The following is a 72089-nucleotide window of genomic DNA, read 5'->3' as shown; positions in this document are numbered from 1 at the left end:
AGGAGACATCCCTCCTTATACTAGTTGGTGTGGACAACCTACCGTCAATCATACCTTAACATTGTTGCATTGGATTAGATACAAAGTATCTAAGATGAGAAAAACATGTCTAGACTGTGGTTTCTCACTCTACTATCTCGGCCTTGAGGCTGCGTGACTCAGCAGGTGCAGGCAGTTCTCAGCCTGAGAACTAAAGCACTACATCTCCATTACCCAGTACTTTTCCATCATTGCGCATTGCAAGTATACAAAGGTCATCACATATATACAGTAATCATGGCATTGGTGTAGCCCCACACGACCCCCAGGGTAACCCCCAACAGAGGACAGTCAATTTTTACACGCTACGCGCTTCACTTAGTGGCTGAGCCGTCGTTGCTCCTAGACGTTTCCACGTCACAATGACAGCACTTACAGTTGACTGGGGCAGCTCTAGCAAGGCAGAAATTTGACGAACTGACTTGTTGGAATTTGCATTCTACTGCAAATGTTTATGTGCTCGATTTTATACACCTGTCAGCAACGGGTTTGGCTGAAATAGCCGAATCCACTCATTTGAAGATGTGTCCACATACTTTTGGCCATGTCGTGTACTTTTCATCAGACCCGGGTCAAATACACATATCAAATACAGAACACTCTTTCTCTATCCCTCCCAAGCCACACTAAGGAAAAAGAAAGGTGGTAAGTTACGTAGGCATGTTTCACACAAAGTACAGTATGTTGGATGGATGACTTGAGCACTAACCCACAAATCACTGACTTGTATGGCTTGTTTTTTTTTTATTGACTGTAATAACAATCTTTTTTTATTATATTTACAAAGTGGTTTGTTTCATTTACAAATGTGTTTTCCCCCTGAGAAAGATACCTACTCAGTATGTCATTGTCTGGTAATATTTGCATGATAAAGTCAGTACAATAAGCAGGGTTGGGGTCAGTTCCGTTCAAATTCCGGTCAATAGACCCAGTCAGTATTAAATAGAACGTAGCGATCCTCTCCGACTGTGGGGAAAACAACCTGTGGATACCTAGGTTACCCCATTTCAAACCAATTTAGTTGTAGTCTGCTTGTTTTAGTTCATTCCGAAACTACATTTAAGAAAAGTACGACATGTCTGAAGATTATTTTTCAACATTGCCTGCTCTCTAGCGTTCTCACTACTTAAACCATGCCCCCAAACGTCCGCGTGCACCTTCGTGCGCAAATTGATTTTGTCCCCCCACACCAAACGCGATCACGACACGCAGGTTGAAATATCAAAACCAACTCTGAACCAATTATATTAATTTGGGGACAGGTCTAAAAGCATTAAACATTTATGGCAATTTAGCTCGCTAGCTTGCAGTTGCTAGCTAATTTGTCCTATTTAGCTAGCTTGCTGTTGCTTGCTAATTTGTCCTGGGATATAAACGTTGAGTTGTTATTTTACCTGAAATGCACAAGTTCCTCTACTCCGAAAATTAATCCGCACATAAAACGGTCAACCGAGTCGTTTCTAGTCATCTCTCCTCCTTCCAGGCTTTTTCTTCTTTGGACTTTATATCACGGTTCGCATCTAACTTTCATAATAAGGTATATTACCACAAGCGACCGACCGACCTCAGTTCATCTTTCAATCACCCACGTGGGTATAACCAATGAGGAGATGGCACGTGGGTATATATGCTTCCATAAACCAATGAGGAGACGGGAGATCCAGGACTTGCATCGCGTTCAGCATCACAAATAGAACTGACTTCTATTTTAGCGCACGCGAGCAGTGTGGGTGCAATGATTGAATAACATGTATGTGTAAATTTATTTTGCAACGCGACACGAGAGGAGTGGTCAGCACGCGACACGAGCGGTGTGGTCAGCATGTTAGAAAAACTTCCTTTTCGTGACGATGCTGCTAGCTACTAACCGGATCATTAAGCTAGCCAAGATCAACAACACAAACAAACTGACTATACAGCTACAAGTAGTGGGTGGAGTTACAAACAGACTGTACTAAACAAGTTAAATGTCTTACCTGTGATTCAATGTTTTTCACACGTAGCCTACTTGGACACCGCGTCTCCACATTTCCCGCTCTCCCACACCGAATAGCCTGAAGCCACAGGGCTCTTCTCGTAGGGTTTATTTCCCTATGTGGGAGCATTGCGAACCGTAGGTCGGGATTTTTGACCTGGCTACATGTACTGTACATTGAACAACACAGCAGCTTTTCAACATGTTCTGTTATTTCTGTATAACAAAAAATCAACATTGAAGTTGCCTCTTTTACAATGGGGGTCAATGGGAAAGAATTTTGTTTTTCCCCAATTTGTGGCCGTGGTCAAGGGGAATTCCTTATTATTACGTGAATACCGACTGTGACTAGTAAACAAAATTCCAATTCGGAATATCAGTGCACTTCCGGAATTGACTGGAAATGAAATGGAATTGACCCCAACCCTGACAACAAGTACTGTAACTTACAGTAAGTAGTAAGTTGATTTGCCTTTGAATGTAATTGTTTGCACCAATGAGAATGCATGATTTTATCCCAGTCTAATCCCTGTGCATACTGAATGGACATCAGACTCAATAATGTGACACCATGGTATTGAATTTCAAACATTGCTTATGTCAGACGCATCGTCACATAGGTGAAATGTTGAACTTTGGTTTATTCAGGTAACTCATGAACTATTAAATGGATAGTTCACCCCAAAATCAAAGTTTGTCAGAGGTTTTCACATCTCAAAACTGGTCTGTGAAAACTGGAGTTCATGCCATCTGTTTTGCTGCAACATGAATTATAATAAATCTGTAGGCTTCAATCCTATATGATTAGAAAAGTTGGCAACAGATTGGCAATAATGTTATATAGCAGGATCTACACAGCATAACAGATTGCATGGGATAAGGATGAAATTGGAGTGGTTTTTAATGAAGTGGCATCAGTAACTGAATCCATACACATCATGCCTCAGAAAATGGCCAGATAGAAGAAGTCACCCATAGTTTCAGAATATATGTGTATGTCTGTATGATTCTGTGTGTGTGTGTGCGTGTGTTAGAGGTTGTTAGTAATCTAAGTGCAGGTTAAGGCTGATTCCACTCTCTTCCCTCTGTGTGTAGATGGTCAGAAGAAGAGGATATGTTTTCAAGTCACTCTAAGTACAGTAACATCCCCAAATGCATGGAGGCTTTCCAAAAACCAATACAACTAAATATTACATAATATAAGTTTAAAGGCTTGCACGGCTTCCAAGGCTGGCCTCTTACCAAAATTACATGTTTTTTATTTTATTTTATTGTGTTTATTCTTTCTCTGTTTCAGCCTCAATTTAGTTTGGAAACTGAGGAAGGGGTCATGAAAATGACTGGCTTGCAACCGCATTTGGCCCGTGACATTTTTAGGATTAAAGAAGTCCCGCCCTATTTACCCTGTTACTCATAGGGGGTGGGGTTTGTTTTGCAGATAAAGTGGACGAGGTGTCACCTTCCCAGAATGCCGTGGACACGAAAGTGGCCACCATTAAGCCACGCCCCTCCAGCCGCTGTTTGGTCACGCCTACTGACATGAATGTGAGTTACTCCACACAGTATAATATATGCCATTTAGCAGACGTTTCTATCTAAAGCATGGTATTGATCAATACTCTAACCCTACCCAACTCTGGTTTACAGTCCATGTACGACCGCCAGGGGGGTGTGGCAGTACCACCTACCATGCCAGGCAGTCCTAGAGGGGGGGCATTCCTGGGCATACTTGCCAAGGGTGGCACCATGAGGAGACAGAAGTCCATAGGTGTGTGTCTAATGTATGGCCCCACTTTACCATAATTACCGTTTCCAGAGATTAACTGGCTTCATTAAGTGTGATGTGAACAAATTAGAGTGATCCACTTGCCAAATTGTGCTCTGAGGCGACAGTATTATTACCCATACGCTGAAACCACAGTCTATGATGGAGCAATAGTATTTCATAGAAACTAATTCTATCCATGTTCCATCCAATTCATCACACCACTCAGAGCCAACAGTAGCCCAAAGGCAGGTCTGTGTGTTATGACTGCGCTAGCTTCAGTAGCTAGTAACTTCAGTATATGCAGTAGCTTGAGCATACTTTGTAATATTTGGAACATAGAAGGCAATCCTCACACCTGACTCATAGACAACTTTCTAAAACTGATTACAGAATTTAAAAAGTTAAGTGAACTCTCCAAAAAATGTATCTCGATAAGAAAGATGAAATGGAATAGAATCACACATGCACAATTGACAGATCTCTCTTTCTCGCCATCTCTCATTCTCTCACTTTATTTCTCCCTCTCAGGTATAACAGAAGAGGAGAAGACGCTCCTCACCCCTCCCCCACTCAAGTTCACCCGCAGCCTCTCCATGCCCGACACGTCCGAGGACATTCCCCCTCCCCCGGCCATCTCCCCCCCGTCTCCCCCCTCCTCCTTCAACTCTCCATCCGTCTCCCCCACGCCACGGGGCTTAGGCACCAACCGACCGGGCCTCACCCTCAACTCCGCTGGAAAATGTTCCAACACCACTATCCTTGGCAACCGCACAGTAGATGTAGGGACGCTAAGGCGAGGTTATCACCGCCAGAGCTCAGAACAGTACGATAGTAGAAGCAGAGGACGGGCACCCGTGCCCGAGAACCCATACTCAGAGGTGGGCAACAAGGCGCTGTACGTGCCTGCCAAGCCGGCGAGGAGGAAGGGCATGCTGGTCAAGCAGCCCAATGTGGAGGACAGCCCAGAGAAGACCTGTTGTGCCCTGCCCTCAGACGCCATTTCCATGCCGACCACACCAACTGAGAGGACCTTCTCGTCCATTCCCATCCCCACCATCATCGTCAAGGAGCCGTCCACCAGTAGCAGTGGAAAGAGCAGCCAGGGCAGCAGTATTGAGATCGAGCCCACCACGCCCGAACACCCACCCTTAATGCCCGGGGCAGGGGGCAGGGGACTGAGGCCTGAAGACCCCATTGTCAACAACCCCTTCGCGGCTGCCATCGCAGGGGCAGTGAGGGACCGGGAGAAGAGGCTGGAGGCGCTGAGGAACTCGCCCAGCTTCCGCTCCACCGACATGGGGGATGAGGACTTGGGAGACCAGGCCCCGTGCCTACTCCAGTCCAAGTCTATCGACGAGGGGATGTTCAGTAATGACGAGCACCTGCAGAGGATAATGGCTCCCCCGCCGGCCTCCACCCTGCTGCGGTCACAAGAAGGGGGTGACCGTGGGGGTAACGTGACAGACTTCAACACCCCTGAGCCCACCCAGGTGGTGAGGGAGCCCCTGACCGCGCGTACCGGCCAGTACCCCAACTTGGACAGCCCCGTCAGTCTCCCGGCCACTCCACCCAAGACCTACAGCTCCAACGGAGGAAGGGACTACCTGCACCCCGTCACAGGTAAGGCCCTGGACCCTAACTCGCCCCTCGCCCTGGCGCTGGTGGCCCGGGAAAGAGCCATTAAGGAGCAGACACAAACAACCATGGCGACGCAAGCCCCACCCCCTTCTCAACCTCAACCGCTCCCCAAGAGCGATGCCCCCCAGTCCCTCCCTCCCAACCCCCACAAAACTAGCCTCAATCAGCCTCTCTTCATCGATACCAAACTCCGCTCCAACACCGAGGCAAGCTTCGCTACCTCCACGACAACTCTGGGGCGAGGCAGAGTGGTAGGGCTGAGGAGACAGATGACGGAGCAGAAGTACGAGTCGGATGGAGTGAGGGAGGAGAGGCAGCAGGCGGAGCAGGATGGGAAGAGCATACAGATCGACGTTGTGGACACGTCACAACCGCAGAAAGCTGCCGGGCTGCTGATGGTGCACACCAAAAACAGCCCAGAGGAGGAAGACAGGGGGCAGGAGAATACACCAGCCCAGGACAACAGCATCCCCAGTGAACTGAGAGACCCCAACCAGCCAAAACCCCCCACCAACAGCCACAGTTCCATGCCCCTGCCCCCTGTGCCACGGGGGAAGAGCATCACGGCTGGGGGGTCGGTGGACGAGCCAATCAAGCTGCCCTTCCGCATGCCCCCTCCCCCACTGGCCTCAGTGGACATCGAGGAGGTGGAGGAGTTTGTCTTCTCCGAGCCCTTGCCGCCACCGTTGGAATTCGCCAACAGCATCGACATCCCTGAGGACCAGGCAACGGCCATCGCTGAGTTGCTCAAGCAACGAGACCAAGAGAGACGCAACGGTATGGGGGACAGGGGGACAAATCCACCCCCATACTACACCCACACCCCGTCCCCTGTCGGCCAGTTCCGACGGGGAAGCGGGATGTCCAATTGCGTGCCCCCACCCTCCTATCCCCCTCCGCCCCCCGACGGTGGCTTTGAGCAAGGTGTCACTGACTCAGGCATCGAGGAGGTAGACAGTCGCAGCAGTGGAGACCCCCGTATGGAGACTACCAGCACAATTTCCACAGTTTCCAGCATCTCTATACTGTCGTCGGAGGGCGGGTACAACAGCGCCCTGGAGAACACTTCTATGGTCTATACTGATGGCCAGGCTTACCTCGATGACCGACCCCCCGTTCCCCCCAAGCCCAAAAACAAGCCCATCATCAACAAGAACACTGCACTTTACCACGACGTCCTCATGGAGGAATCCCTGGACTCCTTCGGGGCGCCCCCTCCTGTCCCTCCTCCTCCACCCGGGTCCATGTCCCCCCCGAATCTCCCCAGGACTCCCACCCATCGGTCGTCCAAGCTGTGGGGCGAGCCCCCAGAGCTAAGGAGCCCACCCACGTCTGACCCCAAGGCCACGGTTATCAACGAGTTGAGCTCCATCTTATCACAGATGTACCGGCCCAAACCGGGGGACTCCTTCGACTCACCCACCACAGGGGCCAGGAGCAGCTTTGGAACTAGGTAACACATAAATCTACCTTTGACCTTTAACACTTACGCTGACACATCTCCCCTTTGACCTTTAAACAAACCTCCTACCCTCCATCTCCAAAGAGCCAAGCTGCGGGCATTAAGAATATTAGATGGTCATAATCTTCTCTTTTTATATAACCATTTGCTGATCAATTATTCCCTCTACAGCTAGAGAATGAGCTGATGTGTTGCTAAGACCAACCGATAGTCATTTGGGAACGTAAGCCTAGCTAGCTACTGTCATCTCTTTAAAGTGCTACTCTAGCCCAAGGATTTCCAAAATCGGTCTTCGATGTCTTCGATGTTACTACTCAGCTGATTGAAATAACCAACTCATCATCAAGCTTTGATTATTTGAATCAGCTGTGTAGTTCTGCGGGGGAATGGACAGGACCAAGTTTGCTCTAGCCCATCCTCTCGTTAGTAATTCTACTTTCTGGTATATTTCCTCAGTTAGCCATAATGATGGAGTTAGGGGATACCCAAGACACCTGCTACTGGGTCATTCCACCAATAGAGTGCCTTTTGGGTACTGTAATTTGGTAAAAAAGAAATAACTTTTTTATTCAATTTGTATTTCTAATTTTAACATTCTGTCATAAGGAGCACATGTTCAACTTCATAAAATAGGTGTTCCCATCTCAATAAAACAATTTTACTAGAGTAAGTGCCAGTTAAAGTAACATGGTTGACCGTATCTGGGTTAAATATTTAATCTTAAATCAGCTATAAATTCTATGTGAGAATGCTATTAATTGACTACAGCTCAGCATTCAACACCATAGTGCCCTCAAAGCTCATCACTACGCTAAGGACCCTGGGAGTAAACACCTCCCTCTGCAACTGCATCCTGGACTTCCTGATGGGCCACCCCAGGTGGTAAAGGTAGGTAACAGCACATCCGCCACGCTGATCCTCAACACTGGGGCCCCTCAGCGGTGCGTGCTCAGTCCCCTCCTGTACTCCCTGTTCGCTCATGACTGCATGGCCAGGTACGACTCCAACACCATCATTAAGTTTGCTGACAACACAACAGTGGGGCCCCCGTGTTGAGAATCAGCATGGCAGATGTGTTGTTGCCTACCTTTACCACCTGGGGGCGGCCTGTCAGGTGGGAAAGGGCAGTATGGAGTGCAATAGAGATTGCGTCATCTGTGGACCTTTGGGGTGGTATGCAAATTGGAGTGGGTCTAGGGTTTCTGGGATAACGAAGTTGATGTGAGCCATGATCAGCCTTTCAAAGCACTTCATGGCTACAGATGTGAGTGCAGGTTACCTTGGTGTTGTTGGGCACAGTGACTATGCTGGTCTGCAGACTCGGTCAAGGACAGGTTGAAAATGTCAGTGAAGACACTTGCCAGTGCATGCTCGGAGTACATATCTTGCTAATCCTTCTGGCCCTGCGACCTTGTGAATGTTAAACTGTGTAAAGGTCTTACTTACAATGGCTAAGGAGAGCGTGATCACACAGTCGTCCGGAACAGCTGGTGCTCTCATGTATGCTTCAGTGTTGCTTGCCTTGACGCGCGCATAGAAATAATTTAGCTCATCTGGTAGGCTCGCGTTACTGGGCAGCTCGCGGCTGTGCTTCCCTTTGTAGTCTGTAATATTGTAGTCTGTAATAGTTTCTGTAATAGAATCCCAGAACATATTCCAGTCTGTGCTAGCAAAACAGTCCTGTAGCTTAGCATCTGCATCATCTGACCACTTCCGCATTGAGCGAGTCACTGGTACTTCCGGCTTTAGTTTTTGTTTGTAAGCAGGAATCAGGAGGATAGAGATATGGTCAGATTTGCCAAATGGAGGTCGAGGGAGAGCTTTGTATGCGTCTCTGTGTGTGGAGTAAAGGTGGTCTAGAGTTTATTCCCTCTGGTTGCATATGTAACATGCTTGTTCAAATTACGGATTTAGGTTTCCCTGCGTTAAAGTCCCAGGCCACTAGGAGCGCAGCCTATGTATGGATGAGCATTTTCTTGTCCACGTGACTTAAGAGGTCCAGACAACTTTTTGGTAAAGAATACAGTGATAAGTAATAAAACTGTCTCCTGTGATAAAATGAAGGGCACTATGAAAAACGGCATCCAGAGGTTTAAGAGTAGAGGCAGCTGCACTTTGATAAATAGTATCCACATAATCAAGAACATTTGAAGGTTGACTGCACAATCGCCTAGAGAGAGACAAGATATTTTTCTGTTACCTCTGAGAATGTCATTAAAATACATTTCAATTCAAGAAGCTGTATTTATATATTGGCGTGTGTTAGGTTTTTATTTTTACAGATAATACACGAGGGTTCCATGTAGCTTTGAGGTCTTTCTGGGAACTGTTGGGTCTAATAGATTAATGAGTCCTCAGTGTTTGACTATGGAATGTGTTAGAGCCAGAAGGGAGAGAGTGGCCTATATAGCTACCTGGTTGGGGGGAGGGGACGATCCACCAGCCTAGTGAGTTACTTCTCCAGTGTTTGTATTTTTTGATTTTTTTAGATCAGCTTTAATATTGCAGATATACTGTGGCTTTTACCAATGTAATTGTCTGCATAATTTCCACTCGCCCATATATTTTTTGGGGTGTATATACAGTACCAGTCAAAGGTTTGGTCACACCTACTCATTCAAGGGTTTTTCTTTATTTGTACTATTTTCTACATTGTAGAATAATAGTGAAAACATAAACTATGAAATAACAAGTATGTATATTTTATATTTTACATTCTTCAAAGTTGCTTTGATGACAGCTTTGCACACTCTTGGCATTCTCTCAACTAGCTTCATAAGGTTCATACCTGGAATGCATTTCAATTGACAGGTGTGCCTTGTTAAAAGTTAATTTGTGGAATTTCTTTCCTTCTTAATGCATTTGAGCCAGTCAGTTGTGTTGTGACACAAGGTGTGGTTTTCAGAAGATAGCCCTATTTGGTAAAAGACCAAGTCCATATTATGGCAAGAACAGCTCAAATAAGCAAAGAGAAATGACCCTCCATCATTACTTTAAGACATGAAGGTCAGTCAAGAATATTGCTTGGGCCAAGAAACACGAGCAATGGACATTAGACCGGTGGAAATCTTTCCTTTCGTCTGATGATTCCAAATTTGAGATTTTTGGTTCCAACTGCCGTGTCTTTGTGAGACGCAGAGTAGGTGAACGGATGATCTCCACATGTGTATTTCCCACCATAAAGCATAGAGGAGGTGTGATGGTGTGGGGTGCTTTGCTGGTGGCACTGTCTGTGATTTATTTAGAGTTCAAGGCAGGCTTAACCAGCATACGCCATCGCATATGGTTTATGCTTAGTGGGACTATCGTTTGTTTTTCAACAGGACAATGATCCAAAACACACCTCCAGGCTGTGTAAGGGCTATTTGACCAAGAAAAGTGATGGGGTGCTGCATCAGATGACTTGGCCTCCACAATTACCCGACCTCAACCCAATTGAGATGGTTTGGGATAAGTTGGACCACGGAGTGAAGGAAAAGCAGCCAACAAGTGCTCAGCATGTGTGGGAACTCCTTCAAGATTGTTGGAAAAGCATTCCTAATGAAGCTGGTTGAGAGAATACCAAGAGTGTGTAAGGCAAAGGGTGGCTACTTTGAAGAATCTAAAATGTAAAATATATTTTGATTTGTTTAACACTTTCTTGGTAACTACATGATTCCATAGTTTTGATGTCTTCACTATTATTATTTTATTATTTTATTTTTTATTTCACCTTTATTTAACCAGGTAGGCCAGTTGTGAACGAGTTCTCATTTACAACTGCGACCTGGCCAAGATAAAGCAAAGCAGTGCAACAAAAACAACACAGAATTACACATAAACAGATGTACAGTCAATAACACAATATAAAAATATATGTACAGTGTGTGCAAATGTAGAAGAGTAGGGAAGTATGTTTCTAAATAGGCCATGGAGGCAAAATAATTGCAATTTAGCATTAACACTGGTGTGATAGATGTGCAGATGATGATGTGCAAGTAGAGATACTGTGGTGGAATGGAGCAAGAGGATAAGTAACAATATGGGGATGAGGTAGTTGGGTGTGCTATTTACAGATTGGCTGTATACAGGTACAGTGATCGGTAAGCTACGCTGACAGCTGATGCTTAAAGTTAGAGAGGGAGATAAAATACTCAAGCTTCAGTGATTTTTGCAATTCGTTCCAGTCAAAGGCAGCAGAGAACTGGAAGGAAAGGCGGCCGAAGGAAGTGTTGGCTTTGGGGGTAACCAGTGATATATCAAATCAAATTGTATTGGTCTGCTGGAGCGCGTGCTACGGATGGGTGTTGTTATGGTGACCAGTGAGCTGAGATAAGGTAGGACTTTACCAAGCATACACTTATAGATGACCTGGAGCCAGTGGGTTTGGCGACGAATATGTAGTGAGAGGCAGACAACGAGAGCATACAGGTAGCAGTGGTGGGTAGTATATGGGGCTTTGGTGACAAAACAGATAGCACTGTGATAGACTACATCCAGTTTGCTGAGTAGAGTGTTGTAGGCTATTTTGTAAATGACATCGCCGAAGTCAAGGATCGGTAGGGTAGTCAGTTTTACGAGGGCATGTTTGGCAGCATGAGTGAAGGAGGCTTTGTTGTGAAATAGGAAGCCAATTCTAGATTTAATTTTGGATTGGAGATGCTTAATGTGCGCCTGGAAGGAGAGTTTACAGTCTAACCAGACACCTAGGTATTTGTAGTTGTCCACATATTCTAAGTCAGAACCGTCCAGAGTAGTGATGCTAGTCGAGCGGGAGGGTGTGGCAGCAATCAGTTGAAGAGCATGCACTTAGTTTTACTTGCATTTAAAAGCAGTTGGAGGCCTCGGAAGGAGTGTTTTATGGCAATGTAGAAAATAGTGAAAATAAAGAAAATCCTTGAATGTATATATATATATATATATACTGTAGCTCAGGCCCAGAAGCAAGGATATGCATATTATTGGTACCATTTGAAAGGAAACACTTTGACGTTTGTGGAAATGTTAAAGCAATGTAGGAGAATATAACACATTAGATCTGGTAAAAGATAATACCAAGAAGAAAAAAATATTTTTTTTGTACCATCTTTCAAATGCATGAGAAAGGCCATAATGTATTATGCCAGCCCAGGTGCAATTTAGATTTTGGCCACTAGATGGCAGCAGTGTATGTGCAAAGTTTTAGAATGATCCATTGCATTTCTGTTCAAAATGTTGTATCAAGACTGCCCAAATGTGCCTAATTTGTTAATAACTTTTCATTTTCAAAATTGTGCACTCTCCTCAAACAATATCATGGTATTCTTTCACTGTAATAGCTACTGTAAATTGGACAGTACAGTTGGATTTACAAGAATTTAAGCTTTCTGCCAATATCAGATATGTCCCTGTTCTGGGAAATTGTCTTGTTACTTACAACCTCATGCTAATCACGTTAGCCTACATTAGCTCAACCGTCCCGCAGGGGACCCACCATTAAATTAAACTGGTATACTTTTTTATTTGTCACAAATTTCTTTAACCAATTTTGGTCTTTATTGCAAGGTCGACAAACAAGTTCCTTACCTTCTCCCCCTTCCACTTGCCTCCTCCATTTTTGCGGTAATGCTGCAATCAGTTGGTTGTAATTATGGATAGAGCAGACATTTCCATATATTTTTGCTAACTGCATGTGTGACATAACTCCACCAGTCCTATTTATGATATAATTTAGATTATACAGTTGTCTTTTTTCATTCAATTTTATAAATTTTTTTTATCAATTAGTATATTTGAGTTTAACCATAATATTTGTTTTAATATTTGTTCTGTCGTTTCTGGTGGATTAAAGTGAAATTCCAACCAGCTTTCTATGGCTTGTTTTTAAAAGAGCGGTATTTTGGAGATGATTTATTTTTCAAATAATGGAAAGTGAGAGGTTGTAATCTGAATAAAGGGAAAAAGGCCGTTCTTACTAATCTGCTAGAGAACCAGTTTGGATTTAAGTATAGCTTTTGTATAACTGAAGCCTTTAGTGAAAGGTCAAATGCTCTAATATTTTATCATTTCTGCCCTCCGAGTTCATATTCATTATATAAATATGCCTGTTTAATTTTGTCTGGCATGCTGTTCCAAATAAAGTGTAATATATTTTGCTCATATAATTTTTAAAAACAAGTCATTAGATGTAGGCAAGGCCACAAGTAAATAGGTAAACTGGGATATGACTAAAGAGTTAATCAGGGTGATTTTTCCACAGTCGGGTATTGTCCTTTCCATGGTAGCAATATTTTATCTATTTTTGCTAACTTTAAAAAAAAAAATGTATTTTAGTGAGATTATCTATTTATTTTAGGATATAAATACTTCTCCAGTGTTTGCAGATCTGTTTGTTAACTAGGCCTATCCCTCCAATGGACTGACCAGAGCTTCCTTCCACTATATTGCTTACAGCTGGTTCACCACATATCTGCAAACACAGAAGAGATAAAGGCTAAGGAAAGGTTGGAGGTGAGGGAAGAGTCAGGTGTATGGGACTGGCGTATTCTATCCATTTCAAGCTAATTTGAATAAGTTGGACCAATGATATTGACCGAGTTTTCCATAGAACTTGTTTTATGGAAAACAGATTCGTTACATAGTGTAGGTTAAAGGGAAAGATGGCACTGAGGGAAGGAGATAGATCATATAGAACACTTGAAGTGAGGAAGCGTGTGAGGGATTAGGTAGCAGAAGGGGCAAGGTGCCCTGTAGCTGAGCACATGGAGCAGATGGATATGAAAGAGAGGGTGGCCTATATTATCATTCCCTCTCTGTCTCAGTCTCTGGCCTTCCATCTCTCTTTATGTCTCTGTAGCTTTCTCTCTCTGTCTGTTTCTTTTTGTCTCAGTTTCTCTCCCCCCCCCCCCACTCTCTGACTTAGACAGGTTCATAAGAAACAGTCTCTCTCCGTCTTAAGCACTCAGCACAGCAGAATCAGCCCAGATGAACGCCACTACATGAAGGATTTGCTCTTTCTCCTTTTTAGCATTCTTACATTTTCCCCTTCACTTTATCCCCGTCTTTTAGGTTCACAGATTAGTGTGCCAGCGAACGAACGGGGTTGCCTAGCAACGAGTTGATGAGAGCAGCCTTGAGGCCCGCTGGAGTGATGTCAGTCCGATTATAGTGTGGGGGGTGGGTGGGGCTAACCCTCAGTAGAGTTCAGTGTCATCACAGTGTGCACATCCACATCATGTGCAACATCCTTTGCTGGGCCACGGTTACATAACATTTCAGAGTGGGTGATTGTGTGTGTGAGTGCATGCAGGCATGCGTGCATGTGTTAGGGTGTGTGGTGAGATGGAGAAAGAGTCTCATGACTGTTTTTGTGTGTGCATTCGTGTGTACAGTACAGTGTATCTACAATGGTTCAATTCACTGCACAAGTTGAAGCATCCAGTACTAACTCTGTAGAAAATGGCTCAGATGATGTTGTGTATGATCTCCAATGACACAGTCAAAGCCGACCCATTTATATACAGTAAAACCATTCAGCGTCTGGGCTGTTATATCTACTATGGAAGGTTGGAGCGATAGCTTGGTCATTAAACTCGATAAGCAAGTCAGAAGGTATCATTTCTGCTTCCATTGCTGGACAATGTTTGGTGTGTGTGTGTGTGCGATGTGTGGTCCAGGGTATGTTTTGCTCTGTCACAGTTGGGTATTGATACCCTCATCCCTCTCCCACCTCGTCAGCCTGGTGGTATTGATTGTGATCACAGGTCTAACATTGTTCAGTTAGAAATGGATCAGTGTGTCAGATAACGAAGCATCAACTTTTATTATGCAAAGCTGCTCAAGTGCATTCATGGGTCATGCACAGTACAGGGGCATGCACAGTACAGGGGCATGCACAGTACAGGGGCATGCACAGTACAGGGGCATGCACAGTATATGTGAAATAGACCGGACTATGACTATTAGAGGAAATTACGAGATTTGACCTCTGATCTGTGAAGTGAATTTTTAGAGTCCCATCTTCACAAGAAGGTTATCACGTTGGAGTGAGTTGTCAGTTTAGAAGGACATATGTTCGTTCCCTGCATTCACTTTTTTCCCCTTTTTGTGTGTGTGTGTGTGTGTGTTTGTGTGTGTGATAGTGTTTGTGTCTCTCCATGTGTTTTGTTGTTGTCTCATCTTTTCATGTGTCCTCTGTTTCACTCCGTTCTCCTTACTCCATCACGATGACTTCATGTGGAAAAGCTGGTGCTGAAAAAAACAAGCTGTAAGTTTCACCCGTGGTGCAAAGTGCTACAGGTCCAGAGGGGGGGACTGGTGCTTTCACTTTGGCCCAATCCATTTGGGCCAAATAACGCCCTTGCCCATTTCACTTCCCCTCCCTAACTTCCCTCAGGGTTATCCATATAGTACGAGGGAAAGAGGGGACAACCAACCTGGTCATCAAGGGCTGCTGTGTCTTCTGGTTTTGTCCAGACTTAGGAGTGTAATTACAGTATATTAAATTACTTCTACACACATATTAGTCAACGAATTAGCAGGCATTGCAGCCCTTCAGAGCCCGATCAGTATGGAACCACAGAAGGAAGTTTAGAGGGGGAATTGAATGAGGGTGTTAATCTGAATTGAATGGGGCATAGTTGTGTGTGTTTTTGTGGGAGGTGATGGGTTTGCCCTGTGTGTCCCTGCTCTCACTTCATCCATCTCCCCATCGATCCATCACATCACTCAATCTGGTGCTGCACAAATCTCTGTGGTCTGTAGGGGACTGATACGTACACTACACAAGACTACACTGTTCCAAAAAAATATTATATTGACATTAGATTGCAAACCAGATCTAGGTTCTCTCTTCTGTCCCTCTTGTGCTGTCAAGCCCACTGCATGTTTGTGTTAGGTATATTTTTTTGTGAGTCGAGGATACTGTGATGCTGATGCCAGATGGTCAAGTGGTATTCTTCTGGAATGAACTGCTGTATATGAGAGTAATAATCACTTCATAATGATTATTCCCAGCTGAGCTGACCTCAAATAATGTATAATCCTCATCCTCGATATGTTGCATTGTTGTTCTATGTACAGTTCAACTACCAAAAGGCATGCTTGTATGAACGCATGCACATAGATGTACTCTGTAAACGCTCACACACACACACACACACACACATTCCGAGATAGAGAGTGAATCACATTAGGACATGCTCTGTGGACTTAGTGCTGCAAGCTTCCCTCTGGCCTCCGTGCAGTCTTGAGTATTTTTTCTACATGCTCTGTTGTGTGTGTGTGTTCCTGGTTATCTGCGTTCTTCTCTTAAACAGAGTTATTGTTTTGTTAGACTTCAGTGCAGCTTTTGACATTATCGATTATAGTCTGCTGCTGCGGAAACGTATGCCTTTTACACCCCCTGCTATAGGTCAGATGCCACAAAGAGGGACTTAGGAAAATAACAATTGGCTCAGAACAGTGCAGCACGGCTGACCCTTAAATGTGTGCAGAGAACTATCATTAATAATATGCATGTCAATCTCTCATGGCTCAAAGTGGAGGAGGGATTGACTTCATCACGACTTGTTTTTGTAAGAAGTGTTGACAAGCTGAATGCACCGAGCTGTCGGATTAAACTACTAGCACACAGCTTGGACACCCTTGCATACCCCACAAGACATGCCACCAAGTCCAGAACAGACTATGGGAGGCACACAGTACTACATGGAGCCATGACTACAATGGAACTCTATTCCACATCAGGTAACTGATGCAAGCAGTAGAATCAGATTTAATTAACAGATAAAAATACACCTTATGGAACAGTGAGTACTGTGATGATTCACACACACAGGTACAGACACACGCACACAAACGCTAGCACACGCACTACACACACACACACACACACACACACACACAGTACATTGTAATATTGTTGTATGGTGGTATTATAGATTTTATATTGTAGATATGTGGTGGTGTAATAATGTTTAATGATGTACTGTTTTATTCTTCGTATTAACAATCTCAAAAAAGTATACTTTAAGAATTGTTTTGTAATTATATTCCTCCATTTTTTACTGTGTTTAGCTCACATAATATAATAAATGTGGCCAAAACTAATGTAGGCATTAATAAATGCATTTCTATAGCTTCAAAAATATTTTTTTAAATGGTGAGGGAGTGCCAAGATGTAGTCACGGTGGCTTGAACACAGCGCCTCCTACAGTCATCTAGTGTACAGTGCATTCGGGAAGTATTCAGACCCCTTGACTTTTTCCACATTTTGTTACCTTACTGCCTTATTCTAATATTGATTAAATAAAACAAAATCATCATCATTCTACACACCATACCCCATAAACAGGTTTTTAGACATTTTTACAAATGTATATCTTTTTTAAATAAATACCTTGTGTAAATAAGTATTCAGACCCTTTGCTATGAAACTCGAAAATGAGCTCCGGTGCATGCTGTTTCCATTGATCATCCTTGAGATGTTTCTACAACTTCATTGGAGTCCACCTGTGGTAAATTCAATTGATTGGACATAATTTGGAAAGGCACACACCTGTCTATGTAATGTCCCACAGTGCATGTCAAAGCAAACACCAAGCCATGAGGTCGAAGGAACTGTCCGTAGAGCTCTAAGACAGGATTGGGGGACGGGTACCAAAACATTTCTGCAGCATTGAAGATCCCCAAGAACCTGTCCTCAATCATTCTTAAATGGAATAAGTTTGAAACCACAACGACTCTTCCTACAGCTGGCTGCCTGGCCAAACTGAGCCATCGGGGGAGAAGGGCCTTGGTCAGGGAGGTGACCAAGAACCAAATGGTGACTCTAACAGAGCTCAAGAGTCCCTCTGTGAAAATGGGAGAACTTTCCAGAAGGACAACCACGTCTGCAGCACTCCACCAATCAGGCCTGGTAGAGTGGCCAGGCGGAATCATGCTGTGGGGATGTTTTTCAGCGTCAGGGACTGGGAGACTAGTCAGGATCGAGGGAAAGATGAATGAAGCCAAGTACAGAGAGATCCTTGATGAAAACCTGCTCCACAGCGCTCAAGACCTGGGGTGAAGGTTCACCTTCCAACAGGACAGCAACCCTAAGCACACAGCCAAAACAACGCAGGAGTGGCTTCGGGATCCATTTCTGAATGTCCTTGAGTGGCCCAGCCAGAGCCCGAACTTGAACCAGATCAAACATCTCTGGAGAGACCTGAAAATAGCGTGCAGCGACGCTCCCCATCCAACCTGACAGAGCTTGAGAGCATCTGTAGATAAGAATGGGAGAAACTCCCCAAATACAGGTGTGCCAAGCTTGTAGCGTCATACACAGGAAGACTCGAGGCTGTAATCGCTGCCAAAGGTGCTTCAACAAAGTACTGAGTAAAGGGTCTGAATACTTACAGTGCCTTGCGAAAGTATTCGGCCCCCTTGAACTTTGAGACCTTTTGCCACATTTCAGGCTTCAAACATAAAGATATAAAACTGTATTTTTTTGTGAAGAATCAACAACAAGTGGGACACAATCATGAAGTGGAACGACATTTATTGGATATTTCAAACTTTTTTAACAAATCAAAAACTGAAAAATTGGGCGCGCAAAATTATTCAGCCCCCTTAAGTTAATACTTTGCAGCGTCACCTTTTGCTGCGATTACAGCTGTAAGTCGCTTGGGGTATGTCTCTATCAGTTTTGCACATCGAGACACTGAAATTATTTCCCATTCCTCCTTGCAAAACAGCTCGAGCTCAGTGAGGTTGGATGGAGAGCATTTGTGAACAGCAGTTTTCAGTTCTTTCCACAGATTCTCGATTGGATTCAGGTCTGGACTTTGACTTGGCCATTCTAACACCTGGATATGTTTATTTTTGAACCATTCCATTGTAGATTTTGCTTTATGTTTTGGATCATTGTCTTGTTGGAAGACAAATCTCCGTCCCAGTCTCAGGTCTTTTGCAGACTCCATCATTCTTCCAGAATGGTCCTGTATTTGGCTTCATCCATCTTCCCATCAATTTTAACCATCTTCCCTGTCCCTACTGAAGAAAAGCAGGCCCAAACCATGATGCTGCCACCACCATGTTTGACAGTGGGCATGGTGTGTTCAGGGTGATGAGCTGTGTTGCTTTTACGCCAAACATAACGTTTTGCATTGTTGCCAAAAAGTTCAATTTTGGTTTCATCTGACCAGAGCACCTTCTTCCACATGTTTGGTGTGTCTCCCAGGTGGCTTGTGGCAGACTTTAAACAACACTTTTTATGGATATCTTTAAGAAATGGCTTTCTTCTTGCCACTCAGATTTGTGCAATATACGACTGATTGTTGTCCTATGGACAGAGTCTCCCACCTCAGCTGTAGATCTCTGCAGTTCATCCAGAGTGATCATGGGCCTCTTGGCTCCATCTCTGATCAGTCTTCTCCTTGTATGAGCTGAAAGTTTAGAGGGACGGCCAGGTCTTGGTAGATTTGCAGTGGTCTGATACTCCTTCCATTTCAATATTATCGCTTGCACAGTGCTCCTTGGGATGTTTAAAGCTTGGGAAATCTTTTTGTATCCAAATCCAGCTTTAAACTTCTTCACAACAGTATCTCGGACCTGCCTGGTGTGTTCCTTGTTCTTCATGATGCTCTCTGCGCTTTTAACGGACCTCTGAGACTATCACAGTGCAGGTGCATTTATACAGAGACTTGATTACACACAGGTGGATTGTATTTATCATCATTAGTCATTTAGGTCAACATTGGATCATTCAGAGATCCTCACTGAACTTCTGGAGAGAGTTTGCTGCACTGAAAGTAAAGGGGCTGAATAATTTTGCACGCCCAATTTTTCAGTTTTTGATTTGTTAAAAAAGTTTGAAATATCCAATAAATGTCGTTCCACTTCATGATTGTGTCCCACTTGTTGTTGATTCTTCACAAAAAAATACAGTTTTATATCTTTATGTTTGAAGCCTGAAATGTGGCAAAAGGTCGCAAAGTTCAAGGGGGCCGAATACTTTCGCAAGGCACTGTATGTAAATGTGATATTTCAGGGGATTTTTTTTATACGCTTCTAAAAACCTGTTTTTGCTTTGTCATTATGGCGTATTGTGTGTAGATTGATGAGGGGAAATAACGATGTAATACATTTTAGAATAAGTCTGTAACATAACAAAATGTTGAAACAGTCAAGTGGTCTGAATACTTGTCGATCAAGTCAGAGTACCTAGCTTATCTGTCTTAGCTGTTATGCCTGCTGACATGTTTGACAGACTTTAGAAAAGCAAGCAATTACTAAATATACTGAATAAGACTCACATTACTTTAAATCTTTACCCAGATTTTAGCAGAGATGCAAAGAAGCATATTTAGTTTATTTTACAAAATTACCACCAGTCAGGAGGATTCAGACAGCTCAAGTGGTATGCTTAAATATAACATATTTTTTACACAAAATGTATCGTAATGATTATGGCTCTGGATTGCAGGAACAAACTTTTTCAGGTGTTTGAAAAATGCTAAATATGGACCGCCTAATTGGCAAGTAGTAGACTGTAAAATACCAGTGAAGTAAAGTATGGTTTAGGTAAAAATCCAATGACAACACTGCACCCTAGTGGCTTTTTCAAGTATTTCAGTAGAATTCAGTACTTAGAGCAGTAAGATACTTTATGTTCATGAACTTCGTGTTTATTTTGAAAGTTCTCGGCGATCCCCACTTCCACACCAAGCCTCAGCAGGTTTACCACATGGCAAGGTCAGCAAACACTACATCCGTTTTACACCATCCAGGTCTGAACGCACACACACATATCCTGTAGTGGGGGGTTGGTTGTGAGTCACATGTGGAAGGGGAGGAGTTTGCTTCTTGCTTGAGGTTTTTATCTGGCCAAGTTTCTCTAGGTTGCCATGGTCTTCTTTGGTTGTCATGTTCTGATCATTATGGTCTGGATTAGTTTGGTACAGCCACTCTATACCATAGTTCATTACTGTGCTATATGTATGTTAGGTTCTCATTCTCTCTTTTCTCCCTCTCTATTTTTTCTTTCTCTCTCTCTCTCTCTCCAGCGCTCCAGCCTCAGGAAGCCAACGGAACTCCAGCGTGTCCTTCAGCCTGCCCCCCTCCTCCTGCACCCCTCCTTCCAGCCTGCCCCCTCACCTCTGCAGCCCCCCGGACACCTCGTCCCTCTCCTCGCCCCCCTGCCCCTCCTCTTTACCCCACTCTGCCTCGCCCAGCCTCAGCGACCTCTTCGGCCTGCCCACCCCACCCATGGGGAGTACAAGTGGCTTCGGCAGCATGGGCGGTAGCCTTGGTGGAGGGTCTTCGTGCGGTGGCTCGCGCTCCCCCTCGCCACTGACCCTAATGCAGGCCGTAGCCACCTCGGGCAAGCCCTTTGCCTCCAAGCCCGTGGAGCTGTGGAGCAAGCTGGACGTGGCCGACTGGCTGGACAGTCTGAATTTGTCGGAGCATAAAGACGCCTTCCTGGACAACGAGATCGAGGGCGCCCACCTGCCCTCGCTGCAGAAAGAAGATCTGATTGACCTTGGGGTGACGCGGGTGGGCCACCGCATGAACATCGAGAGGGCCCTCAAAATGCTGCAGGACAGATAGAGCCAGGGGGTGTGGATTTATCTGAAACACTCTCTGTCCTACCTGTTCTCCTTTTCTGTCTGGGACGATTTAGGAATCGGCCTCTGACTCCTCCATTCCTGCCTCGACTCTGTGGCGTGTTTGTGTTTGATCATTCCCATTCTGCTTCCCGAGTATCAGGGGATGTCGGAATCCTGAAGGAACTGCATCAATCCAGAATGGAGAAAAAGTGGGGAAAATCCTGTATCCTTTTAGGGATGCTCTTGTCACCACACTTTGGAATATTCTTGAAACGTAGCCCTCAAACACTTTGAAATACTGATAGAAATCCAACCTGGACATTTTTGGAATACTAAAGACTACAACTCCCAATTTGCTTTGGAATACTCAATACTTTTTCAAGCTCCCACAGTGCGGGTGTTTGAAACCAGCTGAGCTGGTTGGCGCTCCTTTTCTATCTTTGCTAGAGTTTCTTCAGAGAATATTTCTTCACTAGAGTCAAACCGTGGGTTATGTTTATGGATGCATCTGACGTTGTAGAGACATTTGAAAAACATTAGAAACGAGAACCTTTGCAGAAATGTTTAGCTTAATCCTAAACCATATCACTCACACACACACACACACACACACACACACACACACACACACACACACACACACACACACACAGAGATATCCGGCGATGGCCTTCTCCTGAGAGAAACATAATGATGTGTTAGTCTTTTCTAATGCATGGCTGGAGGGGCTCTACTGTAGCAGGCACCACTGTCCCCTTCACATCCCTGTTCACTGTGGAAGGTGTGTGTATTTGCGTTTTGTCAGAGACATGTTTGTGAGGTGTGTGTGCGCACGCTGTGGGAGGTTTGCTAAATGGGTTTTTAGAAAGACATGAGTGAGAGTGTAAGGCCTAGATTCAATCAAATCAGTTGTTAAGCAGTGCTAGCCGACACCCGCATAGCTGATGTTTTGGCGGTGTCGGAGGTGTAACTGTGTTGGAGCTGTCAAATCGGTGATCATTGTCACGAAGCCTCACCCATTTAATTATTGTTTGAAGTTCAAAAAGAGAAAGTGTATGCTATATAGAAATCATATAGCACACAATAATACATTCAAATTGAAAAGCATGAAACAAAATAATGAGGATTTCTATCAACCTAATCAAGGTGTAGACTGCATCTCACATTCCGGTGTTCGAACTTGTAAACAGGGCTGCGTGGGGTTTATCTTAATGCGATTCTGTGCAGCCAATGGCAATGTCTGTTTTAGGTATAATGCCAGGAGCCGCTTGTGGATTTGACAGCTCTAACACAGTTCCACCTCCGACACTGCCAAAACAACCCTACGCTGGTGTTGGCTGGTGTTGGCTGGCACGGATCTGATATAATCTAGCCCTAAGTGTTGGCGTCATGTGTGTTTTCATCGTCTTCCACACACTTGACAGTGACCTGGACAAGAGTGGAATGCCAGACCCCTTACTCCCTAACCCCGAATCAACCAGCCTCCCTTCAGGCCTATGACAGAAATAATCCACCTATCACAACAACAATTTTCCTGCCATAATATCACCATCTCTCTCCTCTCTATTCAGCCATCTTTAATCATTTCTAATCACTGAGTGATTCCTTTCACGGATCAAACATTGTTTTTATATTAATACCAGTGTGTGCTGTTGTGTTATAGGTGAAGGTTAAAAACAATTTGTTGGCAATGATTCTCGGCGAGTATTTGAAGACAACCATTTAAAGGATGAGTGCAAAGTGGGTGTTACTTTGTGATCTGTGTTAACATAGGACACTGTGGGTGACTGTGTGCTTGTTTTTAGACAGCTAACTTATACTGTGCATTGCAGGGGCCAAGAATACTATAAATAATATAAATTCACTCAAATCTGCTACCCAGACATTCACACAATCACCGAAGAGGATTTTTTTTTTTTTTTTATGTATAGGAACATTTACCAAGTTTGTGTATAATCAGTGTTTGCATTGCCGATGAATCACAAAATGTATTTATTGACAAGAAGAGGTCCTACCTGGTGTTTCCAGAGGGAAGAAAAGAGGTGTGACACAGCAGCACCAACTGAGCAGCTATTAGAGGGGTATGGTTTGATCCAGCCAATAAAGGCTTTCGATGATGCATTTGGTCCCTGTTCATTTGAGAATGAGAGGGAGAGTCCTCCGTAACACTTTACTTAAGCCTGCAGGTAGAAGGCTTGCTTATCAGAAGTTATAAAGTATTATTACTACAGGCTTCCAGTAAAGTGTTTACGGAGTCCTTTTCTCAACACTAGGGATGTGTTGAGAAAAGTAGAACAAGATTATCTTCCAATCAAAGCTCCCATCTGACCGCCAATCAATTGTCTCCATCCTTTTTCATGAAACAGCGTTATGTCAATGTACCCAGGAAGTGTTTGGTGGCATTGATTTGAAGTAAATTGAATATATTTGTTGTTTTGAATGTGTATTAAGGAATGATTTAAAGAAAAGAGTACATCTACAGAATAATTAGATGTATAGTATTTCTAAATGGTTCAGAGAGAATTTCTATGAAAGACTATGGCCATTGCATCCACCCTCAGAACTTATTTTCACTCTATCCCTGTTTTGTGTTTGGATAGTGCCTCAAATAGCTCATTATTCTCAACATAGTGCCCCATTCCTGCCCTTCTGCCTCTGAACTAGATTAGAACTACCCCAGAATGGACTGCAAAGAGAAGTGTGGAAGCCATGTATGCCACTGTACCCCGATGACCTATATATTAGAACATATCGCTAAAAAGTGAACCGTATTTTGGTCGTCATTCGAGGACATATCCCATGATTCGATCAGTTCACAGTGATGTTCTATGAACATAACCATGATTGTTTGGATTGTGTGCAATTTAGGGTCTCCTGTAGGGCAACAAAAAAAAGAAGCTACCTTGGTGAGATTCCTTCTTCTGTCTCCCGGTCCCTGTGTGCAACTGTATGGTAATGAAGGGAAGACAATGGGGATGGGGGGGAAAAAAGGGAATACCAGGCCGACAGAAATAGAAGACTTGCAGGACACTGCTATAATCCATTCATTATTTTAAAAAGAATCAACAGAAGTGACATAGAAAAAACAAGCACAGTATTTTTTATGATTTATATAGAATTCTATGGGATTTTATAAAAAGACATTTGGAGAAAAATATTCAACTCTGAAGTGTGGTTTGCCAAAAAGTGAAGAAAACAACTATATTATATATAAATATATATTAATAGAAATTAATATCAGATTTATGAGGAAACTAAGAAGCAATATTTATACTGAATGGATATCCTTGGTTGTGGTTTTTTCCCCAGTTTTAAGATGAACTATCGTTATATATTATCACCTGATGATATGATGAACACTGATAGATGAAGTGGACAGAAGACATTTGTCCAATCAAAATATATTTTATATACTATCCTCTGGCCATCACCTGCCTATCTTGAATATTGTAATTTTTTAACAATTCCAAATTGCTTAGTCTGTATAAAATGTGTGTATAAATGACTGAACCGCTTTACATTTATACATATCCTCACAGTCCACTGGATTGAAAATTGTCCCGATGACACTTTTATGCTCAACATATATAGAAATGTACAAAAAAAAAGATGAGTTGTGACTGTTGATTTCATGGAGAGAAAAAAAAATCATATCACTAAGCTAATTTATATGTGGAATAGTAGTAGTATTAAGATGCTATACAAATCATTACTGTGTGACTATAAGGCTATGCTACATAAGGACTGGCATGGCTCACTATCCCCCCCCTACCATCACAACGCAGTCCTTCACTTACCCATCGGCAACTATTTGGATACTTTTCCTATGTTCTCTTCTTCTTTTTTCTCTTCTCTTCTTTTATTTTTCATTCTACATAAATACCAAGACGTTTCCGTCTCTTTTGTGTGTATTTGTGTTCGTGTTCTCTGTTGTAATTCCTCATCGACTATCGAATTATCAAAAATGAAAAAGAAAGAGAAGTTCCTTGTAACTGCACTCTTCCTTCCCCCAAAATCCTCAATACTTCTTGTATGGCAACCAAAAGTTACTGTAAGAAATAAATATAATATTTCACTATGGTTGTATTAATTTCATTCCTGATGTGCCTATTTTTGTGTTTGTGCTTCTTTTGGATCCGGCTCGAAGGACCATGAAAAAGAGCTGCACCTCCCGAGTCCACTACAAGGTATCCCAGTCATGACCCCACTGTAATGGGGGTCACGCTGCCGCTCAACAGTATAGCTTCCTTCCTCACAAGCCCTTACTACATGGGAACACCCTCTCACTACACAATTTGATGGCACGGGTGGTGACATTGCAAGCTGTGGAGCGAGGTTAACCAATTCAACTCAGCTAGCACTGTTTTTCTATAGTCGTTGGCAAACCGGTTGTCCAATAGACTGATATTGGATATCCTTTTTTAAATTCCTTTTTTACGTGCTTTTCTCTCTGCGTATTCTCACCTTGAACTTAAGCATGGGAACCGGGTGCTATACACCTGCTATTCATTGTGGGTGGAGATGGAATAAATTAAGGTGTGGCGGAGGTGTGTCTATACAGTAGATAATCCATATTCTGACCTTGACTTAAATCCTTAATAATTCCACCACCTTTAAATCACAATCAAATTGTATTGGTTTCATACACATATTTAGCAGATGTAATAGCGGGTGTGGTGAAATGCTTGTGTTCCTTAGCTCCAACAGTGCAGTAATATCTTAACAATACACAACACACACAAATCAAAAAAAGCAAATAATCATGGAATTAAGAAACATAGAAATTTAAGAAAGAGCAATGTCGGAGTCTAGAGTGTGTCAGACCCGTTTACTTTTTACACATTTTGTTACGTTACAGACTTATTCTGAAATTGATTAAATAGATGTATAGATCAGTCTACACACAATACCCCAGTGACAAAATAAAAATATATATATTTTTTTTCTTACAAATTAAAACTGAAATATCAGTATTCAAACCATTTACTCAGTACTTTGTTGAAGCACCTTTGACAGTGATTACAGCCTAGGTTTTTCTTGGATTAACTCCCCAAATACAGGTGTGCCAAGCTTGTAGCGTCATAACGCTACAAGCTTGGCACACCTGTATTTGGGGAGTTAATTCCATTATTTTCTACAGATCCTCTGAAGCTCTGTCAAGATGGATGGGGAGCGTCTCTGCACAGCTATTTTCAGTTCTTTCCAGAGATGTTCGATCTGATTCAAGTCTGGGCTCTGACTGGGCCACTCAAGGACATTAAGAGACTTGTGCCGAAGCCAGTCCTGTGTGGTGGTTGTCCTTCTGGAAGGTTCTCCTATTTTCACAGAGGAACTCTGGAGCTCTGTTAGAGTGACCATGTGGTTCTTGGTCACCTCCCTGACCAAGGCCCTTCTCCCCCGAATGCTCGGTTTAATTGCATGGCCAGCTTTTGGAAGAGTCTTTGTGGTCCCAAACGTCTTCCATTTAAGAATGATGGTGGCCACTGTGTTCTTGGGGACATTCAATGCTTCAGAAATGTTGGTGTACCCTTCCCCAGATCTGTGCCTCGACAGAATCCTGTCTCGGACCTTGTGGTTTGGTATTTTCTCTGATATACACTGTCAACTGTGGGACCTTATATAGACAGGTGTGTGCCTTTCCAAATCATGTCCAATCAATTTAATTTATCACAGGTGGACTCCAAGTTGTAGAGACATTTAATGAATGATCAATGGAAACAGGATGACGTGAGCTCAATTTCGAGCGTCATAGAAAGGGTCTGAATACTTTTGTAAATAAGGTATTTCTGTTTTTGATTTTTTTCAAAATTTCCAAAAATGTCTTAAAACCTGTTTTCGCTTTGTCGTCATGGGGTGTGTAAATTGCTGAGGATTTTTTGTTATTTAATCAATTTTAGAATAAGTCTAACGTAACAAAATGTGGAAAAAGTCAATGGGTCTGAATACTATCCGAAGTCACTGTGTATACAGCAAAAGCCAAAGGTTTGGACAGACCTACTCATTCAAGGGTTTTTCTTTATTTTTACTATTTTCTACATTGTACACTACACTCTACACTATGAAATAACACATATGTAATCATGTAGTAACTAAAACATAAAAAAAAAAAATCTAAATATACTTTATATTTTAGATTCTTCAAAGTAGCCACCCTTTGCCTTGATGACAGCTTTGCACACTCTTGGCATTCTCTCAACTTGCTTCATGAGGAATGTTTTTCCAACAGTCTTCTCACATATATGCTGAGCACTTGTTGGCTGCTTTTCCTTCACTCTGCGAACAACTCATTCCAACCATCTCGATTGGGTTGAGGTCAGGTGATTGTGGAGGCCAGGTCATCTGATGCAGCACTCCTTTACTCTCCTTGGTCAAATAGCTCTTACACAGCCGAGAGATGTGTTTTGGGTCATTGTCTTGTTTAAAAACAAATGATAGTCCCAGTAAGATGGGATTGCATATCACTGCAGAATGCTGTGGTAGGCATGCTAGTTAAGTGTGACTTGAATTTTAAATAAATCACAGACGGTGTCACCAACAAAGCACCGCCACACCATCACACCTCCTCCTCCATGCTTCATGGTGGGAACCACACATGCGAAGATCATCCGTTCACCTACTCTGCATCTCACAAAGACATAGCGGTTGGGCACCAAAAAGCTCTAATTTGGACTCAACAGACAAAAGGACAGATTTCCACCATTCTAATGTCCATTGCTCATGTTTCTTAGCACAAGTAAGTCTCTTATTATTATTGGTGTCCTTTAGTAGTGGTTTCTTTGCAGCAATTCAACCATCAAATCAAATCAAATGTATTTATATAGCCCTTCGTACATCAGCTGATATCTCAAAGTGTTGTAAAGGCCTGATTCACGAAGTCTCCTCTGAACAGTTGATGTTGAGATGTGTCTGTTACTTGAACTCTGTGAAGCATTTATTTGGACTGCAATATCGGAGGCTGGTTACTAATGAACTTTCATAATGGCGCTTGATGGTTTTTGCGACTGCTCTTGACAAAACTTTCAAAGTTCTTGAAAATGTCTGGATTGACTGACTTATGTCAGTCTTATGTCTTAAAGTAATGATGGACTGTCATTTCTCTTTGCTTATTTGAGCTGTTCTTGACATAATATGGACTTTGTACTTTACCAAATAGAGCTCTCTTCTGTATACCACCTCTACCTTGTAACAACACAACTGATGGCTCAAAAACATTAAGGAAATACATTCCACAAATTAACTTTTAACAAGGCACACCTGTTAATTGACTACCTCAGGAAACTGGTTGAGAGACTGCCAAGAGTGTGCAAAGCTGTGGCTACTTTGAAGACTCTCAGATATAAAATATATTTTGATTTGTTTAACACTTTTTTGGTTACTACATGATTCCATATGTGTTATTTCATAGTTTTGATGTATTCACTATTATTCCACAATATATAAAATAGTTAAAATAAAGAAAAACCCTTGAATGTTTAAGTGTGTCCAAACTTTTGACTGGTGCTGTATATATACAGTGGGGCAAAAAAAGTATTTAGTCAGCCACCAATTGTGCAAGTTCTCCCACTTAAAAAGATGAGAGGCCTTCAGACAAAATGAGAAAAAAAATCCAGAAAATCACATTGTAGGATTTTTGGGGGAATTTATTTGCATATTATGGTGGAAAATAAGTATTTGGTCACCTACAAACAAGCAAGATTTCTGGCTCTCACAGACCTGTAACATCTTCTTTAAGAGGCTCCTCTGTCCTCCACTCGTTACCTGTATTAATGGCACCTGTTTGAACTTGTTATCAGTATAAAAGACCTGTCCACAACCTCAAACAGTCACACTCCAAACTCCACTATGGCCAAGACCAAATAGCTGTCAAAGGACACCAGAAACAAAATTGTAGACCTGCACCAGGCTGGGAAGACTAAATCTGTAATAGGTAAGCAGCTTGGTTTGAAGAAATCAACTGTGGGAGCAATTATTAGGAAATGGAAGACATACAAGACCACTGATAATCTCCCTCGATCTGGGGCTCCATGCAAGATCTCACCCCATGGGGTCAAAATGATCACAAGAACGGTGAGCAAAAATCCCAGAACCACACGGGGGGACCTTGTGAAAGACCTGCAGAGAGCTGGGACCTAAGTAACAAAGCCTACCATCAATAACACACTACGCCGCCAGGGACTCAAATCCTGCAGTGCCAGACGTGTCCCCCTGCTTAAGCCAGTGCATGTCCAGGCCCATCTGAAGTTTGCTAGAGAGCATTTGGATGATCCAGAAGAAGATTGGGAGAATGTCATATGGTCAGATGAAACCAAAATATAACTTTTTGGTAAAAACTCAACTCGTCGAGTTTGGAGGACAAAGAATGCTGAGTTGCATCCAAAGAACACTATACCTACTGTGAAGCATGGGGGTGGAAACATCATGCTTTGGGGCTGTTTTTCTGCAAAGGGACCAGGACGACTGATCTGTGTAAAGGAAAGAATGAATGGGGCCATGTATCGTGAGATTTTGAGTGAAAACCTCCTTCCATCAGCAAGGGCATTGAAGATGAAACGTGGCTGGGTCTTTCAGCATGACAATGATCCCAAACACACCGCCCGGGCAACGAAGGAGAGGCTTCGTAAGAAGCATTTCAAGGTCCTGGAGTGGCCTAGCCAGTCTAAAGATCTCAACCCCATAGAAGATCTTTGGAGAGAGTTGAAAGTCCGTGTTGCCCAGCAACAGCCCCAAAACATCTGCATAGAGGAATGGGCCAAAATACCAGCAACAGTGTGTGAAAACCTTGTGAAGACTTACAGAAAACATTTGATCTCTGTCATTGCCAACAAAGGGTATATAACAAAGTATTGAGATAACTTTTGTTATTGACCAAGTACTTATTTTCCACCATAATTTGCAAATAAATTCATAATGTGATTTTCTGGATTTTTTTTCTTCTCATTTTGTCTGTCATAGTTGAAGTGTACATATGATGAAAATTACAGGCCTCTCTCATCTTTTTAAGTGGGAGAACTTGCACAATTGGTGGCTGACTAAATACTTTTTTTGCCCCACTGTATATACGTATATATAGAGTACTTCATTGAGCTGTTCTTGACATAATATGGACTGTCTTTTTTTCACCTTTATTTAACCAGGTAGGCCAGTTGAGAGCAAGTCCTCATTTAAAACTGCGACCTGGCCAAGATAAAACAAAGCAGTGTGACAAAACAACAACACAAAGTTACATGGGATAAACAAACGTACAGTCAATAACACAATAGAAAAATCTACAGTGCCTTGCGAAAGTATTCGGCCCCCTTGAACTTTGCGACCTTTTGCCACATTTCAGGCTTCAAACATAAAGATATAAAACTGTATTTTTTTGTGAAGAATCAACAACAAGTGGGGAACAATCATGAAGTGGAACAACATTTATTGGATATTTCGAACTTTTTTAACAAATCAAAAACTGAAAAATTGGGCGTGCAAAATTATTCAGCCCCCTTAAGTTAATACTTTGTAGCGCCACCTTTTGCTGCGATTACAGCTGTAAGTCGCTTGGGGTATGTCTCTATCAGTTTTGCACATCGAGAGACTGACATTTTTTTCCATTCCTCCTTGCAAAACAGCTCGAGCTCAGTGAGGTTGGATGGAGAGCATTTGTGAACAGCAGTTTTCAGTTCTTTCCACAGATTCTCGATTGGATTCAGGTCTGGACTTTGACTTGGCCATTCTAACACCTGGATATGTTTATTTTTTAACCATTCCATTGTTGATTTTGCTTTATGCTTTGGATCATTGTCTTGTTGGAAGACAAATCTCCGTCCCAGTCTCAGGTCTTTTGCAGACTCCATCAGGTTTTCTTCCAGAATGGCCCTGTATTTGGCTCCATCCATCTTCCCATCAATTTTAACCATCTTCCCTGTCCCTGCTGAAGAAAAGCAGGCCCAAACCATGATGCTGCCACCACCATGTTTGACAGTGGGGATGGTGTGTTCAGCTGTGTTGCTTTTACGCCAAACATAACGTTTTGCATTGTTGCCAAAAAGTTCAATTTTGGTTTCATCTGACCAGAGCACCTTCTTCCACATGTTTGGTGTGTCTCCCAGGTGGCTTGTGGCAAACTTTAAACAACACTTTTTATGGATATCTTTAAGAAATGGCTTTCTTCTTGCCACTCTTCCATAAAGGCCAGATTTGTGCAATATACGACTGATTGTTGTCCTATGGACAGAGTCTCCCACCTCAGCTGTAGATCTCTGCAGTTCATCCAGAGTGATCATGGGCCTCTTGGCTGCATCTCTGATCAGTCTTCTCCTTGTATGAGCTGAAAGTTTAGAGGGACGGCCAGGTCTTGGTAGATTTGCAGTGGTCTGATACTCCTTCCATTTCAATATTATCACTTGCACAGTGCTCCTTGGGATGTTTAAAGCTTGGGAAATCTTTTTGTATCCAAATCCGGCTTTAAACTTCTTCACAACAGTATCTCGGACCTGCCTGGTGTGTTCCTTGTTCTTCATGATGCTCTCTGCGCTTTTAACGGACCTCTGAGACTATCACAGTGCAGGTGCATTTATACGGAGACTTGATTACACACAGGTGGATTGTATTTATCATCATTAGTCATTTAGGTCAACATTGGATTATTCAGAGATCCTCACTGAACTTCTGGAGAGAGTTTGCTGCACTGAAAGTAAAGGGGCTGAATAATTTTGCACGCCCAATTTTTCAGTTTTTGATTTGTTAAAAAAGTTCGAAATATCCAATAAATGTCGTTCCACTTCATGATTGTGTCCCACTTGTTGTTGATTTCTCACAAAAAAATACAGTTTTATATCTTTATGTTTGAAGCCTGAAATGTGGCAAATGGTCGCAAAGTTCAAGGGGGCCGAATACTTTCGCAAGGCACTGTATATACAGTGTGTGCAAATGTAGTAAGATTAGGAAGGTAAGGCCATAAATAGGCCATAGTGGCAAAATAATTACAATTTAGCATTAACACTGGAGTGATAGATGTGCAGATGATGATGTGCAAGTAGAGATACTAGGGTGCAAAAGAGCAACAACAAAAAATAACAATATGCGGATGAGGTAGTTGGGTGTGCTATTTATAGATGGGTTGTGTACAGGTGCAGTGATCGGTAAGCTGCTCTGACAGCTGATGCTTAAAGTTAGTGAGGGAGATATAAGTCTCCAGCTTCAGTGATTTTTGCAATTCGTTACAGTCATTGGCAGCAGAGAACTGGAAGGAAAGGCAGCCAAAGGAGGTGTTGGCTTTGGGGATGACCAGTGAAATATACCTGCTGGAGCACGTGCTACGGGTGGGTGTTGCTATGGTGACAAGTGAGCTGATATAAGGCGGGGCTTTACCTAGCAAAGACTTATAGATGACCTGGAGCCAGTGGGTTTGGCAACAAATATGTAGCGAGGGCCAGCCAACGAGAGCATACAGTTCGCATTGGTGGGTAGTGTATGGGGTTTGGGTGACAAAAACGGATGGCACTGTGATAGACTACATCCAATTTGCTGAGTAGAGTGTTGGAGGCTATTTTGTAAATGACATCGCCGAAGTCAAGGATCGACAGGATAGTCCGTTTTACGAGGGTATGTTTGGCAGCATGAGTGAAGGAGGCTTTGTTGCGAAATAGGATGCCGATTCTAGATTTAATTTGGGATTGGAGATGCTTAATGTGAGTCTGGAATGAGAGTTTACAGTCTAACCAGACACCTAGGTATTTGAAGTTGTCCACATATTCTAAGTCAGAAACGTCCAGAGTAGTGATGCTAGTCGGGCTGGCGGGTGCGGGTAGCAATCTATTGAAGAGCATGCATTTAGTTTTACTAGCATTTAAGAGCAGTTGGAGGCCTCGGAAGGAGTGTTTTATGGCATTGAAACTTCTTTGGAGGTTTGTTAACACAGTGTCCAAAGAAGAGCCAGGTGTATACAGAATGGTGTCGTCGGCTATCTTCTGTATACCAACCCTACCCTGTCACAACATAACTGATTGACTCAAACGTATTAAGGAAAGAAATTCCACAAATTATCAAGGCACACCTGTTAATTGAAATGCATTCTTGTTCCTCCCTCACAAAGCTGATTGAGAGAATACCAAGAGTGTGCAAAGCTGTCATGAAGGCAAAGGGTGGCTACTTTGAAGAACCTCAAATATAAAATATATTTTGATTTGCTTAACAATATTTTTGTTACTACATGATTACATATGTGTTATTTCATAGTTTTGATGTCTTCACTAGTATTCTACAATGTAGAAAATAGTACAAGTAAAGATAAACCCTTGAATGAGTAGGTGTCCAAACTTTTGACTATATATACACTGCATGACCAAAAGTATGTGCATATCTACCCATCGATCATCTCACAGAATTATGTCGAGGCACAGATCTGGCGAAGGGTACCAAAATATTTTATGCAGCATTGAGAAGAGCCTTGGTCAGGGAGGTGAACAAGAACCCGATGGTCACTGACAGAGCTTCAGAGTTGAACAAACCCACTCCTCCCTCTAATAACACTGGTCCAAGCCAAAGACAAGCCCAAATCCCCTTCATGCTGGCAGCTAGTGGGAGGATGACTGAGGAAAGGGTGAATGAGTGCCACCTAGCCGTGACCAAATTCATAGTGAAAGGCCTACACCCGTTTGCAACAGTGGAGTCCAAGGGCTTTGGGTAACAGTCTGTCAGTATATATTGAGTTGTATTCATTTTTAGGATATAGTAGTATAGAACGGTTGTATGTTAGTCCCATCACTCCACAACACAATAATTCAATAATGATAATTCAACACATGAAAACTCCCTCCAGGAGTTACCTCAGTGACACATTAATTCCTACCTGGTATGGTGTAGAAAAGGCCAATGTGATCACTGAGCATCAGATGGGTGGACCAGCCTCTGTCAGGACTACTATCTCACTGTTACAGTGCACTACACAAGCCACGGCAGTGTAAAACAGAAGGTCCTCCACAAAATCTACAAAATTACTTCCATTGATAAATGGGCAGCCCGAATCAGAGCAGTGGTCATGTGGTTCAAGAGATCCTCAATGCCCAAAACAGTCTTGAAGGAAAAGCAGCAGCTCCTTGAAAAGAAGCCAGTTCAATCTATTGGAAAATCCTACATTTAACAATTTAATTCAATATTCAAGTGTGCGGTAATTAAATGTATGTTGTTTTTTGTTGTTGTTTCAGGCCTTCCGCAACACTCACTCATCCTTGATGCCAAGACCAGATGCAACTCGCTCTATCTAATGATAGAGAGATTCATGGAGCAGTATCCAGCAGCCAAGCAGCAGCCTTGGACCCACGACTGCGAAAAGCAATGACCAAAGACAACCTGAACCGTCTGAAGGACGAGTACTTCCATAAGGCTGAGGAGTTTGTCCAGCTCATGAGACTCCTCTATACATCCACACTGTGTGTGTCATGTGACAAGAATGCCACCTGTGGACAGATCATACCCATTCTCCAATAATTGGAAGAGCACTTCACTGTGAAGCATGACGATATGTTTGTGGCAACCATCAAAGAGAAGGTGTAGGAGAACCTCTCCGAGCGCTATCAGGATGAGGACATTCAGGCCTTCCTGCATGAGGCCACAGCAATGGACACCAGATTTAAAGGGAGGTCGGTGAGTGACGACACCTGGGACGGGCTGAGAAAGGCAACTGTTGAGGCCAACGTGACAGGGAGCAACACCAGGGCTGTCAGAGGAGCCGGATCAGAGAGACACAGAGCACCAGCAACAGGAGGAGGAGTCTGAAGGAGGAGAGGAAATGGAGGAGACAGTCCCTACATTGTACAATACAAGGAGATCATTGGAAGAGCTGTTCTCAGAGGAGGACAGGGAGTTGAGGTTGACGATCCAACAGGCCCCCTCGTCCCTCACCCTCAGCGAGAGGTCGAGCTCTACAAAGGCCTGCCTCCCATCCCCATGGCTGAAGATCCTGTGACGTGGTGGTGGGAGAAGAGCTACTCACAAACATTGTAACAAGCTACCTCTGTGCTCAAGCGTCCTCAACTCCTAGCGAGAGGGTATTTTCGACTGCAGGGAACACAATAAGCCAGGAGAGGTCCCAAATTCTGCCAGAGAAGGGAATATGTTGATCTTTCTCCAGAAGAACTGCTAAGAACTATTAGTCCTTTTGCAGCCTACCTGCATTCCACTGCTCTATACCACTGTATTTTCTTTTGCAGGAAAATATTGTTTTTCATTTGTTTTTGCAATTCCATCATCACAACATTAGTCTAAAATTGATTTTGTTCAAAACATTGCTGTTTCTTTTGATGTAAAAATGTGTTTATTTTACATTTCAGAAAATAAAGCAATGTTAATTCTGTCCTTAATGTGTTTCGTTTTTTTTTCCGTAAAAAATAAATAAATAACTGATAAGTATACCATTGAAGTACCAGATCATTAAGCAGTATCGGTAAGAGTAGTAATACCGTTAAAATCTTAACGATACCCATCCCTAGTCAAGAAGCAGTGTGGCTTGGTTGGGTCATGTTTCGGAGGACGCACGGCTCCCGACCTTCGCCTCTCCCGAGCCCGTACAGGAGTTTCTGCGATGAGACAAGACTGTAACTACCAATTGGATACCACGAAATTGGGGAGAAAAGGGGGTAAAATAAAATGTTTCAATATATATTTTTAAATCTAGATCATTTTTTATAATACATTTACATAAATAAAATAACACCATTCGCCATGCACTGTAATTTGCAACTTGAGAAAGAGCTAGGTAAATGAGTAATCCGTTTGGATAAGGGAATTGTAAATACAAATGACACTGTTTTAGATATATAGTGCTTACCAGAAAGTATTCATACACCTTGACGTATTCCACATTTTTTGCGTCTTTCTCACACGTTTGCACACAGTTTTGCATGTTATTTTGGCAATAATACATGTCACATATTAGTTTGCAAACAATGTAAAAAAAAAAGTTCCTCTCTCCAGTGTCTGTGTTCTTTGGCCCATCTTAAGCTTTTCTTTTTCTTTGCAACTCTGCCTAGAAGGCCAGCATCCCGGAGTCGCCTCTTAACTGTTGACGTTGAGACTGGTGTTTTGCGGGTACTATTTAATGAACCTGCCAGTTGAGGACTTGTTCTCAAACTAGACACTCTAATGTACTTGTTCTCTTACTCAGTTGTGCATTGGGGCCTCCCACTCGTCTTTCTATTCGAGCCAGTTTGCGCTGTTCTGTGAAGGGATTAGTACACAGCCTTGTACGAGATCTTCAGTTTCTTGCCAATTTCTCGCATGGAATAGCCTTCCTTTCTGAGAACAATAGACTGATGAGTTTCAGAAGAAAGTGCTTTGTTTCTGGCCATTTTGAGCCTGTAATCGAACCCAACGACCCATTGGAACACAGGAGTGATGGTTGCTGATAATCGGCCTTTGTACACCTACGTAGATATTTCATGAAAATATTGGTTGTTTCCAGCTACAATAATCATTTACAACATTAAGAATGTCTACACTCTAGCTCTGATCAATTTAGTTATTTTAGTGTACAAAAAAAAGTGTTTTTCTTTCAAAAACAAGGACATTTCTAAGAGACGCCAAACTTTTGAACAGTAGTGTATATTGAAGTATCATTGAAAGAAAACATTTTGGAGATTATGGGGAAATTATCAGATCAAATGTGAGAACACAACAGTTCACCTGATACAAGACTAAAGTTAGAAATGTATCAATGTCACAGACCCGATTTGTCCTACCGAAAAATGTATCAACCCCCTACAAATGTAAATGTATTTTAATCCACATAATAATCAAGTCAACCTTACAATAGGTCATGATTTCTATTTTTACAAAAGAAAGACGCATATACAGTATTTGTTCATCAACATCTTTATGCTTTCGTTAATAAAATGATGATTTAAAAAAAGACTAATTCAAAATGCAGGTGTTTATTTCAACTACATTTAAATTGCGCTCCACCCCACTTGAAAGTGTTGTACTGTAGGTCTACTTACTCTGCTGGCGTCTTGACAGAGTTTATGCCCTCATTTGCAATGCAAATCTGGTCAGCAGTGTGTTTTGGGTCATTGTCATAAACTCAGCAACAAAAAAAACGCTCTCACTGTCAACTGCGTTTATTTTCAGCAAACTTAACATATTTGTATGAACATAAGATTCAACAACAGACATAAACTGAACAAGTTGCACAGACATGTGGAATAATGTGTCCCTGAACAAAGGGGGGGGGTCAAAATCAAAAGTAACAGTCAATGCCCACCGATCCCAGATGTGCTCAATGGTATTGAGATCCGGGCTCTTTGCTGGCCATGGCAGAACACTGACATTCCTGTCTTGCAGGAAATCACACACAGAACAAGCAGTATGGCTGGTGGCATTGTCATGCTGGAGGGTCATGTCAGGATGAGCCTGCAGGAAGGGTACCACATGAGGGAGGAGGATGTCTTCCCTGTAACGGACAGCGTTGCGATTGCCTGCAATGACAACAAGCTCAGTCCGATGATGCTGTGACACACCGCCCCAGACGATGACGGACCCTCCACCTCCAAACCGATCCCGCTCCAGAGTACAGACTTCGGTGACTCTTCAGTGAAGAGCACTTTTTGCCAGTCCTGGCTGGTCCAGTGACAGAGGGTTTGTGCCCATAGGCAACGTTGTTGCTGGTGATGTCTGATGAGGACCTGCCTTACAACAGGCATACAAGTCCAGCCTGCCTCAGCCTATTGCGGACAGTCTGAGCACTGGTGGTGGGATTGTGCATCCCTGGTGTAACTCTGGCAGTTGTTGTTGCCATCCTGTACCTGTCCCACAGGTGTGATGTTCAGATGTACCGATCCTGTGCAGGTGTTGTTACACGTGGTCTGCCACTGCGAGGATGATCAGCTGTCCGTCCTGTCTCCCTGTAGTGCTGTCTTAGGCGTCTCACAGTACAGACATTGCAATTTATTGCCCTGGCCACATCTGCAGTCCTCATGCCTCCTTGCAACATGCCTAAGGCACGTTCACGCAGATGAGCAGGGACACTGGGCATCTTTCTTTTGGTTTTTTTCAGTCAGTAAAAAGACTTGTGTCCTAAGTTTTCTTAACTGTGACCTTAATTGCATACCGTCTGTAAGCGGTTAGTGTCTTAACAACCTTTCCACATGCGCATGTTCATTAATTGTTTATGGTTCATTGAACAAGCATGGGAAACATCCCTTTACAATGAAGATCTGTGAAGGTATTTGGATTTTTACGAATTATCTTTGAAAGACAGGGTCCTGAAAAAGGGACTTTTCTTTTTTTGCTGAGTTTAGCTACAGTATGTGCTACAGCATAATCAAAGTGAGGACAGTGGGAAGTCTGCTGTTTACTTATGGCCTATTGTAACCTGGAGTCACAACGTTCCAGTACTCCTCACCCCACCCTAAACTCTGCCCTTAAACAGGCATTTTTAATGGTAATTATTTTATCTCATTGAGACCAAAGAGAACAGACTGAAATCCTCATAATAGCAAATGGGTGATCGAAACTCATTTGTATCTTGCCACCCAGACAAATGCAACAACCCCTACAAATACGGCAATTTATTATAATCCACACAATTCACCCTACAAAAAAAAAAAAAAAAACATTTCTGGCTGAAAGTACATTTGAAGTCCTGCTTATCTGTTTATAGAATAATTAGCTTTATTTTATTTCTCAACTGGTAATTGAAGCGTGCCTCACATTCACCATTCAAGTGCAGGCAACAGGCTATCAAAGCGTCACCCAACGCTTTACAATGTGAGCTGGAGGCATTTTGAAAACATGTTTTCAAACACTTGTATTTCACAAGTGTAGCAGGTCTGCAAACAACGTTTCCCACTTCGAGAATGATAAATGACCTGTAATTAATACATTCATTCAAAACATTGGAATACAAAAGAAGCCATCCACCCATGATGGGCTAGCAGGACAACAGACTTGAAATGTATTAATGGATGTTTGCCTACTAATGACAATGACATTAAGGAGATCAAGAAGGAGTAAGCGCTGCCTGCTTATTAAAGTATCATCTAGCAGTTTTGACATGCATCTTCTAAACAGTGGCTGACGAGCAAATGCGATCTAATGCAAACGTCTCGGCGACATCTTGCCAATGGGCAAACGCTCTCCATACTACATCGGCCCGGCCAGATGTCGGCGTGATGCATGTGTGCCGTAATGATAGATTGATATATATTGAAGTCGTCCTTTAGGCCAATATGTAAGTTAAGACAGCTACAGTAAACAGGACTCTTCGTCCTACAGCCCTTACATGTCATTTCAATAAAAAACTTGAACCCACGTCCCTGAATTTACCAAATATTTGTATTTTAGACTCCAGCAGTATGCTTACATTAAGATAAATATCATAAAAAAAGACAAAAACTTACTGAGCATTTCATCCTTAAAAACCCATGGAGTCTGATGTGCGGTATGCATATTAACAGTAGAATAGCTGGGACTCAACAAGTAGCCTACCAATAGCTGCCAGTCTAATAAATGCATTTATACAAAAATCACAAATAAATCCATTAATATTGTGTTTAAGAAGGTCATACAAAAACATGATACTAAGACAAAACAATAGAATAGCATGTTTTAAGATGCATTTCTCTGTGCTATCGTAGCTGAGGCTATGGTTGCTTCATATAAATAAAATAGTTTTTTGGTCGCACTGCTTTTCTTTATCTTGGCCAGGTTGCAGTTGTACATGAGAACTTGTTCTCAACTGGCCTACCTGGTTAAATAAAGGTGAAATACATCTATTTTTTATTAACTTATGCTATTTCAGGTATAGCAACTAAAACGTCTGGCCTGCATGAACCTCTGTAGGATTATTTGGGAAAGTAAGCAAGCGCCAACAAGCTTCATAAAGTCCCCCTCAAAGGCATCTTCTGGTGGATTCAACGACCATTAACAGCATTAAGGCTGACGATGGCTGACAGTAAAATACTATGACGTCATGCACATGCTGTACCATACCGCAGCAACTTTTATGAGGAACCACTGTACATTTCAAAAGTGCTGAACAAATAAGTTATATTGACGATGTTCGTCTTAGCACCGTCATTGTCTTAATCGAAATGAATGGATTGCCTCTTATGAATGGATTGCCTCTCTCCCCGTTCCCTTATGCCATAGTTTGTACATCTCAATTGTCAGTAGAAACCACATTTGTTTAAGCAAGTCAGTCATATCAGCTAAGTTTTTTTTTTAAAGGCAGTAAATGAAACTGAATTAACAGTTTTGGTGCCAGACAATGTTTCGCTGACATCACTGCTACACCTGGCTAAGGATTCACTCCATGGTGCTGAAAATAAAGATCTGCTGTTGGGACAGCTTTGTGTAGGCCCTAACAGTTTTTGGTACCATTTGTCACTGTTATAGTGCAATTAAGTCAAATGTTATTAGTCAAATACACATTTTTAGCAGATGTTATTGCTGGTGTAGTGAAATGCTTGTGTTCCTAGTTCCAGCAGTGCAGTAGTATCTTACAAATCAAAGTGTGTCACGTGCGCCGAATAAAACCTTACAGGGAAATACTTACGTAGAGGCTCTAACCAATAGTGCAAAAAAGGTATTAGGTGAACAATAAGTAAGTAAAGAAATAAAACAGTAAAAAGACAGGCTATATACAGTAGCGAGGCTACATACAGACACTGGTTAGTCAGGCTGATTGAGGTAGTATGTACATGTACATATGGTTAAAGTGACTATGCATATATGATGAACAGAGTAGAAGTAGCGTAAAAGAGGGGTTGGCAGGTGGGACACAATGCAGATAGCCTGGTTAGCCAATGTGCGGGAGAACTGATTGGTTGGCCCAATTGAGGTAGTACGTACATGAATGTATTGTTAAAAGGTACTATGCATATATGGTAAACAGAGTAGCAGAGGCGTAAAAAAAGGGGGGGGGGCACAATGCAAATAGTCCAGGTAGCCATTTGATTACCTGTTCAGGAGTCTTATGGCTTGGGGGTAAAAACTGTCGAGAAGCCTTTTTGTCCTAGACTTGGCACTCCGGTACCTCTTGCATGCGGAGTAGAGAGAACAGTCGATAGCTGGGGTCTTCGACAATTTTTAAGGCCTTCCTCTGACACCGCCTGGTGTAGAGGTCCTGGATGGCAGGTAGCTTAGCCCCAGTGATGTACTGGGCTGTACGCACAACCCTCTGTAGTGCCTTGCGGTCAGAGGGCGAGCAATTGCCGTACCAGCGAGTGATGCATCCAGTCAGGATGCTCTCGATGTTGATGGCTTGTTGATGATGGCTATTTTACAGTCTGATGGCCTTGAGATAAGTAGATCCATTAATGTATTGTTTAGTGTTGTGGGTTGGCTGGCATGCTTTTTTTGTTTGCCAGATGCTAAAATGCACTCGGATACCTTGTAATCGCAGAAGACAAAATTGGAAACCAGTCATATGTAAGTAAACTGAAGCATATGAACATAACATTCCCACAGTAAAGTTTATGAAATGCTGTGCCATTATGCAACATTTACATTCTAGGGCCTTTTAACTTGCAGGGATGGGCACTCTCGAATGTCTTAATTATAGGCTACCAACTTTTTCTGTTTCCTATTTTCAGTGGTGTAAAGTACTTTAGTAAACATACTTTAAAATACCAAAGTATTTGATTTATTTTTTGGTAAATGTACTTTACCATTTGTATTTTTGACAACTTATTTTCTTTAGGAACATAGTGAAGTAAAGTACAATTCACTCCATACATTTTCCCTGGCAACCAAAAATACTCATTACATTTTGAATGCTTAGCAGGACAGAAAGTGGTCCAATTCACACACTTATCAAGAGAACGTCGCTGGTCATCCGTACCACATATGATCTGGCGGACTCACTAAACACAAATTCTTAATTTGTAAAATTATGCGAGTGTTGGGGTGTGACCCAGGCTAATCGTAAATGTAATATATTGTGCCGTCTGGTTTGTTTAATATAAGGAATTTTTATTATTCATTCTTTTACTTTTGATACTTCAGTATATTTAAAACCAAATCATTTAGACTCACTCTAGTAGTATTATACTGGGTGACTTTCACTTGAGAGTCATTTTCTATTAAAAAGGGATCTTTACTTTTACTCAAGTATGGCTATTGGGTACTTTTTCCACCACTGCCTATTTCTATCACATTAAATATTAGCCATCAACCTTAAGTAGACCTAATAACTTATGATCATGTTAAGTATCCCTACATTTCTGTTATTAGTGCGCCTGCACAGGAGTCTCACTGGAGATGGGCCTGGCCCGAGTGTGATGGCGACTATGTACTGTGGTCATTCGGTGAAGTAAACGCCGTTAAACTGAAACCTAGTCGTGTAATTTCAGTTAACAATAACACATATTCAACTGACAATTTACTGTATTAACATTCTATTTAATTACATTGTTTCATTTACCTTAATTTGCTTCCTCTGTAAACGCTGTCACAGCCAGGTGTTTGTTGCTGAGGATCATTAGTAACAGTTGATATAGAATAAAATACATATAGGCTAATGAAATTGTTACGGGGTGGAGAGCAAACCAAGCAGTAACAGTTTAAAAGGCAAAGCATGGCGCAATACTGCCATTGTACACTATTCTCCCCATTATAAATATATGTACACCAATCTCCAACATTACCATGGGTGAAAGAACTGAATGTGGTAATTTTCAGAAAGAATCAAACCACTTCTCTTTCATGCATAAAGTCTCTCCAAACCGGTTTATGATTCATAAATACTTTCCTAACACTAAATAATCTACAAGATCAGAGTATTTTGAAATCTACCAATTAGTGCTGGAAGAGACAAATCTGCATATAATCAAATGGCTCTCTTTCATTGACCCCTAAAATTCTGAACCCGGTTCTCGCTATATATTCTATTGAGTCTGTGGACAAAATTCAAACAAAAATAAATAAAAGTACACAGTATTTAAAGGGAAGGCGCAAGATAAATGTACTTAAACCCCTATTGAATGACAACTCCACAAGAACATTTGTTGGCCAGCAAGTGGGAGGTGTTTCAGTGGTTGAATTACATTTATTCAGCGCGCAAGGGAACCATGCCAATAAAGCCAATTAACACCCCTTCCTGAAATGAAAAGCTTCTGTATAACAAATCCTCACGATGTACATAGTAGTTGTAAAGATGAATCGAAGTAACCAAAATACTATCCATACGTTTATTCAAACAATTGACTTACAAAAAAAGAACAAGCAGATAATGTGGCGACTTGAGCAAGTAGAAATAAACATATATAAAAAGGTCACTTTTTATTATAAAACCTCAAATAATTGATTTGATGAGATCCTCATCCCCACACACCTACTGAAGTTACACTACTGCATTAGATCACCGTGACATTGGGGTGAGATTGTCATCGGTTAAAATAAATCACTCTGCCTTTTAGAAACAACCACAGTCAAAATCCCCTTAGAGCCAAATATTGCTTCAGAGCCTTATTTAGTACTTATAGCCCCCTATAAATAAATATCACTCTGCAGTCACTCAGTCAAATAGTACACGTTGGTCATAAGGATGTCAATGTGGCCCCAGACATAATAATATACCAAGTCCCACATACAGTACATGAACACGCAACAGACATGACACAGAACACGTGACAGACTCCGATCTATTCCGATGTAGACAGGTCTTGTCCACATCGAACACGCAGCGACGGCAGGGATTCGAAAATCTGGTACTTTCTCTTTGTCAGCGCATCATAAAAACACCTTTCTGTACATCATTTACTTCCAGCATGCTATCTGATACGATCTACCGCAGGACTATGGGCAGGTGAATAAAAAGCAAGACAATTACACTGTTTATTTTCTTCTAATGCTTTCCGGTGTCTTTCATGACAATGAGAAGAGGTGGAGACGAGACGCAACAGAGATTCACACCATCTACGGTGATCGTATTGGCCCCATGATTAAGCAAATGCAGGCCTTACACCAAAAATGTGGGTTAACCCCAGGCAAACATCCCGTTTTCAACAACACCTCCTCCTCGGTTTCTTGGCGTTATCTGAAATCTGCTAACTAAAGTAAACAATAGAGTTCAAAAAGAAAGAAATCGCCACAGCTCAGACAATGCACTATGTCAGACCTCTCTCCGAACCAGCTACACACCAATCAATTCACCACTGGTCTGTACTATTACAAAACTGATCCAAAGTGCTAGTTCCCCAATCAACTTCCGGAAGTGGCATTATTTAATCAAAACATAATAAAAAAATATCCAGTTGTATTTGACATCATACTAGTTCCAAGCTTGTTCTAAAAGCTACTTCATATCATCATTAAAAAAAAAGAGGACCCCAAATTCACTATATGCACATAAAGCCTGGGGTTCATTTCTACGTCACCTCTGTGATCTCGATCTTTGGTGATCGTAATACCTATACTGTGCATGATAATGTGGCCGCCAGGTCTCAATCGATACCTTGGAAGTTTGAATACATGCCAACGAGGGAACATTTCAATTTATAAGTAAATTAACTAACAGGTGCCAGTGGGGCAAAGCAGCAAGAGTGCCTGGCATGTTATAGAACCAAGAATATAACTAGATATTATAATGGGAGTAGTGTTTTTCTGATGACTTGCTTTACAATAAAAAGGCCTTTCTGTCAAAGTTGGGCTCGCCCGCTTACTCTCGCTCTTCTGCGTAGCCGAGCCAGGGTGAGTGTTGTCCGTGATTCTCCTTTTATTCTGAGTCCTTGATCAGCCTGAAGCCTCTTCCCAAGGAGAGGAGAGAGAGAGAGAAAGGAAGAAAGACTGGGACAGCTGAAAGACCTGAGAATGTCGAGCACACTTGAAAGAAGCAGCGTGATCAACAATATGACAGAGCGCAAGAGTGGATTTAGAAGAGATGGAGGGATGGGGAGAGACTGTTTGGTGTAGTGGGCGGGCTCATTGCCGAAGCTCAACGTAATTGGCTGGGAAGAGGCCGTAGGCACCCCGGCACACACCCCTCCACCAGCCCTCGTCAATAGTCTCAATGTTAGTGATGATGTCATCAGGGTCGAAGGAGATTTCGTCATCACCAGCTGGAAGGCAGACATTCCATAGCAGTTGACTTTGCATTCCATTGCCCTCATATTATAAATAATGTCCAAAGGGTTTGTGTATATCATGAATGTGTCTGAGTTATTGTATTTTGGGGGTAATTATGAGGAGCTCTTGATCTTAAAAAATAGAGTTTTGATAGATGTGATTAAAGTATAGATTATAGAGGGCTTGGCTCCACTCACCTGCTTGGTAGTCATACAGGGCTACTGCCGTTACCCCCAAGTCCTCACCGTACTCATATGTCTGGGCGTCTGCAGGGAAAAGGTCACAGGTCATTCACAGAAGACACAGGTACACAAAGCGAGATTGTCTATTGGGCAAAATTCAGTCCTCTCCTTGACTCCTCCATCCTCCTCTCCCTCGTGACCTGGAAACCTCTAAATTGTCACCATATATGAATGTCAATTCCTTAATAGCTGAACGGAGGAGCATGCGCCTCTCCTCGATACTCTTCTCCGGCCGAGGATACTTAAGTGTATATCCTATGGGGAAAAGTGTTGTAATCCACCACACCCCCTTTGAATCAGCTGTAGTTTTCATGTAGGATGAAATGCACACGATTAAAAACAATACTCTAGCCATCTTTTTATCAATAAAATGTCTGGCACTAGCTCTCCTGTTTTTACTACTTTACACATTTTGGGATTCCTCCCCTGTAAAGGCAATTTGCCTGATGACAAGCTACTGGAGAAAGGGAGTCATTTAATGCATTTGTATCCAAGTTCTCCCTCTTCCCCTCCTCACATAATCGAGGAGAGGACGCAAGGAATTGAGCAAATCCAATCGAGATTCTTCCAATGGCTCAATTGCTTAAAAATGTCGTTCACACATCTTCCCTCCTTAAATTTGCACTGATTGGAAAAGACTTGACAGGTGAAAACAATTAGGTAGAAGCTCATCATTAGACTGGCTTTCACCTGGTCAGTTCTTTCAGACCAGTGCAATAGATAGGACAGAATTGTTTTAATGAGAAAGAGCCAAGCTAGAAATGGGGTTCACAGTGACTCAGCAAATGGCATGTCCTGCTCCTCCCCTCTCACCTCGTTCACTCTCATTCTCTCACCTCCTGTCTCGTCAGGACTCTGGTAGAGCGCCTCCTCCTGGACGGGAGGCTCCTCATACATCTGCTCAGCAGAGGAACGGGAGGTGGGCTCCGCCTCATACAGCTCCTCCCCATTCTCTTCTGCTGCAGGATCCTCGTACACACCAGAGTCCTGACACAGCCAGCCGAGGGAGACAGTCAGAAAACAGCTCCTAACCCCACGGGTCAATTCAAATTCCTCCTTAACTATGAATATTTTCAATCTTTGGGACTTTACCTTCTTTTTCTTCCTCTATGAAAACATCACAGAAAGCATAGTAAGAATGAAGGAAAGTCAAGTGTCAAAGGAGAAGAGGACTGCGGCATTGGAATAAAAATCAGACCATCCTTGTTCACGCCAATGTCACTAAACTGCAAGAAGGACTGATGCGTCCATTTAAGGATGTACTCATCCATATTTTACACAGCAAACTACTGGCAAAAGAAAGTGATGAGCATTAAGCAAACAGGCATTTGTGGGAGTGCAGTGATTGGTGGAACCGGTTGTCATTCACCTGGTAAACTGGGTCGGCAGCTGCAGGTGAAGGTACAGGCAAAGGTGCGGCTTTCTGGACAGGAGGGGTGGGACTAACGGTAGGAGGGCTGGGCTCGGGAGACGGGGAGGCAGGCTTGGCCTTAGCTGTCTCCTCTATCTTGCGCGCCTCCTCTTGCTCCTGCTTCTCCTTGGCCTGGCGGCGAGCTCTCTCCTCCTCCGCCCGCTTCTTGTCCTCCTCCTCCTTCTGCTTGGCGATGTTCTCAAAGCGGGCCTTGATGCTGCCCGTGCTGCTGCCGGCTAGGAAGGGATGACACAGGGGAGGGCAGATCATAATCAAACCAGTGGTTCAAGTTCGGATTTTGCAATGATCTTGACAAACATATTGCACATTTACATACACACACTGGTTTTGTGGTTACTTACCAGTTTCCACAGGCTTGGTCCTCTGGTAGGCAGGGCTTGGTTTCTCCACATCCTCAAAGTTACCTGCACTCTGCCATTCAAACGAGGTGGAGGAGAGTAATTACAGACAATAGATGAGAATTCCCCAGTCTTTAGATATTAGGTATAGAGACATTGTACCTTGTCCATTCGGTCCTTCTGGATGCCAAACTTCCCTCCGAACCCATGAGAGTAGTCTGTAAACAGCGGAGAATAAATAGTTAGAATGACCTTAAATTCACAGATTCGAGTGATAGCTCACCCGTAAAGTGATTTTTTAGGGAACCATTGCATAAATTTAAGAAAGGGTTCAAGTAAAAAAAAAAAAGGAATGAAGCTCATGGTATAAAGAAATAGAAATGTAATCTATATTTAACTAGGCAACTCAGTTAAGAACAAATTTTTATTTACAATGACAGTCTACCTGGGAACAGTGGGTTAACGGCCTTGTTCCGGGGCAGAACGACAGATTTTTACCTTGTCAGCTTGAGGATTCAATCCAGAAACCTTTCGGTTACTGGCCCAACGCTCTGACCACTAGGCTACCTGCCGCCCTGACAATGGAGAAAGGGTAGGGCTGGGCAATACTTTGTGTATTTGTTGGTATCGCGAAACAAATGTGCACTGATAAGCATTTAGCCAGTTGTCAGTTTCCACGATATTCACACTACCTTTCTCTTCAGCCATAATCTGTAGCCTACTTGTGTTCATGTTAATATTTATGAATACGGGTTGCGTTACCATACAATAGGAATGTCCAAAATGAATGTATTTATATGCATTTGTAATTGCAACTACACTACCAGTCTAAACTTTTAGAACTACACATTCAAGGGTCCTTTATTTTTACTAATTTTCTACATTGTAGAATAATAGTGAAGACATCAAAACTAATGAAATCATGTAGTAACCAAAACAGCGTTAAACAAATTAAAATATATCTTATATTTGATATTCTTTAAATAGCTAACCTTTGCCTTGACAGTTTTGCACACTTGGCATTCTCTCAACCAGCTTCATGAGGTAGTCACCTGGAATGCATTTCAATTAACAGGTGTGACTTGTTAAAAGTTAATTTGTGGAATTTATTTCATTCTTAATGCGTTTGAGCCAATCAGTTGTGTTGTGACAAGGTAGGGGTGGTACACAGATGACAGCCCTATTTGGGAAAAGACCATTTTAGTCCATATTATGGCAAGAATAGCTCAAATAAGCAAAGATAAATGACAGGCCATCATTACTTTAAGACATGAAGGTCAGTCAATACGGAAATTTTCAAGAACTGAAAGATTCTTCAAGTGCAGTCGCAAAAACCATCAAGCGCTATGATGAACCTGGCTCTCATGAGGACCGCCACAGGAATGAAAGACCCAGCGTTACCTCTGCTGCAGAGGAGTGACTTACTTGGGTCAAGAAACACGAGAAATGGACATTAGACTGGTGGAAATCTGTCCATTGGTCTGATAAGTCCAATTTGAGATGTTTGGTTGCAACCGCCGTGTCTTTGTGAGACGCAGAGTAAGTGAACGGATGATCTCCGCATGTGTGATTCCCACCGTGAAGCGTGGTATGGGAGTGCTTTGATGGTGAGACTGATTTATTTAGAATTCAAGGCACACTTAACTAGCATAGATACCACAGCATTCTGCAGCGATACCCCATCCCATCTGGTTTGCACTTAGTGGGACTATCATTTGTTTTTCAACAGGACAATGACCCAAAACACACCTCCATGCTGTGTAAGGGCGATTTGACCAAGAAGGAGAGTGATGGAGTGCGGCATCAGATGACCTGGCCTCCACAATCACCTGACCGCAACCCAGTTGAGATGGTTGGGATAAGTTGGACCGCAGAGTGAAGGAAAAGCAGCCAACAAGTGCTAATATGAGGGAACTCCTTCGAGCCTGTTGGAAAAGCATTCCAGGTGAAGCTGGTTGAGAAAATGCCAAGTGTGCAAAGCTGTCATCAAGGCAAAGGGTGGCTACTTTGAAGAATCTAAAATATATTTTGACTTGTTTAACACTTTTTTTGGTTACTACATGATTCCGTGCGGTATTTCATAGTTTTGATGTTAGTCTTTAATAGATAGTCTTTAATATTATTCTACAATGTAGAAAATAGTCAAAAATGAGGGAAAACCCTAAAATTAGTAGGTGTCCAAACTTTTGACAAGGACACACAGACACTTGCTATTGGTGATGAATTTCTATTTTGTCAATATCGTCCGACTCTCGAGGTAGGTTTGTACAGTAGGGGTGACGTTTTGAAGGGGAACTAGGACGTGTAAAGGGCAAAGGCACTTTAGACATTGAAAACAGAGCTGGGGCAAAAGAGAGAATACATTTTGGAAAGAAAAGGATGGACAGTATGCTGTGCCTTGCTGAGACTCGTGGAGTAGCAAGACCAGTGTGCCCTGGGTTATGAGCACAAGGAGAGGCTGGCCAAGCACCTCTACCCCAAACCCACAATACACAAACATGCACCAACAGTATATATAGGCACAAGCACATTTACATACAGATATAAACAAGTACACGGGTCAGCTGCACTCAGACCAAACACACGCCGATCCTGCCTTACAGTATATAAAAAGCACACAAATGAAAACTTTGTTAACAACTTAAACCAAAAGAACCAAGGTGCTATACACATCCAGTAAATCCAGCCTGAGCACTAGACTGATAAGTCCTAAGTCTGTCTAGCTCCATCTGTTGTCACTTCCTCTATTATGAGCCTGTGGCAGATGCCACGCCACCAGACAAAGGAAGTACTTTAACCTCATTAACTCAATAGTAAAACCATAAAATGACCACATCAGTAAAAAGTGTGTGTGAACACATATCCTGTGTGCGTTATCCTGCTACTAAGGATATGTGTTAGGTGGAATAAAACCCATGTAAACACAGGTCAAACCACCGGTACCTTTCTGCGACTCGTGGAGCTGCAGTTTCTCCTGGTGGTCCCATCCCAGGGCCGACTTGTCCTGTCTGTCCGTCTGCACACCAAACTTGCCACCAAAGCCCTTCACGTAATCTGTGAAGGGCACAGAGAATATTAGAATGGATACTAAAGTGCAATGTAGGTAGGCCCAAATGAGATAACACAGTCTGGAAAATTCCAATGGCTGATTGGCATACAGTACATTACCAGATAACATATTTGATAACATTCTGTACAACAAAAATGGCTACCGTGTAGACCCTCTGGGACACGTGTCAGAGCCACCATCTCAACCATTGTGTGACCAACACCTGGGCTGTAAACACTGCCTTGGTGCAGTATGGGTAACAATGGAAGGTCACCTTTCCCTCTCTCTGATACCTTCAGCCTGGGATTGCGTAATCAGGGAGGGAAAGCTAATGATAAGGCAACATGTTTCCAGGCCTTCAGGAGAGTTTGAAAACAAGATTCTACAAGCACAACTATTTAGCTAGTAGGATATTTGGGGCACTGTATGAGAGAGAAAATGAGTTAGTCTGATTAGAGCGGAGGGAGGTGTAGTACATACTCTGCAGATAGACGGCCCCACACTGTCTCGCCTCATCCCTCTTGTTACACAGGCACAATAGAAAAACAAGTGTGTATGCATAAGGCTTGCATGGTACACCATACACCGGTGTATTTGGAAAAAGCCACGATGATGATTTTCAATAACATCAATACCATTGAATCTATTTCTGTGTTTTAATAAATATGAATATTTGTACCTACGTTTTAAGTAAATGCCTGCAGTCAACTTGTGCAATATGTTAGAAGATTGAGTTCTTAATTTCACCGGTCACATAATTTTTCATTATGAAGCTTACCAATAGTCCCCAGTCACGTGGTGTTTGTTTACAAGCACAGAACGAGAGCAGAGCCTTGAGTCACTCACTGTTGTGCAGAAAGCGCCAGGTGATACATTTACAGTATGGAATGAATAACTAAAATGTTTGCCAGCTAGATATCTTAGAACTATTCAGTTAACCGTCTAAAATGCTCTGCAGTTGTGCATTTAATGTGCTAATTTAGTAGCTAGTTAGCTATCTGGCTAACTGTTTAGCTTCCTCCAAAATCAAGCAATTGTTTGGTAACACCAGAGAATCACCTCCTGGATCAAGAGCCTTGCTGTCTCATATTTGCATTTTTTTATTACTTGTATAGTTTAGTTTGGAGACTGTACACAGTGTGCGCAATGCGATTGTTAGCATTCGCTATGAGATTTTACATTTACTTGTTAGCATTTAACCTTTTGGATTAGAGTATCAGTGGGTTTTGAAAACAGGGCCCCTTGTGTTCAGTGCCGGTATTACTGAATATCCCAGTATTGCACACAAGGTCGGTATGACACTCTGGATACCGCCCAAGCCTAGTGTGTGCATGACAAAGGGGGACACACCTTTCTGAGACTCGTGCTTCTCTGTTTTGCCCTGGTACTCAAAGCCCAAGGCGCTCTTGTCCACCTTGTCCGTCTCCACTCCGAACTTCCCGCCAAAACCTTTGGTGTAATCTGGTGATACCCGGGAAAGTGGTTGGGAAAATAGCAGATATAGTTAATCATAGAATTTTTTTTTTTGTTGGGCTTGCCCCCAAGGCAGAGAATTCAGAGTTCAGTCAAGGCACCATCTGGATACACATTCTATATACACAGGCAAGGTGTTAGTCACTGACACACAGCCTCAAAACCAAGTTAAACAGGAACTGCACAGCAGCTGATCAAGCTAAAGCACAACGAAGCACTGAATTTGGCAAGAACATTGAAAACCGGTGGAGCTACAGGATGTGCAGATATTTGTTACAGCCCAGCACTAAAACAACATCAAAAACCTTAATAAGCCAAATTAGGTGTCAGAACTGGGCAGGATGTAAAACCTGCACATCCTGTAGGGTTGTTCCACAAAATGAGTGGCCTTTGATATTTTAAGTAGAAATTGGGCACAAAAATTGAATTTTAAAAAGGCTGTTATATTAAATGAAGTGCCCTTCAAAATAGACCACATGGACAATTCAATTAATTAATTTGTTTATATGAATAAAGACTTGCTAAAGCACCAAATTCAGCATTTTGATGTTCCGTCAACCCTGTGTCACTTCTATGAAGATTTCAACCCACTTAATACATTTTTATACCCAAGTTTCACCATCACTGTAAAGTCCTAGGTATTTTGTTGCTTGACAAATTCATTTTAAAAAGGCTGTTATATTAATCATTTCTGATTAATGTACCATACCAGTCAAAAGTTTGGACACTTACTCATTCAAGGGGTTCTTAATGTTTTACTATTTTCAACATTGTAGAATGTTAGTGAAGACATCAAAACTATGAAATAACACATATGGAATCATGTAGTAACCCCAAAAAGCATTAAATCAAAATATAACGTATATTTGAGATTCTTCAAGGTAGCCACCCTTTGCCTTGACAGAGAAACGACAGTCCATCATTACTTTAAAACATGAAGGTCAGTCAATGTGGAAAATGTCAAGAACTTTGAATGTTTCTTCAAGTGAAGTTGCAAAAAACCATCAATCTCTATGATGAAACTGGCAATCATGAGGACCGCCAGAGGAAAGGAATACCCCGAGTTACCACTGCTGCAGAGGATAAGTTCATTAAAGTTACTTGCCTCAGAAGTTGCAACCCAAATAAATGCTTCACAAAGTTCAAGTAACAGACACCAACAGCAACTGTTCTGAGACTGCGTGAAATCCGGAACTTCATAGTGAAATTGCTGCAACAAAAATAAAACACCACTAAAAGGACACCAATAAGAAGAGACTTGCTTGGGCCAAGAAACACAAGCAATGGACATTAGACCAGTGGAAATCTGTCCTTTGGTCTTTTAAGTCCAAATTTGAGATTTTGGTTCCAACCACCAAGTCTTTGGAAGACGCTGAGTAAGTGAACAGATGATCTCTGCATGTATGGTTCCCACAGTGAAGCATGGAGGAGGAGGTATGATGGTGCTTTGCTGGTTACACTGTCAGTGATTTAAATAGAATTCAAGGCACACTTAACCAGCATGGCTACCACAGCATTCTGCAGCAATACACCATCCCATCTGGTTTGTGCTTCATGTTAGCTAGGCAAGTTAGTTAAGAACAAATTCTTATTTACAATGACGGCCTACCAAAAGGCAAATGGCCTCCTGCGGGGATGTTGGCTGGGATTACAAATAAACTTATTGAAGTAAAAATATGGGAGAGACATAAGATGACAACACAGCATGGCAGCAGCACAACATGGCAGCAGCACAAAACAGGGTACAAACACCGTTGGCCACAGACAACAGCACAAATGGCAAGGTAGAGACAACAGTACACCATACAAAGCAGCCACAACTGTCAGTAAGAGTGTCCATGATTGAGTCTTTGAGTGAAGAGATTGAGATAAAACTGTCCAGTTTGAGTGTTTGTTGCAGCTCGTTCCAGGCGCTAGCTGCAGCAAACTAAAAAGACAAGTGACCCAAGGATGTGTGTGCTTTGGGGACCATTAACAGAATGTGACTGGCAGAACGGGTGATGTATGTGGATGATGAGGACTGGAGTAGAGATCTCAGTTAAAACCTAAGAAGGTTTTTATAAATAAGCAACAACCAGTGGATCTTGTGACGGGTATTCAAAGATAAGCAGTTTACAGAAGAGTATACTGTAGAGTGCAGTGACGTGTCCCATAAGGTGGCAAATCTGATGGGCGAATAGTAAAAAAACAAAACATCTAGCCGCTCGAGAGCACCCTTACCTGCCGATCTATAAATTACGTCTCCATAATCTACAGTAGCATGGGTAAAATGGTTATCTGAAACAGGGTTAGTTTGGCAGCTGGGGTGAAAGAGAAGTGATGATAGAGCAGGTATTCCCATACTGGTATGACAAATAAATAAATAAATATATATTTTAAACTCATTTAGATTTTCCAACGGGGCTATACGTTTGGGTGAGGGTTTTTTCCCCTTGCCTGAGTAGCCTATTTTCACTGCCAAATATCAAACTAAACCATCTACTGTTTAACACAATGTCAAATACAGGTAGCCTCATCAAATAATTAACATCCAATCAAATTAACCGTTACTCTTCTGCGGGAATTCCACTAACAGTGCGTATGTAGCCAGACGTAGCTGCTGCTCATTCCGTTTGCACTAAAATTGAGTAATGGTAAAAAAAAAAAAAGTTAAGCCTGCGTCCCAGCTCTACTGGTAGTACTGCTACTACCAGCAGTACTACATCTGCACCTGTCGATGAAACGAGTTGTTCTGCTCCCACGAGCACTTCCAATGCTAGCATCAGTCATTTTACATTTGTTGTTAGCCCAGCTAGCATGGACACTGACAGTTGTGAATCTGATGCAGCCGAAGAGCTACTGCCCCCTTACCCAGGAAAGCACCGAATAGACGTTGGACCATTGGAGACGCAAATATGATGAGAACTACATTGATTTGGGGTTCACTTCTATTTGGGAGTAGTGCCTTTCCTGAGCCAGTGTGTGCAAAAGTACTCTCACAACTCAATAAAACCTTCACTATTGCGCAGACATTTAGAAACAAAACATGCCAATTTGAAGAATAAGCCACGGGAGATATTAGAGCAAGAATTAAGACAACTTTCGAGTAGTAAGACATGTCTAAAAGCAACAGAAACCATTAATAAGAAGGGGAAAGCGTGTCTTATATGGTGAGTTACCGAGTGGCAAGGACAGGCAAGCCCCATACTACTGTGGATGTCTTAATTATTCCTGTTGCCGCAGATATGGCTGGGGGAAAGGCCCAAAAAAAACTACAGACAATGTCTTCATCAAACAACATCAGTGACATGGCAGGAGATGCTTTCAAACAATTACTGCTTCGCATACAAGCCAGTGAATTCTATGCGTTACAGCTGGATGGGCCTGGCATATGTCTCCTGGAAACCAGGAGAGGATATTTTTAAAGTACTAGACAGCTTTGTGACATCAAATTGACTTTGGTGGTCAAGATGTGTTGGTATCTGTACTGATAGCGCAAAAGCCATGACAGTGAGACATAGTGGAGTAGTAATGCGCATGCAAGCAGTTGCTCCCATTGCTACACGGCAGCAAGAGCCTCTCAGTGGATGCTGCAAAGGGAATGCCTGACAGCGTGCAAGACATTTTGGACACTATAGTGAAAATGGTTAACTTTGTTAAAGCAAGGCCCATGAACTCTCGTCCATTTTCTGGATTATGCAATGATATGGGCAGCGACCATGTAACGCTTTTACAACATACAGAAGTGCGCTGGTTATAATGGGGAAAAAGTAGACATTTTTATTTATTTTTTCATTGAGAGAAGTGCTTAAAGTTCTTTACTGACCATCATTTTCACTTGTCTGACCACTTCCATGACGACTTTCTCACACGACTGCCCTATCTGGGTGATATTTTTTTTTGCCTGAATGATCTGAATCTAGGATTACAGGTACTCGCCGCAACTATATTCAATGTGCTGGACAAAATCGTGGCTAAGGACAACAAGATCTTTCCATCAGTGTATGATTTTTTTGAGTACAAATTGACTCAAGATTACAGACAATTTCAAATGTAATATAGCGAAGTGCCTGAGTTAGTTGGGTGCGCAATTACGCAGGAACCCGTATCGGATGACACAAACAACTGGATTCGTTATCCCTTTCATGCCCTGCCTCCAGTCCACTTATGATATCTGAACAAGAGAGCCTCATCAAAATTGCAACAAGTGGTTCTGTGAAAATGTAATTGGACTGTGCCCAGAGGGTCCTGCCTTGGCAAATTGTGCTGTTAATATTGGAACTACCCATCCCGGATCTGGGAGAATTGCAATCAACTGACACTAATTACACTAAGGTGTTTTTCAAATATCTATTCGATAATATATCAACCGGGACAGTTGGCTTCTTAGTAGGAGCGAGAGAAACAATGGCCGCATTTGTCTATTACGCACAAATCACTCTTGAGAGCCACCAGCTGACCACTGACGCAATGTTGTCGTTCACGCTCATTTTTCAAAATAAAAGCCTGAAACTGTGTCTTGTGACACTAGACACATTAGGGAAGCCATAGAAAAAGGAATCTGGTTGATATCCCTTTCACTGCTCAATAGGGATGCATAGGAACGCAGAGGTTTCTAAATAAGAGTCACTTCCTGATTGGATTTTTCTCAGGCTTTCGCCTGCAATATCAGTTCTGTTATACACAGACAATATTTTTACAGTTTTGGAAACTTTAGAGTGTTTTCTATCCCAAGCTGTCAGTTATATGCATATTCTATTATCTGGTCCTGAAAAATAGCCTGTTTACTTTGGGAATGTGCCCCCTAGTTTCAAGAGGTTAAGACACTTTTCAACCAGGTACCTATGTGAGAGTGGATTCTCAGCCCTCACTAGCATGAAAATTAAATACAGGCACAGACTGTTGGTGGGAAATTATTTAAGACTGAGACTCTCCAATACAACCCATCATTGCAGTATTATGTGTGCTTGAAAGGATGCACCATTCTCATTAACATGTGGTGAGTTATTCACAATTTCTGATGAACAATTAAGGTTTTATATGTAAGATGGCTAAATAAATAGCTAGATTATTATTATTTGTGCCCTGGTCCTATAAGAGCTCTTTGACACTTCCCACGAGCCGAGACATGTAAAAAACTCAATCTTATGTTTAATAAATGTATCGTATAGTGTGTGTGGCAGGATTACAATGATGGCAAAAAACAACATTTGAGAGTGCGCTGACCCTGATTTGAGGGGGTACGCAGCTGGAGGTTGAATGTTTGAAGGGGTACGGGACTATAAAAAGTTTGGGAACCACTGCAATTGAGGAAACCAAGTCTAGATTTAACTTTAGCCTGCAGGTATGATATGTGCTGAGAGAAGGACAGTGTACTGTCTAGCCATACTCCCAAGTATTTGTATGAGGTGACTACCTAAAGCTCTAAACCCTCAGAGGTAGTAATCACACCTGTGAGGAGAGGGGCATCTTACCAAACCACATTACCTTTTTTCCGGAGGTGTTCGGAACAAGTTTAAGGGCAGAGAAAGCTTGTTAGACACCAAGAAAGCTTTGTTGTATAGCGTTTAACACAAAAGCCGGGGAGGGGCCAGCTAAGTGTAAGACTATCATCTGCATATAAATGGATGAGAGCTTCCTACTGTCTGAGCTATGTTGTTGATGTAAATTGAGACGAGTGTGGGGCCTTGGATTGAGACTTGGGGTACACCCTTGGTGACAGGCAGTGGCTGAGATAGCAGATGTTCTGATTTATACACTACACTCTGAGGTAGTTAGCAAACCAGGCCAAAGCCCCTCAAGGGACACCAATACTCCTTAGCCAGCCCACAAGAACGGAATGGCCTACCGTATCAAAAGCTTTGGCCAAGTCAATAAAAATAGCAGCGCAAACATTGCTTAGAATCAAGGGCAATGGTGACATCATTGAGGACATTTTAAGGTCGCAGTGACATCCATAACCGAAGCGGAAAACAGATTGCATACCAGAGGGAATACTACAGAGAAAACCAGTCAGTTGATTATTGACAAGTTTTTACAACACTTTTGATACAGGGAAAAATAGAAATAGGCCTATAACAGTTAGGATCAAGCTGATCCCCCCTTTTAAATAAAGGATGAACCGTGGCAGCCTTCCAAGCAATGGGAATCTCCCCAGTGAGGATAGACCGGTTTAAAAGGTCAGAGATAGGCTTGGCAATAAGGGCAGAAAACTTGAAGAAAGGGTCTAAACCATCTGCCCCATACGTTTTTGGGGGGGTCAAAGTTTAAGGAGCTCCTTCAGAAACTTTGTAGCGAGGCAGGGGAAAAAGAGGGAGGTGCATCGGGGCTAGTCGCATTAGAAGGGGTGGGAGATGAGGAAATGTTGGACGGGTAAGGAGGCAAGGCTGAGTCAAATAGGAATCCTGACTAAATGAAGAGGTGATTAAAGAGCTCAGCCATGTGCTTATTGTCAGTAACAACTACATCATCAACTTTAAGGGGCATGGGCAGCTGTGAGGGTTTATTCTCCAGGTCTTTAACCGTTTTCCAGAACTTCTTGGGATTAGACCCACAGAGAGAGAACTGCTCCTTAAAGTAACTAACCTTGGCCTTCCGGATAGCCTGAGTGCACTTATTTCTAATTTACCTGAATGAGAGCCAGTCAGCCTGAGTATGCATGTGCCGAGCCTTTAGCCAAAAGCAATTCTTGAGGTAGTGTAACTGCAAGATCACGGTCGAACCAGGGGCTGAACCTGTTTTTAATTCTCTTTTCTTTATGGGGGCGTGTTTGTTAACAATATCACTAAAGATCTCAAAAAAGAAGGTCCAAACTTCGACAGAGGGGATCAAGCTAATTCTATACCAATTTACAGAGGCCAGGTCATGAAGGAAGGCCTGCTCATTAAAGTTTTTAGCAAGCGTCTATGACAAATCTTAGTGAGACTATAATTTGTTTTTCAACAGGACAATGACCCAACACATCTCCAAGCTGTGAAAGGGCTATTTCACCAAGAAGGCGAGTGGAGTGCAGCATCACCCAACCTCAACCCAATTGAGATGGTTTGGGATGAAAAGGGTAGCTACTTTGAAGAATCTCATATTTTGATTTGTTTAACACTTTTTTGGTTACTACATGATTCCATATGTGTTATTTCATAGTTTTGATGTCTTCACTATTGTTCTACAATGTAGAAAATAGTAAAAAATAAAGAAAAACCCTTGAATGAGTAGGTGTCCAAACTTTTGGTACTATATACACGACTGTGTGTACTCGTGTTATGCTACACAAACCTTTCGCCATATTTTTCCCCACTAATGTATGTGTGCACGAATGTATGTGTGGGTGTGTCCATGTACAAATTATGTGTGTGTATTACTCGCTACACAAACCTTTCTGGGAGTCGTGTTTCTCCGTTTTGCCCTGGTATTCAAAGCCCATTGCAGTTTTGTCCACGCGGTCTGCCTGCACCCCGTATTTCCCCCCAAACCCTGTGGAGTAGTCTGCACATCAAAGCAGGGGGAGGGGTCAAGACTGAAGCAGGGAATGGTGGCTGCAGTGATGAATACTCAAATCAACAACAAAAAAAAAAAATCAACCCCTAGCCCATACCATCTAGGCACTTCATGTACAGTAGGTCTGGGGTAAAATTCAGATTGACTGTTTAATAGTATAGGTGTGAGCAATACGGGTACATTTCCACCTAGTTTGTCAGAGGGCAAGGTGGAGCTGTGGTCATCCTGCTTAATGTAGTCATTTTAGTTTAAGTGCCTTAGGAGCTAGGGGTTCAGTCGGAATTGGGCACATAAAGCTAGCAACTAGATGGGGGTGAGGAACAATGGTGGTCACAGCATGGAATCACAGGAGTGCAGCTGGAGCCGGGGAGCACTGAAAGCTAAAAGCCAGGAGCGTACTCACGCACACAGCATCGGATGCCACTCACACCCATCCTAATACCATAAAGGTTTGACTGGGCCAGATACTATTACATCCAGATGGTCTACAGAGCAGACAATTCTGAATTATGTGAAGTGGCTAAACAAGGATAGTGAGCTGAACTGTTCAACTTGTGTTGTTTGCCTGTTTTAACAGACCATGTAAAATCACCTTTCTGCGATGCGTGTTTCTCAGTCTTCCCGGCATAGTCAAACCCGACAGCGGACTGAAAAGGGAGAGAGCTCCGTGTTGAAGTTAACAAAGTCACCAGCCAAAGGAGAACGTAGCATTTCTCAGCACCATCATCCAGTATCTTTTCATGCTATTCAAGTATTCTCATCTAAATGACATAACTTGAGAGATGGGCACTTACTCAAATTCTATTATTTTCATTCATCCTATAATTGGGTATTCTATTGGGTCCCTCAAAAACTATCTTACAAGGGAGATCTGTCCCAAAACACCACATCATATATTGATGTCAAGACCTAAAATCGCTATGTGGTCATGGGTCATGAGTTTTTTTCCTGACCATAGAGCCCAATGTGACCATGATTAGCGTACCTTGTCGACACGGTCGCCCTGCACTCCAAACTTCCCCCCGAAGCCTTTGGATGTGTCTGTCTGAGAGCAGTGCTTGGACAGCTTACTCTGGTACTCATGGCCCACCGCAGACTGGGGGGGGATAAGAGAAAGAGAGAGGTGAATAAATGCAAACAGTGTGAGGCTGACTGCTGGGTATGCAGTGGTTTGATCAGGTGTTGACAGCAGAGTCACACACAGAGTGGGGTAAACAGTGCTGAGTCATAATATTCACAACACACTGAGCAGTGTGCAGGCAGAGTGAGGGGGGGGGGCTAAAAATGCCCCCCCCCCTGCCTGCTCACCGTCACACCCTGTTCTCACACACACAAATGGTAACAGTGCACACAAACAGAGAGAGAGAGAGCGTGAGAGAGGGCTAGAGCATTGTGGATAACACAACTCAAACGGCAATGATGAGCTCAGCTGCTTTTGCCACAAATCACAGTCAACGCACGGCAACATTCCTTTTGTGCGCATGTGTAAAAGTAAACATTTCAGTAGAAGACTGATTGGCAATTTAGGCCAATCAGATGAGGTTAAACTAATTCCGTTCCAAAATAATGTTCCTGCGCTCCCTCAGGAGACGGTTGGAATAGCGATCAGCTGTCGGTCCTGGGCTTTGAATCATTGGATAATCAGCTTTTCTACAGATGTGGTCACCAAAATAAAATGTAATCAAATTGCTGTGGTCCGAGGGGCATTACCCATTCTAATAATTCTATTACTATGGTCACCACTCACTTTGTCCATGCGGTCCTGCTGCACACCAAACTTGCCCCCATAGCCATCCGAGGCCTTGGGCATGGTGGCCTGCTCCTTCTGCCTCAGATCACTGTGCTCCGATGACACGTTCTCACGCAGCTTGTGGATACTGGAGGGGGGGGTAGGAGGGAAAAGATTGGGAGGAGGGAGAGAAATAACAGGGTAAGAATGACTGAGCTTCACTGGCCATCCTCAAAAACCTGATGACAGGTTAAAAAATAAAAAAAAGTTAACTGAATAATGAAACGATTAAAGATGTAATATCATCGACAGGTAGACAATGTGAAACCATGATTAGAATGACATTGAAATGATCACGTTTGAAATGTAGTGACGCTGATGATGAAAACTGTTGTTGACGACAAGGATGATGAAGCAGCGGTACTTACTTAATGTGTTCCTGGTGACCGGAGCCTTCCACCGTCTTGGCCCCCCATCGCTGTTCCTTCTCTGAAACGTCATTCTGTTAGCACGGAAATAAGGAGCAAGGGGTCAGCGGGGGAGGAGAGGAAAGAGGAAGATAGAAATGGAGAAAGGAGGGAGACAAAGGGAGAGAGAGAGGAAGAGGAGAAGTAGTCAAAGAAAAAGATTTAGTGGGCATGGGGTAAGGAGGGAGAGGATACGGTGAGGTGTTAATAAGATGAAACTGCAAAAACAGCAATTGCTCTGGATTAAAACCGAAATGGGACTTCATTACCATGGTTGACTTACCTCAAAGTCTGGGTCTGTCTCCCAGTCATCACCTCCATCATCCACTGCCACGGTGACGGACTGACCTGCTGCTGCCTTCCACATCTGGGGAGAATATGCTGGTTATATTGGCTCACACGATCACACACCCCCCATAATGTGACTGCCAGAAATGCACTTTCCTGGGAGCGGTTAGAAACAAATATTGCGTTGGCATATCAATATTCAAACATGCATCTTCCTATGAATTTGATAGGACCTGAAACCCATCTGAATGTCATAAAACATTATCAGGCAACTGAATAACCAGTATGAAGTCTTTCAAAAGCTGGGATGGGGGTATTGTGGTGTATCTGTATTTTTTAGGCTGCCTTTGGTCATCATCCAAGTCTCAGCAAGAAGGGCCACTTTTAACTAAGACCTAACTCAGCACAAGGCTGGCATCTGTATTCAATGAGCGGGTAGTACGCAACGTGGCTCCATTCATTCCGAGATGAGAAAAGGAGGGAGGATGCACCCTGTTACATGGGACTCTCTCTCTCTCTGGAACAACAAAACGGTCTTCCTTCTGGCGCAGTTGTGACATACATACCACACCCCATGTGTAGCAAAGCACCTTAAAAAGCTACAAAACCGACGTGTGCGCAACTGTGGTGCAAAACAGACGGAGTTGGCTTAAAATGTTGACAACATGTAAACAATATTTCGTCTCCAATGTTTATTGAAAACATACATACATTTGCACAATAAACACTTGTTTCTCAAATACACCGTTACAGTTGTTGGCTAGCTATCTAGCGATTTTTTTGCCACATCATTGACGTGAAATCAGTCAAAACAAGCCATGGTATCAAGTCCAGGACAAGATTAAACCAGTTTGAAACGAGCCACTTACGATTCCCCACACGGGATTTTCTTGTTCCCGATCTGGCCATCCAGCGTCAAAACTATTCACGACTTCGGCCCTTTTGAAACGTGCGCATTGTTTCAGTGTTGTCAGCTAACCGATCTATTCTAGCGAATCCAAGTTAACCACAAGAGTCACTTATTGTATTGCCCATTGACGATGAGTAGTCATAGTATTGAAGGCTGCCAGCACCACCACACACGTAGATTGAGTGTTTCGTTAGAAAAGCTACGTCCATAATACAAATGCAAGACAATTGGCTTAATTAGCTAACGTCAGCTAGAAAGAAAGAAAAAAATCCAGGCAGCTGTGTATTCAATGTGGTTAACTAGTATTTATGCGTGTATTAGCTGGACTGGTCGACTGGACCACTGTAGCAACAATAGTCATTCAAATGTGCTGCCTTGTCAAGTGCACATGCGAGAGATTAAACAATTAACATTTACATAGCTAGCTTGTAAATTAGCTACATCACTAGCATTTTCTTGATTGCTGATCTTTGTGACATCAAACATTAACATTTTAATTTGCAGTGATAGAACAGTGGAATCAGAAAAGACGGTGCGGGGAATGATATATTTCTATTAGACAATGACAGACATGAAGAACAAGTTTAGCTAGATGTCTAGCTACTAAACATGAAGAGGTTCATTGTAAGTTAATAGTATTTCCTGTTCCAGTTACTGGCTCTGCTTGTCGAAAATTATTTTGGCACTGGTCGAGCTCGGACTGGTTTTTCAATTCAGCCTGCATTTCATCCTGCGAGCGCGTATTAGATACTTTCATGTTAATCTAAATGACTTACTTTTTATGAAAATTTCCTGCAGTCAAAAATATATATTTGAGATGTGAAAATAATGCACCTCTTGACAGTCCTCGAGGTGTGATGGAACATTCCTTTTAGGCCCGCTCTCTTCCGGATCTCCTAATATCCCACTTCCTGCTTGGGGAGCGACGCGGTTCTCATGGAGGTAGACAGAGGATTCTGCCACGTTCAAAACAACTCAGAACTCAGAAAACTACGACTTCATTGCGTTCAATGCAACTGGGAACTCTGAAAAAACGAGCTCCGATTGGAAAAATATTGATTTGAACGGTAATCCAACTCGGAATTCCAAATCGGAAACTCAGCCCTTTTTCATGAGTTCTGACCTGAAGATCACTGACATCATAATTTAAACTCTTTCTCCGACGTCCCAGTTGTTTCGAATGTGGCACTAGTATCTGTACCATTATAGTTGCATGGGCAGTGTCATTGAGGCAATCTCCATTTTGAAGTAGTCCATTTTCTTCTTCATGGTTGGCTGATCCCTCCTGATGACCAGGAGGGTCCACCAATGAAGTTAGATGTCCCACCCAGTTGACTACTTTAAAATGGTGGAAGCCCTCAATTGCACTGACCATGATAATACAGCCTTTTGGCCACTAGAGGGGGGGTGACATAAAAAAATAAGAAGATATCTATCAATCCAAACCATCCCACGTCTTCAGTCACAGTTCTAATCACATCCCTACACAGGCTCAGGGACATGTGGGGATGGAGCATTCAATCATAGGATTCCTTGTAGTGCCTCTGCTGTAAAATCCCTGAAGCCTCATTCACAATAACCATAAGCATTCAGCAGGGTTGGGGAAGTAACGCCACGTGCACACTGCTCGCATCATCACGTTGCTGTACAGTACATTTTATGCAAGTGTCACAACCCATGCTCTGCATCTTCACCGTTGAGATCACACAAAGGGAAAACACGCCTTCGGGGAGATGGTGGAAGGGGGCTTGTTGAGTTAGTAGGGAGGAGTGTGATGACGGTCAACGTCAAAGGTAGAGGGGAAGGACGGAAATGGCGTTTATTGTTCAAGTGATTAATTGAACTGCCCGAACGAGCCCAAGTCCAAGAAGCTGTATGTAATTATATCTGCAGCTGCAAGGTTTTTGGGTATTTAGAAATTAACAGCTGAAACATTGTAGGGAATATTGACTGAAGATGATCTCCTCCCAGGCCCCTGAGCCTGTGTAGGAGTGTGATTTGGATTGGACTATGACTGAAGGTGTGGGATGTTTTTTATTTATTTATCTATTTGTGTTTATTTGTATGATGATGTATTTATTTTCCCTTTGCGCAATGGTTTCAAGAAAAATATCCAGTTCATTACCCGTACAGTTGGTGTTTGTCACATCTGTTCCTGCAACGCCCTCTATTGCTCATCCTGTGTCTCCTTGAGCTGCCGCCACTCCCCCAGTACTCTCTCCATCTCCCTCTCTCTCTCTCTCTCTCTCTCTGTGTGATTGTGTGGGCGGAGATATGTGTGCTGGAGTCAGAGCAGATCCCCACCAGCTGCAATCTGTTCCATAATCAAGACCTCTACAAATACTCAGCCCTGCCACTTCCACACTGCCAGATTGTAATATCTGCTCAGTCAGTCTATGTTTCTAACCGTTTGTTACTGTTCAGATCATGTTGTGCCTGGTTTCCTTGCCTGACGCTGTTTACCTCTCCGCTACAGTTATGCCTGCTCTGACTCTGGTCCTTGTCTCCAGTCCCACGTCACGTCATCCTGCTACTCTGTCCTGGATTCCCCACTCTACTACTCCCTTGTATTCCTCTCCGGACCTGCTTACCCTGTCTCAACCCCTCTCGCTCCAGCCAGTTATTAATTATATTTTGGATGGTGTATCAATATGGTGTATCAATATACCCTGTTCCTACAAAGATACAGGCGTCCTTCCTATCAAGGTTTGCCCAGAGATGAAGGAAACCGCTCAGGGAGGCCAATGGTGACATTAAAACAGTTACAGAGTTTAATGACTGTGATAGGAGGAAACTGAGGATGGATCAACAACATTGTAGTTACTCCACAATACTAATCTTATTGACAAAGTGGAAAGAAGGAAGCCTGTACAGAATACACATATTCAAAGCACTCTCCATATTTTCAAGCAGTGGTGGCTGCATCATGCTATAGGTATGCTTGTAATCTTTAAAGACTAGGGAGTTTTTCGGGTTAAAAAATAAACAGAATGGAGTTACGCACAGGCAAAATCCTTTAGGGAAATCTGGTTCAATCTGCTTTCCACCAGACAATGAGAGATTAATTCACCTTTCAGCAGAACAATAACCTAATACACAAGGCCAAATCTACACTGGAGCTGATTACCAAGAAGACGGTGAGTTGGCGAGTCACAGTTTAGACTTAAATCTACTTGAAAATCTACAGCAAGACCTGAAAATGGTTGTCAAGCAATGATCAACAACCAATTTGAAAGAGCTTTAATAATTTTGAAACGAATAATGGCCAAAGTTGCACAATGCAGGTGTGGAAAGCTCTGACAGACGTACCCAGAAAGACTCACAGCTGTAATCGCTTCTACAAAGTATTGACTCAGAGGTGTGAATACTTATGTAAATGAGATATTTCTGTATTTAATTGTCATTGAATTTGAAAATAATCTAAAAACATGTTAACACGCCAAAATGCTGAATAAGTCAAGGGGTATAAATGCTTTCTGAAGGCACTGTATGTTTTAAACTTTTAAACAACATAAACTCTACATTTATTATGTTATGCTACTTTCTCATAATAATACAATCGAATGTCAGTATCAGTGAATGCCGCCTCAGATGCTGTGGGGATGTGTTGTATTGTGTACATGTAGACCATCCTTAATAACATGTTAGATACTACCTTAGTAGTAAATGCCTTAAACATTTCAGCCCTGCCAGAAAAGGACCAGCTGACATCATGTCAGTGATTCTCTCGTTAACACAGGTGTGAGTGTTGACGAGGACAAGGCTGGAGATCACTCTGTCATGCTGATTGAGTTCAAATAACAGACTGGAAGCTTCAAAAGGAGGGTGGTGCTTGGAATCATTGTTTTTCCTCTGTCAACCATGGTTACCTGCAAGGAAACACATGTCGTCATCATTGCTTTGCGCAAAAAGGGCTTCACAGGCAAGGATATTGCTGCCAGTAAGATTGCACCTAAATCAACCATTTATTGGATCATCAAGAACTTCAAGGAGAGCGGTTCAATTGTTGTGAAGAAGGCTTCAGGTTGCCCAAGAAAGTCCAGCAAGTGCCAGGACCGTCTCCTAAAGTTGATTCAGCTGCGGGATCGGGGCACCACCAGTACAGAGCTTGCTCAGGAATGGCAGCAGGCAGGTGTGAGTGCATCTGCACGCACAGTGAGGCAAAGACTTTTGGAGGATGGCCTGGTGTCAAGAAGGGCAGCAAAGAAGCCACTTATCTCCAGGAAAAACATCAGGGACAGACTGATATTATACAAAAGGTAGAGGGATTGGACTGCTGAGGACTGGGGTAAAGTCATTTTCTCTGATGAATCCCCTTTCCGAATGTTTGGGGCACTTGGAAAAAAGCTTGTCCGGAGAAGACAAGTTGAGCGCTACCATCAGTCATGGGTCATGCCAACAGTAAAGCATCCTGAGACCATTCATGTGTGGGGTTGCTTCTCAGCCAAGGGGGTGGGCTCACTCACAATTTTGCCTAACACAGCCATGAATAAAGAATGGTACCAACACATCCTCAGAGAGCAACTTCTCCCAAACATCCAGGGACAGTTTGGTGACAAACAATGCCTTTTCCAGCATGATGGAGCACCTTGCCATAAGGCAAAAGTGATAACTAAGTGGCTCGGGGCACAAAACATCGATATTTTGGGTCCATTGCCAGGAAACTCCCCAGACCTTAATCCCATTGGGAACTTGTGGTCAATCCTCAAGAGGTGGGTGGACAAACAAAAACCCACAAATTCTGACAATGAAGAATGGGTTGCCATCAGTCAGGATGTGGCCCAGAAGTTAATTGACATTATGCCAGGGCGGATTACAGAGGTCTTGAAAAAGAAGTGTCAACACTGCAAATATTGACTCTTTGCATCAACTTCTTGTAGTTGTCAATATCTTTCCCTCGATCCTGACTGGTCTTCAAGTCCCTGCCACTGAACACATCCTAACAGCATGATGCTGCCATCACCATGCTTCACTGTAGGGGGTGGCACCAGGTTTCCTCCAGACGTGATGCTTAGCATTCAGGTCAAAGAGCTCAATCTTGGTTTCATCAGACCATAGAATATTGTTTATCATGGTCTGAGAGTCCTTTAGGTGCCCTTTGGCAAACTCCAAATGAGCTGTCATGCGCCTTTTACTGAGGAGTGGCTTCCATCTGGCCACTCTACCATAAAGGCCTGATTGGTGGAGTGCTGCAGAGATGGTTGTCCTTCTGGAAGGTTTCTCCCAGGAACTCTGGAGCTCTGTCAGAGGTCACCTCCCTGACCAAGATCTGTGCCTCGACACAATCCTGTGCTGGAGCTCTACAGACAGCTCCTTCGACCTCATGGCTTGGTTTTTGCTCTGCCATGCACTGTCAACTGTGGGACCTTATATAGACAGGTGTGTGCCTATCCAAATCATGTCCAATCAATTGAATTTACCAGAGGTGGACACCATTCAAGTTGTAAAAACATCACAAGGACGATCAATGGAAACAGGATGAACCTGAGCTCAATTTCCAGTCTCATAGCAAAGGGTCTGAATACTTATGTTAATAATGTATTTCTGTTTTTTATTTTTAATACATTGGCAGAAATGTCATAAAAACTGTTGTTGCTTCATCATTATTGGGTAGTGTGTGTAGATTGATGAGGGAAAAAAGTAATTAGTAGCTAACATAGTAGCTCACCAATGCCAACAGTTGGTCTAGAATGTAATTACATGCTAGCATGGCTAGTAGCTAACGTTAGCCAGCTAGAGCTAGCTAGGTACTGTAGCACCGGTCCTCCATATGATGTTGACAATAGTGCATTGTGGGTAGTTATGAAGATATCCCAAAATAAAAAATTCAAAACCCAAAAACGTAACAAATTTTGGGAGTTGTAGGTAACCACACCGTGACTAAAACTAAGTCTTTCTCCACACTACTTTGTTACTTTGGTGAGAACTCATGCCTTCTACCCTTTAAGTTGTTTAATAACATGCTAATGTACTACCAAGTATTGCAAATCTATTTTGGAATAAACCCTAAAATGCTGTATTAAGGTTTAAAAAGTAATTGAGAATAACAAACAATAGTTATTTTTGAAAATGTAGTGTAGATAGGGAAAGTCAAAGATTTGAGAACCAGGAAGAAATGGAAAGAGGGGGATTTGTGCACCAAATTATTGGTGGTAAAGAAAGTTCATGATTGTAATTTTACATACAGTTTTTGGTAATAACCTTTCTACAGTATCTGGATTGTAAACATGTACAGACTGAGAACCATTAAATCAAGGAGTTGTAACAATAATGGGATAACTATTCAATGTACAACAGTAGTCTTCTGCAACAAGCAATATGCAGTAAATATGTTTACCTCCATTAATTTCTGAATGGTTTCATGAACTCTTTTAGATGTTTCAATGAAGTTGTAACAATTTATTTAACCTTTTATTTGGACAGGGAGTAATATTAAGTGAGATCAAGATGTCACGCCTGGTCTGTTTCACCTGTCTTTGTGATTGTCTCCACCCACTTCCAGGTGTCTCCTGTTTTCCCCATTAGTCCCCAGTGTATTTATCCCTGTGTTTCCTGTCCCTCTGTGCCAGATCATTTTGTTTTGCCAAGTCAACCAGCGTTTCTCCTAGCTCCTATTTTTCCCAGTCTCTGTTTTTTCCTAGCTCTCCTGGTTTTGACCCTTGTCTGCCCTGATGCCATATCCGCCTGCCTAACTACTCCGGCCTTTCTGACCTCGAGTCTGCCTATCCCCGTACCTGTTCAATGAACCCCTGCCTGTCCTGACCTCGAACCTGCCTACTGTTTGGACTCTGACCTGGTTTATGAACTCTCTCCTGTCCCCGACCTGCCTTTTGCCTTTTGGTATAATTAATATCGGAGCTCAACCATCTGCCTCCTGTGTCTGCATTTGGGTCTCGCCTTGTGCCCATATACGGTAACTTTTCCAAATGAGCCCTGTAATTTCAAAGACATACACATAAAATACAATGACAAAGTGCAAAAAAGGAATACAAAACGCAACCGTATAAAACAAACACATTCTTCAATAAAGGCTGTCGGTCTTTACTGAGATTATTCCTCAAGTAAGGTGCAAAAATCTGATTTACCTCACTTTGTACAGACCAAAGGAATTTCTCTAGCTACCCATCACCGAGACCAGGTATGGTAAAACTCATACATCTAAAGGTTATTAATGATATTTAGTACAACAGGAGTTTTTGTAAAAGAGATTTATAAATGGAAAGAGAACAATAAATCGACCTATGGGACATCAAAGACGGTCAGCCTACTTTCTGATAGAGAATGCAGTGATGTGTACTGAACCTATACCCGTAATAAAACAAAGTGCTCTACAGTAAACTGCATCTAATGGCTTTAATGAAGTGGCAGCTGCATTCATATACTGTAGATGTTGCCATAGCCTAGGACTGGTACGAACATAACTTTTAATGATCTGCTTTCTACTAGTAAGTGAGAGGCCTGACCTATTTCTTTAGAAGAATACCCTTTTTATATTCAGCTTCTTGACAAATTTATGAATACGCTTTATAATGAACCTTTTACTTCAGTGGGCTAAATCAGGGTCACACACAGTGATTCTTGGTAGTCTTAAACAAATCTGCTTTGGAACAAAAGTATAAACCTCACACACATGGTTATGGGCTTAAAAAGGCGCCTGTACCATGTCAGATATGGAGATGAAATGTATTACATTTTAAGTTTGCACCCCAATATTACACTTTATAAACAAAACAGAAGACTGCAATAACAAAACTGTTTGACATAGAAACACAAGATTTGTCTGTTTTTTTAAAATGTTTATTAATTATGAAATTCTGAAAAATATTAAGAACATTCCACCCATGAGGCCACTAGAGGGTGATTTGGTCATTGACTGCAGGAAAGGCGGCTTAACGTCTGTCCAGATGTCCAGATATGTGAATGCAGGGACATATTTAAAATAGATCCTAAAACACATTTTTTTGCTTTGCTTTTCAGTCTTTCAGTTTGTGTCATTATGTTTGTCTTATGTTTGTTGTGTAGTAAATAATTCAGCTTTTATTTTCATCGTTTTTTTATTCCTTTTTTCTTGTAAAGCACATTGCGTTATATTCAATGTCTGAAAAGTGCTGCATAAATTAAGCTTGATTTGATTTGAATAAAGTAAAGTAGTTGCTTTCCATTGACATTCATTTAGATACATACATAACTACGATAATGCCCAATTTTGCCTGGTATAGCTAGAAAGGTTTGGCTTCGCGTCAAGACAACAAAGCCTCCTTCACTCACGCCGCCAAGCTTACCCTAGTAAAACTGACTATCCTACCGATCCTCGACTTCGGCGATGTCATCTACAAAATGGCTTCCAACACTCTACTCAGCAAACTGGATGCAGTCTATCACAGTGCCATCCGTTTTGTCACTAAAGCACCTTATACCACCCACCACTGCGACTTGTATGCTCTAGTCGGCTGGCCCTCGCTACATATTCGTCGCCAGACCCACTGGCTCCAGGTCATCTACAAGTCCATGCTAGGTAAAGCTCCGCCTTATCTCAGCTCACTGGTCACGATGGCAACACCCATCCGTAGCACGCGCTCCAGCAGGTGTATCTCACTGATCATCCCTAAATCCAACACCTCATTTGGCCGCCTTTCGTTCCAGTACTCTGCTGCCTGTGACTGGAACGAATTACAAAAATCGCTGAAGTTGGAGACTTTTATCTCCCTCACCAACTTCAAACATCAGCTATCTGAGCAGCTAACTGATCGCTGCAGCTGTACGTAGTCTATTGGTAAATAGCCCACCCATTTTCACCTACCTCATCCCCATACATATTTATTTACTTTTCTGCTCTTTTGCACACCAATATCTCTACCTGTACATGACCATCTGATAATTTATCACTCCAGTGTTAATCTGCAAAATTGTAATTATTCTCCTACCTCCTCATGCCTTTTGCACACATTGTATATAGACTCCCCCTTTGTTTTTCTACTGTGTTATTGACTTGTTAATTGTTTACTCCATGTGTAACTCTGTGTTGTCTGCTCACACTGCTATGCTTTATCTTGGCCAGGTCGCAGTTGCAAATGAGAACTTGTTCTCAACTAGCCTACCTGGTTAAATAAAGGTGAAATAAAAATAAAAAAATAAAAATAAAAAGACACTCATCAATAATGACTGTTAATTATGAGGAGATCGCATTGCATATCAAACACTAGGCTAGAAGCTAG

General features: G+C 42.4%; 2 protein-coding genes and 1 pseudogene across 12 annotated transcripts in view; 2 read left to right on the top strand and 1 right to left on the bottom strand.

Moving 5' to 3' along the window:
• The window catches only part of LOC110506082 (SH3 and multiple ankyrin repeat domains protein 2-like), a 182180-nt gene extending 156671 nt beyond the window's left edge, over positions 1–25509 (top strand). Inside the window, exons 19-23 of the mRNA XM_090223390.1 lie at positions 661–684; positions 3453–3559; positions 3662–3782; positions 4311–6873; positions 20889–25509. Coding sequence (XP_090079516.1) covers positions 661–684; positions 3453–3559; positions 3662–3782; positions 4311–6873; positions 20889–21432 — 3359 coding nt within the window. The 3' untranslated portion in view covers positions 21433–25509. The remainder of the gene's footprint in view (positions 1–660; positions 685–3452; positions 3560–3661; positions 3783–4310; positions 6874–20888) is intronic.
• Positions 25510–34470: 8961 nt separating this feature from the next.
• On the top strand, positions 34471–35414 carry LOC149971355 (uncharacterized; annotated as a pseudogene).
• Positions 35415–43583: 8169 nt separating this feature from the next.
• On the bottom strand, positions 43584–64124 carry LOC110506274 (src substrate cortactin). Of its 11 annotated transcripts, none has more exons than XM_090221734.1 (15): positions 63709–64124; positions 61960–62043; positions 61638–61711; positions 61228–61357; positions 60466–60576; positions 60073–60127; positions 59358–59468; positions 51885–51995; positions 50429–50539; positions 47648–47703; positions 47489–47558; positions 47085–47362; positions 46552–46702; positions 45671–45739; positions 43584–45466 (listed from the first exon to the last, which is right to left on the bottom strand). In XM_090221734.1, the coding sequence occupies exons 2-15, from the start codon at positions 62041–62043 to the stop codon at positions 45330–45332; spliced, it is 1548 nt and encodes a 515-aa protein (XP_090077860.1). In that variant the 5' UTR covers positions 63709–64124; the 3' UTR covers positions 43584–45329. The 11 variants fall into 11 exon arrangements, with proteins under 11 accessions (XP_090077860.1, XP_021441390.3, XP_090077866.1 ...); XM_021585715.3 differs by having other exon boundaries at positions 63651–63846; XM_090221740.1 differs by having other exon boundaries at positions 46529–46702; positions 63709–63829.
• Positions 64125–72089: the final 7965 nt, after the last annotated feature.

Source organism: Oncorhynchus mykiss, chromosome 26, assembly GCF_057628025.1.
Source record: "Oncorhynchus mykiss isolate SJ-2025 chromosome 26, ASM5762802v1, whole genome shotgun sequence".
Classification (NCBI taxonomy): Eukaryota; Metazoa; Chordata; class Actinopteri; order Salmoniformes; family Salmonidae; genus Oncorhynchus; species Oncorhynchus mykiss.
Note: the sequence above shows the minus strand (reverse complement) of the source record. Positions and strands in the feature narration are given on the sequence as shown.

What these genes read in the sequence shown, in the direction of transcription:
- LOC110506274 (XM_090221734.1), bottom strand. Translation starts at nt 62,043, where the DNA reads ATGTGGAAGGCAGCAGCAGGTCAGTCCGTCACCGTGGCAGTGGATGAT. An exon ending in AGACAGACCCAGACTTTGAG is followed by an intron (nt 61,712 to 61,959) that starts GTAAGTCAACCA and finishes CCGTGCTAACAG; the next exon opens with AATGACGTTTCAGAGAAGGA. An exon ending in GAAACACGCATCGCAGAAAG is followed by an intron (nt 59,469 to 60,072) that starts GTGATTTTACAT and finishes TTTGATGTGCAG; the next exon opens with ACTACTCCACAGGGTTTGGG.